Source organism: Physcomitrium patens, chromosome 3 (genome assembly GCF_059467195.1).
Source record: "Physcomitrium patens ecotype Gransden chromosome 3, ASM5946719v1, whole genome shotgun sequence".
In the NCBI taxonomy this organism is placed as follows: domain Eukaryota; kingdom Viridiplantae; phylum Streptophyta; class Bryopsida; order Funariales; family Funariaceae; genus Physcomitrium; species Physcomitrium patens.
Genome location: NC_143412.1, coordinates 18,292,465 through 18,364,553, shown reverse-complemented (window position 1 = coordinate 18,364,553; position 72,089 = coordinate 18,292,465). Strand labels below are relative to the sequence as shown.

Below are 72,089 nucleotides of genomic sequence, written 5' to 3'. Positions count from 1 at the left end.
GTACTCCAAGATTGAGTGTGTTTTTTTCAAGGAGAAATTAATATAGCATTTTTTTTGGACATTGGAGCAACCAAAAGAATGAATTCTTTGTATATATGTATGTATGCATATATATATATATATATATAAGTTTAATTTTATTTCCAATAAAAATAAATTGAATCAAATTTGTTTCGTCTCTCTGTTCTTTTTTTGTATTTTGTATTTTTTTTTTTTTTTGGAGTATCTTGCAGTTTGAAGTGATTTCAATTTATTTTTTAAATTACTCTTTTGTTGCATACAAGATAGAGTTGCCACAAATTGAATCATAAAAAATGTTTTTTTATCCTCTTATAGCATGTTTTTATATTTGAAAGACAAGGAAAGATTCCCTTAAATGGTTAAAATTGAATTCCTCATTAAGTATGATTTATAGTTTTGAAATATTAGTCGAAAGTCCTTTAAATGAAAAAAGTGATATAAAATGTGTTTTTTACTATATGACGTGAATTATCTTGTCTCTCAAAAATTCCCTTCAGGCTCATTTAAAGAGATGGTTTTTAGAAAACATAGAGAAACTGTGTCAAAAATCACTTAAAATAACCAGTAAATTAAAATTTAAAATATTTTTATTATGCTACTTGTGATTGTTAAATTAAGATATAAATTGAAACATTTGTACTTTTGATTTTAAAGATAACTCTTTTTTCCATCTTATGCTCTTTTCTTACTTTATTTTTATGCAAAATCCAAGGCATCTAAAAGAGGATACTAATTCTCCAAGAAAAGAACCAAAGTCTATTGAAGTGGATTTTTAGGTATTAAAACCCTCCAAGGTCTTTCTTATTACTAAAGTAGTCATATGAAGCTAATATATTTTGTTTATATAATTATTGTTGTATTGCTTATCCATTATTTATTGCAATTGATTCAATTTTTTTATCTACAGTCTAAAAATAGCAACAATATTCTGTATTTTAAGATGCTTCCAAATTATGGTCTTTGAGTTCTATCTTCTAAACCCTTACAAAGATTGAAAGCTAGCCAATAAATTTTGACTTTAAATACCAAAAGTAGGTAAAAAAATCTTTATTAGGGTAAAAAAATAAAAAATTTGATTTTTACCTCTTTAAAAGATTAAATATTTATTCTTTTAGTTCTTTTATTAATTATTATATTTTATAAGAATTATGTATGTATATATTATTTTGATTGTATTACTAAATTTATGATAAAATCAATAATCTTATTCTTTTCAAACAAACAAATAATTTAAATATTAATAATTACGTGATATTTTTTTATACTAAAATTTTTAAATATAATTTTTTTATCAACAATCTATTAATGTGTTATATATATATATATATATATATATATATATATATATATATATTATTTGATTGAATTGATCAATAAACTTCTTTATCATATTCCAAAAATTTGATATATAATTCACCAATACTATAACAATTTTGGTATATTTGCCATGGAATTTATTTGTTTGTTTGCAAAGAACATTGGCTTGTTTAAAAGAGACACTATAAGTATGAAAACAATATATGTAATAAAAAAAACTTTGGTGATGTCAAGAAATTTTATGGTGAATATAAATTAGATATCATAATAATTGCACTATTTATAATAAATTAAAATTTAAAGTGTAAATGTAAAATTCGTATATAAATTTTGGTTTAAAAATAAACATTGTAGTGGTATTTCTTTTACATTTGAATGCATTTTACACATTACAACATGCTAAATATTAAATTTACAATCTTTTACATGTACATTCGACGTTTTGCTTTGATAAAGACGACGATAGAAAAATCCCTTGATCGTTAGTACAGGAATTCAACCAACAATACAAAAGCTAGATTGTTTTAATTTAATTTGTAACAAAATCAGAAATTGAAAGAAAAATGCACAAGAACCAAACAGGATTCATAATCTTTGTTTGTTTATTTCTAGTTATATACACAAATAATAACGTTAAAAAATGAATTAAAAGGAAGCCATGGTGCTATACATATATATATATATATATACATATATGTTTTTGAGGATCGTGACAATTCTCAACTTGGTCGGTAGAGAGGCTCTCACGTTCCTCACGTCACTTCTAGTCCACATCGGATGAATGACGTGGAATCAATGACGTGGACTGCCAAGAGTCTCGTGAGGATACAAGCTGTTGGACTTCCCACAGCGTCACCAGAATCTCTTTCAGCCAACCAGAGCTTCCTATTCTGCCACGTCTGCACCGATTCCGTGGGACCCGTAAATTCCAGGTGGACTTTCATGGCACAGAATCTTCTCCCGGGACCCACCGGATCTCTAGTTCCCAGTGGTTCCCAGTGGTTCCCGGGAGATTTGTGATACCATCACGGGTAGAGGGGCATATAACCCGCGCGACGTGATCCCACCCATTGCATTTAATTTTATTAATTTATTTTTCTGAAGCTTTGCCAGGTCAGCATCCCCTGCTTATTCCTTTGCAGGCAATGTCCTACTAGATTGTCACAGTCCAATTTATATATATTTATTATTTATTTGTATATAATATATATACGAGAATGTAAAATAGACCCAGATTTTTATTTAATTAACCCACCCATCATGAAAAAAAAAAAAAAGAAGAAGAAGAAGAAGAAGAAAAAAAGACTTTAAGATTAAATTATCCACTACTGGATCCATTCCCAGTGAAAACCAACTATATTTATCATGATTACCATATTTTTCATCAAGGGTAGGTCAATTTACTAAAAAAAAATGGGTTTATTTAACATTCGCCTTTATACATGTATATTTTTTTATTTTTATTATATATTTTTTTTACATTGCTCTTGTGGTTAGGATTTGGAATTAGAAGTTAACAAGTTTATTATCCCCCAAAAACCTTGAAAATGTTTTCTTTCATTCTTGTGTTGTCAAAAATTGACCCTAATAACTTGTTTAAATTTAATTGTGCCAATTTTAAGACAATTTCTTTTTAATGCAAATTATAAATCATTTTATTAAAATGATTCTGAATCAATATGGTATTACAAATTAAATCCAATTAGTAGAATGTACTGTCTGATCTGTTGGTAAATAAAAACTTGTATACTTATGAAAAACTTCAAATTCTTGTAATCTATATTTTGTATGTTGAGCTCTTTTTGTACCAACTTTTAAAGCAATGTTGTGATTTTAGAACAATTATTGATAAAGTTTGTAGAAGTTTATAAATCTCTAAAAAATTGCATGTCTTTAATTGATGAACACCAATTCTACTCAATGATGATTTGAATTTTCTTACTACCAGCATTTGTTTTTGTTTTTGTTTTTGTTTTTTTTTTTTAATTTTTTTTTTGTTTTTTTTACATATTTTTAATATACTAGGAAGCAAGAGACTTGTATAATGTAATTTTGACCAAATTTTTGACTAAGATTACATTATCCAAGTACACCCACATTATAAAATCTTACTCATTTATAAGTTAATCTTATGCTTAATGATATATATAATTGTTTAATAATATCCAAATTAGTACATACTTGAACAACTTGTCTTCATTCTTAAATAATGTGCATTCAACACAATCCCAAATATATACCAAATACTAAACACCAAATCCTAAACAAAACCTTGAATTCTAACCAATCCTAATTCTAATCCACTTTTTAATTAAATCCAACCAATCTTAACTTTTAAAAATACTTAAAGTAACAAAGTAAATAGAAAGGTGATCAAGAATGGAAATAATTCCATACAAGTATTATGCAAATGAGAAAAGTAAAAAAAAAGTGAAAAATCCAAGAATTAGTAACATTAAACTTGTAGTAATAAAAAATCTTTATTTTAGAACTTTATTTAATGAGCTAATTTCCTCTCAACAGATAATCCAGCTTAGTTGAGAAACCGAATTAGTTATTTAGAACATGTCACCTAGCGATTGGAATTTGTTTTTTCTTTGCTAATTCTTGGAGTTCGCATTGTTTCCTTGGTGTGCTTAAGCTTCGCAGGCTTCTTCCCTGTCAGTGAAGTAACTGGAGCAGCTTCGGTTGGAGAAACAGCAGTTGCATGCTTCCCTGGGCCATTGCGATCATTGTGGCTCTTCTGACCATACTCTATCGCTCTTCGGTGTTTCCGCAGTCGGAGAAGGTTTAGTCGTTAATTGTGAAGACTCGGTGGATGACGTTTTGCAAGGGCAAACCACCAAGCTTCAGAGATGCAATCATGTAGAAGCATTTCGCGAGCATCTAGATGTTGACATGCGTAGATCATAGCATGTATCGTTTGGACCCGCTTGCCCAACTGCTCCATCTGCACAGGGAGTCTCTTCCAGACAGCCACCAAGTCAGAAGCTGCGAATTGATTAAGTTATTACGGAGAATGTCATAATATTAGTTTAAACTACTGTAACAATCTGATTATGACGTTTCTGGCTTGATGTGCCGCTTTCTTTGAGAATTTGGTGATTACCAATCACTGCCACAACGGCCACATTGCTCGTTCATCCCGGGGACTAGAGGTGTTATGAATGCATCGTGTTAACACTCTATCTTCGGTGGCATTCGATTATAAGCTATGGAGAACGTGCTGGATACCCTTTCGACTAACTGCAAGTACGCTTGCGCGCACAACTGCAAGGAAATGCTAGACCTCTTCAAACGAAAATACCCTGAGATACAGCACTGTTAGGACTAGTCCGTTCGATTTTCATACAAGGATGCAGCCACAAAGCTCTCCGCACAGCAGCACGAAATGAAGGGTCCAAGTGACTTTAAATCAAGCTAAACTCTTAATCGATTCGGTCGCCACAGCAGTTTCCTTGAACTAGGTTGACGAAGTTATAACTCAAGCATAATCTCTAATCAGAGTGGTCTTCTCTGCTTGGATTCGAAGATTGACTCTCAGTGAAAACATCATCCTCACTCTCGGGGTAAAATCCGTTGCGTTATCAGAACCTGCTGATGTTAAAATGATTCATGATAATTAGCTTCATTTTTGCGGCCTGCACCAGATTCACGTATTGGCAAGAGTTGGTGTTTCACTTTTCTTTCTGGAATGCTTTGTTGAGTTTTCGTATCAACTGGTGTGTCTTCATGATCAATTGCATTGGAATCAGTGGATGTTCTATCTTCGTCCACTGATTCAAATGTTGCTGCAGCAACACCAAAACTTCTACGTCCCCTATTCCATCTTTCCTCTTCCTTCTTCTTCTCTCTCTCTCTCTCTCTCTTTTTTTTTTTTTTTTTTTTTTTTTTTCTTCTTCTTCTCTCTCTCACTCTCTCTTGTATTACTATTTGGAAAGTCAAAATACTGTTGTTAAAGCAACTCATCACCCTCACACTTGATCACAACCTCATCCTTGTACTTCAAAAAGTACAACTTTAGTTAATAATCCTTCAACAATACCTAGAATGTGATATTATTTTTACCAAAGTACTCTGTGCGTGGAGAAATGTTCCATTTTTTTTGTCAAAATTGGCAATAGCACTATAGATGATGTTTTATTTAGTAGAATATCATGTATTAATCTTATTACTAAAAAAATAATTACTGTAATTAGAATTTCAAACATCCAAATTAAACGTTATATCTTGCAGAAGAAATACTGATTGAAATCATAATTTATAAAGATCTATTTTTTACTTTTTAAAAATAATATCTAATGTGGAATTATATACTATTTTTTTTATATAATTATTCATTGATGACTCAAGTAGCTACAAATTTCTAAGCATCTACTCTTTAGGTTGTTACAAAATTGCATTTATTACAAAATAAAAAGCATATGTATGGAATAACAAATGTCTTTTCAATTTATTAGAGTCATTACAAAGGTCTTTTAAGACTGTATACAGTCATTTATATAATTTTTTCTTAAATAATTTGTCTTTATACAATGGTTTAATAATATATATATATATATATATTTATATATATATAAATTCGAAATTAGTTTTAACTTAGAGAAATAGTTATTTTTCATATATTATCATATTATACTTTAATGTGTAATATCCAAATATTACAAAAGAAAATTAACAAAAAAATTAAGACAATTCAACAAATTGTCAAGTAAAAAAATCCACACAACATCCAAATATTTGATTGCTTTGCACACTTAAATGCATGTTTGATCCAAAATTATGTCAACATTGTATAATCATAAAACCATTGCATTTAGGCTTACCAATAATATATTCTATGGTTGTAATATAGACTTAAGTCTTTGCTACCTATTACAAGCTATTGAAGATGACAAAATCTTACGAATCATGTATTTTAAAATGAAAAATGAATATTCTTTTTAAAATAAAATAATTTTAAATTTTTTCAATACTAAATTTTAGTAGCCTATAGTATATAAGAGATGTGAAAATTCTATTAAGCACGTAATTGCTTCCAAAAAGTATGTAATATTATTCAAATGCAACTCACATTACTAGTTATAATCCATAAAAGTTATAAACCACTATATAAACAATCAATATACATAGGTAGATATAGAATCTACTACTAAACAAGTAAAAGAAAAGGTATTAAAAATAAATATAACTTTTATTATTCACTTCTTGTATGAAGAAATAAATACTAAATTTTTATATGATTTTTTTATTATAATAATATATCAAGATACTTATTTTAAAAATAAAGGTATTAGATATTGAATAGATAATTTATTGTTTCAAAATCATATATTAAATATGTATTAACCTTAAGATAATAGACATACTAAGTCAAGTAATGAGGTTATTAAAACCTTATCCACCAAAGTCATAAATGACTACCAAATATATATATATATATATATATATATATATATATATTTTTTTAAGAATACACAATGTACATAATGAAAAATGGATTTTACAATAATTTAGTTGATTCACAAGTTTTTTCTACTTATACCAATATTATATAAGGTACCTACTTTTTATGTCAAAAGATAATTCAATTTTAATCTTTAGCATTTTTTATAGGCTCTTCTTGCTATTATCAACATTTGAATAACAACAAAAAAAAATATTAAAACACATTAGGTTAATGTTGATAGGAACAAGAAATTTAGAATAAAAACTATCTATATTTAGAATAATATAACAAGAATAATTATGTTTTATGGTTTCTATAAGGTATTTAAAAATATCTAAGTAACTTTAAATCTATTGGCTTAATACTTTCTCTCTAATAACAGTATTATCTATAAAGTTCAATACTTTCTCTCTAATAACAGTATTATCTATAAAATTCAATACTTTCTCTCTAATAAAAGTATTATTATTAATTTTAGAACACCACTTCAAATTAAATCCTATTTTTGTCAATATCAACAAACTTAAGAAATAATGTATTTAAGATTAAATCTAATTTTATATTAACACTACAATCTACTCAATACAAAGATTGGTTGAACAATAGAATAAAGTTATTTAAATAGAATTTGATATAAAACTTGTAAAAATAACAAGCCAAATAAATTTTAAAAAAATATTAATAGGTAAAAATTGATAAAACAATAATAGGCAAATAGGCTACTAAATGAGATAAGATGCTACCAAACATATGTATAGAAGGAAGATGGTAATAGAAACATAATTTCTTGCAATGATGTACTACCAAGCAATAAAGATAAAACCAAGTTGATTGTTAAATTCTGAATTATTAACCACATGATTGTAGAAATCATAATAAATCTTATTTAATTGAACTAGAGGATAAAATAATTAAAAATAATAACTAATACTAAGATCAATTCATCCAACCATCATATTAAGAGACATAATACTAAAAGATATAATTGTATTTAGTTATTTAAAATATAATTCTTTTAAGTTTAGATTGTTCTAAAATATAATAAGTAGATAGAATGTATTGAGAAAGAAAGTAATGTCAAGCAACACATAAGATACATTGCTAAAAGAAACTCAAGTTGAACAATTAGAAGCAATACCACTATTGACAAATATAAGTAGATATAACTTCAATATCATTGCAAATTTAGTAATAAAGTTGTTAATATTTTTTTTAAGGATATCACTAAATAATATATCTAAAATTTAAAAAATACATATGCCGTGCTATTTTTACAATTGGATAAGACTAAAAAAGCCATTGATAAAAGGATTATAATAAATACTGATTTATTATTTAATATCATTTTTTTAAAGAGATATAAATCAAAAGACTTTAAAAAAACAAGAAGAGTGAAATTAAAGTAATTATTTTCAATAAAATGACCAAGAATTTAACTTGACTTAATAAAGATTTTTGGAAAAAGATGTTCATAAAAGAAGAAGAACAATAATAAGATGAACAGTAGTGTCATTGTGTATCATTATATCATATGGATTCAAATAACACTTTTTTATTATCAATAACTAAATAAATAAATAAATAAATAAATAAATATATATATATATATATATATATATTATTCTTGTTGGAAGGCACAGATATGCAAGTTTCAACAAGAAAGATTAAAGATATATTAAAAAACATAATTAAGATAGATAAGAACTATTAAAAATCTAAAAACATTACAATTAAGGATTATGAAAAATCATACAAGTTAATTTGAGGCTTCAACAAAGTTCATATGATTTAAGGTAAATATTTTTGAATGCTACTAAGAAACTTGTTTAATGTATTACAATAGCCTAATAAATAAGACAAAATCTTTATTGAAAACTTCTTGTTTTTTTTAACTCAAAGATGCAACTTACCATCTTTTTTATTATATTTTTATAAATAATAAAAGGTGTAGAAATTTTCAAAACTTAATTATGTCAATGGTTTTTGTATGACAATGAAATTCTTTAGAAGGTATAAACATAACCAAAGAGTAGCCAATTAAGAAGCTTCAAAGATTCTATAAAGATAAGAACAAAATAAGATGTAAATTTTAAAACTGGAAAAGATACACAAGCATTTTAAAGATAAATATCTTTTAAGTATAGACAATCAAAAGAGCTTAGAAAGAGTTTAATTTATGAGAAAGAAAGAATATTAATGTTAAGAAAAATATCTACTTGTACAATATAAAAACAATTCATCAAAAATATATATTATTATTAAAATCAACAACTCTGTAGGGAATCAAGAAGAAATCTATTTGAATGGAAGAAGACTTACTGGTAATATACCTTAAAGAAAAGTAAAATATAAACTCTATAATAGTATAGATAAACAATTATTTATACCTATGTCATAGACATAAAACATAAAAATTATAAATAATATTCTTAAGCATTATAGGAACAGTATTTACCAAGTTAAGATTATCTTAGAATCTAACATCAATATTATTAAATTAAAATATAAATAAATAAATAAATAAATAAATAAATAAATAAATAAATAAATAAATAAATCTAAGAGATAATAATTAATAAAAAATAATTGAAGAAAAATCTTTGAAGATCATTTACTTTTCTCATTGTATCAAATAGTAGCAATAAATTATTTTTACAAATAATTTTAATTATGCAAAGCGAGCTAAAGATGAAAATGGATTCTTTAAAAAATGCTACTTCAACCAATTTTTGTTGAAAAAATAAGTAACTAAAAATAATAAAGATGTAGAAAATATACAAGAATATTGCTTATAAGTGCAAAAAATTCAATTATAAAAAAGATGTTGTTTTGGACTACATGATACCTATAAAATCAAGTTAATAAAAAAAGAAGTTTGGTTGGATTACCACAATTAATTCAAAATTCTAAACAAGAATTAAGAATTAAAAGAGACCAAATAAAATAGGAAGCAAAAATAACTTTGCAAGAAAATTAATGTTCAAGAATAGAAATGTAGATACTTTACAAGCAACAAACAAAACTGAATTTAAAGACAAATGCATACATCTTTGAGGCTTGGTCGAGATTGTCTAACTTTGAACCAAAATAGATGCATTTTAAACGAATTTTTCCTACCAAATTGAACAACACATCAATATTATTTTGAATAAAAAAAGATAAGACCTTACAAAGTATGTTGTCATATTCAAAGAAGATTAGGCTACTATCAAATAATAAATAATCAAATAATTTAAGTAGTAATTTAAATACCTAATATTAATCAAGATCCAAATAAAAAACCATATAGTGAAAATTGATATTATCTAGTATAGCCATGGTAAAAGAATTAAGATTGTAATTCCAAAATATTTAATATTTTTTTTATCTATTATATAAGTTCCAAAGAAAAAAATTGGATAAGAAGAGAAATAGTATTAATGATTTTTTTTATATAATCAAGTAAATTCAACAACAATTTAGTACAATCACATGAGGAAAATTAATTGACTTGACACACTTGATTTGAGTAAATCTAAGTTGTTGAATTAGGATTTATATTTAGTAGAAAAAATTTAATAAATAAAAAAGACTTAGAACAAACGATTTTAAATTTTAAAATATATTAAGGAATATAAAAAAATGATAAAAATTAAAAAATTTGAATAGAAAGTGGTTATAGAAGCATTAAAGTTTAATATAGCAATAATTGAAAGAAATTAATCTTATTGTTGTTGTCTTGATAAAAAAAAATTTAGACAAAATTTTAAGTACATAGCATTAAGTAAAAGAATATTCTTTTATTTAACTTCCTATAATTCTATTATATCTAAAAAAATAAAATAAAGATAAATTTCCTATTGGTTTTTTTAATCAAATGGAACTATATATATTTATATATTATTAGGATAATATTTTATCTATATTTACAACATATATTCATATTTTTGTTTATCAAATTAAATCTTAATCTCTGAAATAAATTAAATTTATTTAAATTTATGGTATATCAATTCAAAAATATATATATATATATATATATATATATATATATACATTTAATCAAAGAGATATTAGATTATGTTAGTTAAAATAAGTAACGGTCTATTGCTATCAAAACGTATTTAATTCTTTCAAAGTAGATTAAGTAATAACTATGAATTGATGATTGGAACAAAGAGATTATTAAAAAGTATTATAAATTATAAAGAAATCTCTAAGGTCAGAGAATTATGGAAAAAGAATTTATATTGGCAATAGAAGACATTATAAACATTGGTACTAAGAAGACTTATTCTTTATAATATAATAAACAAGATGTTGACATATTTGGTCAATTTGAACAATTTTAAGACTAGTTAGTGGCCAACATTCTAGTATAAAAGACAAAAATGATTCAAAATAATTGGATAAGATAAAATATCCTTATAGATTTCATAATAGATCTTATAATATTGTCAATCATACAATGCAATAACTAAAATAATTATGAATTTTAATTTTTTTTAAAAATTAAATTTAGTTTTTTTAAATTATATTATTTAATATATAATGAAAATAAATAACTTCTCATTGTTTGTGTCTTTGTATAAATATGAAATCTTGCTAGCTCTTCTTTACCTCTTGCAACAAATCTTCTTAAGGTTTTAATTTGTTATACATGAATATTTATATTTTACTCTTAATATATTTATATAAAAAATCTTTATTTTTTTACTTTTATAATTCAATATATATATATATATATATATATATATATCTGATATTTAATTATTAAATTTATTATATACCAAGTTTTAGTGTCAATCTAGTTTTATTTTATTTTCTTAACTTTACTTATTAGACTTTTCTTACAATCTACTTTTAATCACTCTTTTAAGAATTAATTTTAAATTATTTGTCTTAAAATATATAAACTTTTTTGATTTTAGAAAAACTAGTTGTATTATTAAAAAAATTATTACCATGTCTCTTGTACATATTGATAGTTGATCAACTTAAATTTGTGTCTTTAGGTTATAAGTGTATTGGATGTTTTTGAGTTTAATCAATTTAAAGATAGCTTTTGTCTTTCTATTTACTTAGTATACTTTAAAATAAACTTAATACTGTCTTCTATTAATTAGTTTCTAGTTGTGAACCAAATTTGCTATAATTAAGATATTCTCACTTGATTGAGTTTTTTGAAGCTGAAACTTTATATTAGATTGTTATGGTCGACAAATTATTCTTTCTTAAATGTACTAGCTTATACAACAAACCTTCTTTCTACTATGAAAAATTAATCTTTTGTACATTAATTAAATTTCTTTCTATAGTCTCTTTTTGGTCCAAAAAAAATCATCTATATACAATCAAAGAATAGACCCTATTAAGTAATCTAATAAAAAATCACTCCATCAAAGATTGTTATATTTTTTGTATCTAAATTCTTATTCTTATTAATGTGATAATTGGTCAATAATCAATATAAATAATGTATAAATTGAAATATGTTATGCAAAAATATTAATCTAATTGAAACTTTTAAATAATACTAAATATACAAAAATTTAATATTATTTTATATGCCATAACCAATTTTTTTTATAATAAAACTTGAATTTAACAATAAAAATAAGATTTTACACTTGAAAACATAAATTTGTTGATTTTAAAAATAAAATGATAAAATAATAAAATAATAAATAAAACCAATAATAATAATAATAATAATAATAATAATAATTTTAATATAAAAATAACTAAAGGTGGAATTTTATAAAAATACTTTTTACATATATAATGTCAAAACCTAAATATAAATTATCACAAAAAATACTAAATTAGACTTAATAATAATCTAAAACTTGAATTAATATAAAAAATTTAAGATTTTTCCTATATTGATAAGTTTTGACTAAATTATAAGATTTTTTTTGATAACAACAGAATCCTTATATGTTAATCATAAAATTTACAATAAATTTTTTTGTCAATTTTATAATTTTTTTATTAAAATTTTAGTGTAATTATTTATACTCTTTATAATATTTATAAACTTATTTTTAAATCTGATGCATTTGTTGATACTGATGAAGATTTTATACAGTTCAAAAAATATTAAATAAGAAATAATATGGCATTGCTAGAAAAAATATGAAGTTTGCTTCTACATCTTTAATTGCTTATGATTTTTTTGGACATGTCAAAAACATAAGTAAAAACAATTTGGACAAATTACACTATAGATGTACTAATATGTTTCAATTTATTAAAATTAATTTGTTAAAACTTGTGATATATAATAAATATTTTTTATTTAATTTTTTCATATTCAAAATGGATAACAGTATATTTACAATATAACAACTAACTCCTTCAAAATTTCACAAAAGAATTTTATTTATTAAATATTGAAAGAAAATCAAACAACTTGTAAGTGAAAAAAGACATAATATTACATGTAAAATGTTTATATCTAACTCAAAACTAAATATTTTGACTTTTTTTTTTTTTAATGTATGTTAGATTATATGATATTTATAATTCTATTTAAGTACAGATCTTAGTCTAATTTAATTTATTAAAAAAATAAAAAAATATTAATAGATATTATTAGTTTGAGATAGTTAATTTATAGATAACATAATATTATATACATATTTTTAATAATCTTTCTTTAATCTTTATAAATATTATTGATATTCTTGCAAGAGTTCTAAATTGTTAAATATTATGATTTAATTTATTTTTATTAATTTAATATAGAAATATCCAAATTGTTATAGAATAAGATACAAACTGGCTATAGTGGTAGTTGAATTATTCCTTGATAGTTAATAAAAATATTACAAGAACAGTGTGTAGATGTGATTTTAACTTGTACTTCTTTAAAAACATCTTGATCAATTTTATAATTCTTTGGAATATCTTTTATATCAAATTAGAATTACATTAAAATTTCAAGTTTTTATTAAATCATTAAAAAATAAACTAATAGTTAGATTCTCTTTTTAAATATATGTTTTTAAATTCTAAATAATTCTGATTATATGTCTGTGTTAATTTGTAACATAAAATAACTTAAATTAATTCATATTTTTAAAAACCTCTACCATCTTTGTATCTTTATAACCAATAAATTTGAATTTTTTTTATAATAATAGATAAGTTTGATGTCTTGCATCGATTATTTTTGTTTATTTATTTTTATATTTTATGACAAAAAAATATTTTTTCCAATAATTTTATTTTTATAAAAATTTTGATATAAAAATAATTTTTACACAAGAACCGTAAGTATATACAAATAATTATGAACAACCTCGAAAAAGTATCTATTTAAAAGGTAACAATTTCTAATTGCTAATTTTTTAAAATTTAAAAATCTTTGCATTTTTAGTTCAATTAGATTTCATATTTTATGTTCAATCTTGTCAAACCTTTAGAGGTATAACTTTACCTAAATTTATTTAAAAAAAATTATCTTGTGTACAATTAATAAAAATAATAAAATCTATGGTTAAAAATAAAATAAAATATTAATAAGATTATAAATATTTTATCTATTATTTTGATATGTATCAATTACTAAGAAGTTTATATAGAATCTCTTTAAATTATAAACTTAATTAATAAGTATCTAAATTATAGACTACTTATTAAGTAATTTTTAGATTTAAAAAATTAAAAAAAAAGTTTCTATAGCCACATTATAGTCAAAGAAAATTTATAATTCTATGCTACATCTTAAAAAAAATCTACAATATTTAGTAGGAAATATTTTTTTATCTATTATTTTTAGTTTTATTTGATTTGATTTTATTTTTTTTATAACTAAGTTATTCTTAAAGCATTTTTTAAATTAAAATTTAATATTAAAATTTCAAATAATTAACTATCTAAGAGTATTTTTAATTATATTTATAATTATTAATATGTTAGGATATTTTTGTATTAAAGCCATTCTTAAAACATTATATATATGTATTAATGAATAAGTATGATCATAGTTCTTGAAGCCCTCAAATGAGATACTTCATAACACTTAAAATTCAAATTCATGCTACAAATAAATTGCATATAATTACAAGTTAGGTCTACTATTTTTATTTACTGCCTTTTATAAGACTGCTAGAACTTATACAAATTCAATTAATTTAGATATCTTAATTCAAAGAGTCAACTACTATTGATAAGAAATACATTATTTATATCAACTAAGCTTACAAATAGACATTATTTTTTAAAAAACTTTAATTAGACTTAAAAAAATTATATGTTGACTTAAAATATTGATAAAACATGTATAAATTATGTTATTTTATTTATTTATTTATTTATTTTTTAATCTAGGCTCCAATAATGGAAAAGTAAATCAAAAAATATTAAAATATACATATACACACATAGATACATATATAAATATATATATATATATATATATATATATAGAGAATATTAAATACATCCACTTTTAATGAAAAAAATGGTAATCATGATGAATGTGGTTGATTTTTATTGGTTGAAGATCCAAAAGTGGAGAAATGAATTAAAATATTTTTATATTATTATTTTTTTCATTATGATGGTTAAGATGGATGGATCAATTCAATGAAAAATTGGATCTTTTTTATATTTCTTTGAATGTATATATTTATAATCTATACCATGAATAAGCAACATAATCTATATATTCAGATCGCTCAATGAGACAAGTAGTGGTTCTTGATGGTTGCATAAATATTTCTTTTTTTTCATCAAATTTTTTTTACCTGCTTTAGAATTCACAAGTCATTTTATATAATTTAAAAGCTATTTATAAGTTATTTTATAGAACTTTGTAGATATATATATATATATATATATATATATATTAAGAAGTTGTATATTAAGCTTAAGAAGATAAGTGATGGCTTTCATTCATTACATGCTCCTCTCTTGGTTTTCATCAAAAAAACTTAACATTGTCTAGAATTCACATGCCCTTAATAAAACTATGATTCTATATGAACAATGTGATGTAATTAAAAATCTACCTACTACTATATGTGACAAAAGTTATACAAGTTGTTTGACCAAGTTGCAATAGAAATCTTCTCATAAGAAATCTTTCTTCTTCACACCTTTTTCATAATTGACACTAGATTCTTAATTTAATGGTTAATGGTAGTAAGACATTGTTGTTATACATTGATTTGTAGAGATTCGTGAGGATTATTGAAAAGAAGGAAAAACTTGACCAAGAGGAAACAAAGTTGAATATTGAAATAATTCTTGATTTTTGCATTGTTTACAAGTTTAGAAACAAGAAGTAATGAAGGAAGTGAATCCTTTTGCCTTCTTTGCTTCTTTTTTTTATTATATCTCAACTTGTCACGGACATACTCATGTAAACTAGTAATTACATATATAAATAGATAGAAGTAAGTACAAAAAGATAAAAGTAAGTTAATTCAATAGTATTTGGTATGGAAGCTTTCTAGAAGCTTTATGGACTCTGCTTTGATTTTATACGTATCTTTAATTGACTTTTTAGATTAGAAACGTGGTCAACAAGTTGGCCATGTGCCACACATGTTATTAGCTTCAAGACCAAGCTAACAATGTGGCCCACACATAGAAAAACGTGCCTTGTAAGTCAAGGCATGTGTCCTACAAAGTCAACACATATTAGAGGTCCTATAGAATATTGCCATGTAGCCCCTAATTAGATAATATATATAGAGACAAGAGTGAAGCCTTCTTCACTCTTGTCAACTCCTTTCTTGTTTCCAGTCTAGTTTCAAGAGTCTCTAGTTTTCTTGTCTTTTGAGAATAGCCATTCCAGTTTCTTTCTTAATATACATATCAAGTTATTTCTATTTTGTCATCTTTCTTTGAGATAAGTCTCACTTGTTTATTTGTCTTTATCAAGTTCTTGTCCTTGACAGATTGACAAGAATATACTTACAATATCAGAGCTTTTTCTAATCTTGATTAAGAGTGGATTACCTCTTTTTCTTGATAAGAGATAAACATATTAGAAGTTGCAGATTACCCTCTTCTAAACTAATATTGTTCTTAGTATTTTCTTTGTTCTCAAGTCTTCTCTTCTATTTGTCTTGAGCGATATTAGACATCTTTTCTTTTTTAAGTGTTATCATGGCAGAACTTACCAAAATGAAGATTGCAATGGCACAAATACAAGAGCAATTGAGGGAATTAATGCTTACGATGCATCAACTCAATTTACCACCACAAGGAGTAACAAGATTGGTAAGAAGTGAAGATATATAAATGATTGGAGCTGCTTCAATATCTGTACCAAATCATGTCCATTCTCCTATGGTGGAATGTCTTTCTAGTGTTAGAGAGCTAAGAATTATCCCACCTGAGAAGTTTGATGGCACTAGATCAAAGTTTACATGATTTATCGATCAAGTAAAACTTGTGATTGAACTTCAATTCCAAAGCTATGCAACTCCAAGATCGCAAGTTAGATTCATTGGTACGCTTCTTTCAAGTTTAGCATTATCATAGTTTTTATCTTTTCTTGAATGACAAGATCTAATATTGAATAATCTAGAGGCTTTTTTGGCAGAATTTTGATCCATGTATGGAGAACATGATGCAATTCGTATTGCAACCAATAAGATCCATATTTTATGACAAGGCAATCGATCAATAACGTTGCATGCTTCACAATTTCTATAACTTGTAACTGATATCAAGTGGGATGATGCTACACTTATTAGCCAATTTCTTTATAGATTACAATATGAGGTAAAAAAATTAATGCTCAACTTACCTGATCTTCAAATATTGAGTCAAGCAATTAACTTTGCTATGAAGTGTGACAATCGCCTTTTGGAATTCTGATCTGAGAACCGTACCGGTAGACCTCAACGTTACTATAATTCAATAATAATACCAACATCGATTCAACACATATATTCAGAAGTAGAGGATATGTAAATTGACGCAATACATTTCAAACCTCTTACTGAGCAAGAAAAGACTCGTTGTCGTTAAGAAGGATTGTGCTTATATTATAGAGAATCTAAGCACACTGTTCAACATTGCCGAAAGAAGCGACGCAACCATAAAATGAGGAGTATGGCAATCAAAAGAGATAGCATGTTGAAAGAAAAAAAATTTCAGCTACAATAGGGGTTGTGCGGCTGGAACCTTGTACAATACCTAGTAAAGGTCCTATTCTCTCCTCAAAACCCTCTCCATGTTTTACGATAAATGTTATTCAAGGACCCAATCATCTCAAAGCCTCTGCCTTGCTAGATTCAGGAGCCTCAGCTTGTTTCTTAGATGAAAATTTTACTAAAAGATATAGCATATTTTTAGTAAAAAAAACTAAACCTGTTCATGTGGAAGTCATAGATGGTCGTCCGTTGTCTTCAGGAGATGTTATTCATGAAACCCTTCCTATAGAAATAACAACTAATAGTTATAGTAGCTTTGTAATATTTAATATCATTAGATCTCTCTTTAATCTAGTTATTTTAGGTTTATCATGGCTAAAAAAATATAATCCTAAAATAGATTAGACTTCTCATAGTCTTGATTTTTTTCAAAGTATAACTAAAAGTGAGGTTAATCAAGTAGAAATTCATAAGCCTAGTATAATTAAACCTATATTTGTAGGTACAAGTGCTTTCTTGCATGCTGCAAAAGAAGGATCACCTTGTGTCATTTATGCCACACTTATTTCTACTGGAGGAAAGACTTCAACTGGCATTCCAAGCCAATATCAAGATTTTCAAGATGTATTTGAGAAGAAGAATGCGAATAGTCTTTCAGAACATCGTTCTTATGACTACTTAATTGTCCTTCAAGAAGGAGCACAATCGCCATTTGGACCAATTTATAATTTATCTCAAAATGAGTTGGCTGAACTCAAGGAATATATTGAAGAAAATTTGGCCAAGAACTTCATACGCCATTCCAAATCTCCAGCACGAGCTCGAATTTTATTTGTGAAGGAAAAAGATGGATGATTGCAGATGTAAGTTGATTATCGAGGACTAAACAAAATCACTATAAAAAAAAGCTATCCACTACCTTTGATATTTGGACTTCTTCATCACTTGAATCAAGCTAAGATCTATAGAAAAATAGATCTACGAGGAGCATACAATTTGGTACGCATCAAAGAAGGAGATGAATAGAAGACTGCGTTTCGAACAAGGTATAGACCTTTTGAATACAACGTCATGCCTTTTGGACTTACAAATACATCAACAGCATTCCAACATCTAATGAATGATGTCTTTCAGGAGTTTTTAGATGATTTTATTGTTTGTTACTTAGACAACATCTTAATCTATTCTAAGAACCTAAAAGAATATGAACTTCACATTCGCCAAGTATTACAAAAACTACGAGATGCAGGACTCTATGCCAAGATAAAAAAAGTATGTATTTCACACTACTCAAGTCGACTTCGTAGGATACATCATTTCAAATAATGGACTTATGATGGATCCTAAGAAAATTCAAACTATTGTGGATTAGAAGATCCCAAAAACGGTAAGAGATGTCCAATATTTTTTGAGATTTACCAACTACTATCGGATCTTCATCAAAGACTTCTTTCAAGTTGCAGCTCCACTTACACATTTGACTTGCAAAGACAAATTTCAATGGAATCAAGAAGCAGAAGTAGCATTTGAAGCTTTGAAGACAGCATTTGTTTTTGCACCAATCTTGTATCGCATCAATTTTTCTAAGCCATTTTTTTTAGAAACAAATGCATCAGATTTTGCTTTGAGTGTCGTATTATCACAAAAGGGAACAGATGATAAACTTCATCCAATAGCTTTTCATTCTAAAAAAATTTCAGCAGCCGAGATCAATTACGAGATCGACAACAAAGAACTTCTTATAATCGTGGATTCATTTCTAGAATGGCGCCATTATCTAAAAGGTGCTTCTAGTCCTGTCACAATATATATGAATCACAAGAACCTTGAATATTTTATGTCAATACGTATTTTGAATCGACACCAAGCCCATTAGAGCCCAATGTGGCCCACACGTAGAAAAACTTGCCTTGTAAGTCAAGGCATGTATCCTACAAAGTCAACACATATTGGAGGTCCTATAGAACATTGCCATGTAGCCTCTAGTTAGATAGTATATATAGAGACAAGAGTGAAGCCTTCTTCACTCTTGTCAACTTCTTTCTTATTTCTAGTCCAATTTTAAGGGTTTCTAATTTGCTTGTCTTTTGGCAATAGCCATTTCAGTTTCTTTCTTAATATACATGTTTGGAAAAGGCATCAAAAATATAAACTAGATTTCAATTGAGGGTATTGTTTGCTATTTTGCTATTGTACAAAAATTTATTAAATCTATTAAATTTATAGAAAAGATTTTAGAAAAACATCTTGGATGATCTCAATGCCCATTTGGAAAGAAAATATTGAATTAACAATTCAAAAGAGAAACATGTTAAGGATTTTTGACTTTCTTTACTAGATACGATTTTATAAGACTTCAACAAAATACTTTCATAGTTTCCTTTAATGCCATTACCTAGAAACACTTGGAATAAAATATTTAATAGAATTAAATTTATTATTGAAGAAAGAATATGAGATATTTAATAATTAAAAGAAAATTTGGAGCAATATGTTCCACAATTAAATCTTCAATAAAAAAAGGCATATAATAATATTATAGCCTCCATAATAGAAGAATATGGATGTATGTTTTTTTTAAACGGACCTACAAAACTAGCAAGATATTTGTCCACAATGCTTTGGCAACTAAAGTTTGATTGATGTAAAAGATTGTCATATTTGTTGTATCATCTAGAATGGCCACATTGCTACTTGAAAGAGGAAGAACCATCCATTCTACATTCAAGATTCCCCTAGATTGTCACAAAGACTCTTTTTGTTTAATTACTAAGAAATTTGACCATGTTGAGTTTATTTACCAAACTTTCTTACTATTTAGAGTGAACTTTTAATGCAACATTGTTATTGTCATGAGGCAATTGATTATTCTTTTAAAGACATTGAAGATATTGATCACCTATTTAAAAAAGCTGCAATAATTTTTGGTGGAGATTTTTGATAAATATTGCTAGTAATTATAAAAAGAACTCAAGAAAAAATTATAACAGCATTTTTTTGACATTCAATACTTTAGCCTCAAATAAAAATCTATATATTAAAAAAAATATGATGTTGAATTCAAAAGCACTTCAAAAAAATATTGAATTTGTTAATTATCTTCCTCAAGTATAGAATGCATATACACATTGTATATATTAATAGTCATGCATTTGAATTCTTTATGGTTACATTTTTATTGACTAATATTTCTATTTACCACTTGCTAGATTGAAAACAATACAAATTTATTATCCAATAATGCAGTTATGCTTCTTGATCACATGATTGTTGATCAACAATTAATGTCCTTAGTTGATGTTATTTATCCAAGGTTGGCAAAAGATCGTATAGCAAATGATGCCTTTTTAAGAAATATAATCATTTTATCGACACAGAATGATGATGTAGAGGATATTAATGAGAAGATTATAGCCATATTTTTCAAAGAAGACAAAGAATATATAAGCACCAATAAAATTGTTGTCCAAGATGGTATTGATAACAATAATATTTATTTAGTCAAATTCATCAAGTTGCTTAATCTATCTAGAATGGCTAGATCAAGGCTTTGTCTTAAAATTGAGACTTTGGTAATGCTATTTAGAAATATTGCTCATTGCCAAAGACTTTGCAATAGAAATTGATTGGTAATTACATGATGAATGGATTGAGTTCTTGAAGCAAGAGTTCTTGGAAGAAAATTTGTTGAAAACTTGGTATTCATTCTGCGGATAACATTAAATTCTACAACAAAAGAACTTCCATTCATTCTAAAGAGAAAGAAATTTCCAATCCATCTTGCATTTGCAATAATAATAAATAAATTCTAAGAATAATTAGTGAAGTATGATGGTTTGGATCTATGATAACCTATTTTTTTTCTATCATCAATTTTATGAAGCACTCTCTAGATGGGCTTCTTCTTATTCTATTAAGATACTTTTCTCTAAAAAAATAATTAAAATTCCATGCTAAATAGTATTTTTTAAAATTTTTTATCTAGATAAATATTAATAATTTATATTTAATAATTTATATTTTAATTTATTTATTTCTTGACTTTAATACATCTTTAAATGTCTTAACATAATTTAATGATTTTTTGATGTAATATAATTTTTATTTTTATTTTCATAAGTAGTTCCTAGAACAAAATTAACTAATTTTTTTGCATATTATCTATGACAACAACACAACTTTACCTATCCTACTTTGAAGCTGAAAGCTCAATTGTACATTTTATTTCTTTCTATTTGTATTGTATTATATTTGAAAAACATTCTTTGGATCAAAAAATTCTTCATTTGAGTCACACTTTCTATGACAATGACACGAATTCATCTAGTCCTTGTTTAAATTCTAATAAAGTTTCAATTCTAATAAAGATTCAGTAGGTGCTTCACAACCTTGGGAGTTCACCACAACGCCCACTGGGATCCGGCTATTTGATGCCGTTCCCAACCGTAGCTTTGAAGGGTTCCAGGCAGCACTTACCGGGTTGGACAGTGGCCCAGGCCCACCGATGACGCCAGTGTCCCGAAGCGGACCAATACAAGCCCTCCAGACGTTCAAACCCCACCAATGCGATGAGTGGCGGCCACGAGATTCGCATATTAGTAGAAACTGATCTGAGTGTCGATCAACTCCGGGTAATCCCGAGCGACAATTCTGGTCGGGATCGGAGGGACGTAAGTGAGAAAAACGTGTTCCGGAGCAGAAAGGTCATCTTGGAATCACCGCACAGGGCATCTCGTGCTAACCTAGCGAAGAAATGGACTCCGCTTCGGTCTTTCCGTTTGCTGCCCGTTGCTTCTCGGGCTGTGCTTCAGTCTGAGGGGTCTGCAGTCAACCTCTTGAGCAGCTCCAGATCCGGAGTCTTGGCCAGTGCCGCGATCAGGCCTAGTTGGAGGTTCCGAAGCTGTGGCACCTTAAAACGGGAGCTCCGCAACTCGATTTGGTTTTTGTTCCGGTGTAGAGTTTTTTCTCAACTCCGGTGATGGTTCGGTAAGTGCGCCTGGCGGTTTTTCTTAGTTTTCTCACGTGGTTGGTTTCTTTCGTTCTGAGGTGCTGTATCCTTTATGTTTTTTCTAGTGCTAAGGGCTTTCATTCGCGTGAGGTTTGCGGAAGAGTGTAGAAGTGGAGGATAATTTGAGATTTTCAAACTGTTTTGCGGTAGCATAGTTGACGTCAGTCATAGTACGTGGGTTTTGGAACTTCATATTATCCGCGTGGCGCAATCATTGGTGTCGATCCATGTTTGAAACGATGGGTTGATTGCCCATCGGTATCCTTAGTTTCATTCGCGATAGAGTTGTGCTGCAAAGGAAGTTTTTGAACGACCTTTACAAGAGGGATAGATACATAGTCTTTCAAGAGAAGGAACTTAATACATCAAAAATGTGGAATCACAAGATTTATAAATGTTCCACTAGACTGGTCAACCTAGATCGTGATCAACACGATCCTTCATTCCTCGTAAGATCCTTCGATGCAAAAACTGCCACGTCAGCCGTGATAGTTCCATACATATGCTTCTCCCTCCATCCAATCTCAACTCACTCCCAATCTGTAAAGCTTCCCTAGATCTCCTGGCAAGATTACGATGCAGAGATCCACTAGATGATAGACACGCTGCTCCGACAAACGTAATAGAGAAAGGCACTCTCTGCTCGGCAATCCAGCAATTCTTCCGTACAACCAATGGGTCGAATTCCGAAACAACTTCATCAACATATATATATAGAAATAAAAGAATCCAGATTTCTGCGAGCGAAACCAAATACCTGCTTGATTTTCAATATCACAACAGGTGATACAAGCTTCAAAATAATTCTGTTCAGCATGTACTTCGCCGACTATCATGCGCAGTGCCAGATGCTAACCAACGTTTAGTTTGAGTGTGTGCAGCAGCATGTGACGTGTAGCCTCGGTTGAGCAGCAACTGCGCCAGTCCCAAGTTGTGGGAACCGGTGCGAAGCATCTCCAAGCTACCGCAGCCTGTAGGGGTCGAGAAGATGCAGTCGGCCGTGGAGAAGGCCCAGGAAGTCATGGAGGAGCAGGGCAGAGAGGTGGACGCAGCGGGCGCCGGTAAGGGTTGTCGGATGTGCTTGGGGGTCGGCCTTCGTGGGGCATTTTGGGGGTGGATGTGACAATGTGGTGCGCGGGGATGCTGAGTGGTGTTTTGGCTGCGCAGGCGCTGAGGCGGAGAAGCAGTCGACGGCGGATGCGGATGCCATCCTCCCCGAGGAGGCGGTGACGAAGGGCAATGGCAAGATCGGTGGAGAGGCGGGCGAAGGTGGCGCTGTTGTGGAGGCGGAGAACGGAGTGGCGGGCTTGGAGAAGGCGGTAGCGGCGGCGTCGACGGATTGGGACAATGCGCCTGCGGTCGGGTGGGCGAGCGCGGAGGCTCCCGAGGGCGCGGAGGGTGGCGGTCCGGGGGCGGAGGCATTGGCAGGTGCGGAGTCTGGCGTTGTGGGTGGCGCTCCCGCGGAGAAGGCACCGCTGCAGGTGTACAACTTCTACATGGTGAGGGTCCCCAGACCCGCGGACAAGCAAGGGAGGGTTGAGATATCGTCGGCCGAGCAGCAGTTGCAGGACAAGACGGATGCACGCAACGCGCACAACAGCACGGTGCAGGCTGCGAGGGTGAAGCGGAACGAGGCGTTCGAGAGGCTGAAGGCGGCCCGGCAGGTGGAGCGGGACTGGTTGACGCAGGTGCGCGCGAAGCAGGAGGAGATGAAGCCGCTGAGGGACAGCCTGCGGAAGTTGAGGGAGGCGGGGCGGGAGGTGCGAGAGAAGAGCCGGGACATGCCAACGTCGGAGGAGGAGCTGGACCACAGGGTGGCGTCTCTGGAGTGGAGGATCCAGCACGAGAGCATCCCGTTGAAGGAGGAGAAGCAGCTGATGAGGGAGATCAAGGCGCTGCAGGCATCGCGTGAGGCGGTGCGCGCGAACGCGTCCCTGTTCGCGCAAGTGCAGGACGCTCTGGGGCAGCGGGACGAGCTGGAGGGCGCGCTGAAGCCATTGGACGCGGAGTACAAGAAGCTGGACGTGGAGTTGAACGCGGCGAAGAAGGTGCGGGAGCAGGCGGAGAAGGAGTACGAGCAGGCGAACAGCGCCCTGAGCGCCGTGCAGGACAAGCTGCAGTCGGCGAACGACAAGAGGCAGGAGGCATACGTGCACAAGAAGTCGCTGAAGGAGCAGGAGTATATGCGGATGAAGGACTTTTACGACAACAAGAGGGACATCCAGGAGGCGAAGATGCTGGCGAACAAGCCGAACAACAGGAAGGAGGTGGAGGAGTACTGCAATGCGCAGGTGGAGCGGATGCTGGGGATGTGGAACACGGACGAGGAGTGGCGGAGGAACTACGTGAAGGACAACGAGTGGAGCACGGTTCGGCGGTTCGGGACGCTGGATGGGCGGGGTCTGGCGCCGGACGAGGCACGGCCGATGGTGGGCGGGCACGGGGACGGATTGTCGGCAGCGGGGCCTGGATCGGCACAACAGAGCGGAGGGCGAGGAGGCGGGAGCGGGCAGCGAGAGGGGGTGGCGGCGAGGGCGGAGAGGGTGGCAGCGAAGGGCGAGAAGGAGGACGAGGACGAGGAGGAGACGGGTTTCAATGCCGGTGCGGCGGTGGAGCAGAAGGAGAAGGAGAAGGGTGGGGCGAAGCGGGAGCGAGAGGCGGCGGGGTCGAGTCCCACAGCGGTGGTGGAGGCAGTGAAGCCGAAGTCGAAGGAGGAGCTGGAGCGGGAGGCCGCGGAGCTGAAGGAGCAGAGGAGGGCGGTGGAGATGGCGAAGGCGAAGGAGGCCGAGGAGCGGAAGAGGCGTCTGGCGGAGAAGGCACAGGCGAAGGCCGTGGCCCGGGCGCAGAAGGAGGCGGAGAAGAAGGAGAAGGAGCGGGAGAGGAAGGCGTTGAAGAAGGCGGCGGCAGTGGCTCCCCTGGAGTCGGGGAGCGCGTCGGACACAGCCCCAGGCGCGGGGAGCGACGGCAATGGGAATGGGAATGCGGGAGAGAGCGAGGAGCCGGCGGCAGAGGTGAGGGTGAGCTCGAGCCAGCGCAGGCGCGGGGTGACGAACGCAAGCAAAGCGGCAGCGAGGGTGGCGAGGGCGAAGGTGGCGATGCCTCCGGCGCGGGCGAAGAAGCAGAAGGTGCTAGGGATGCCGGTGCAGTGGGCGGTGGGAGCAGCAGCAGGAGTAGGAGCAGTTTTGGTGGCGGTGTTAGTGTATTTGATTTTGTGGAGGAGTAGGACGTCAGGGGCGGGCGGTTTCGAGGAGGGAGCGAGGTTCAAGGCGAGGCCGGAGGCATCGTCTCATAGCTTTTAGGAGGGTGGGTCTCAGTGGGGGTGGGCGGAGAGTGGGCGTGCTCGAGGGTGTCGGTGAAGCTGACGAGGGTGGGTCGGAGAAGGCCCGCGCTTCTTCTCTCGTTTGAAAGTCCCGCTGTTCGCTCCGCGGAGAGTTGCAGTAAACGTACGTAGTTTGGTTTCGATGGAATGCAGCGTCGCACATTGGATGCAGTGGATGTTGGTTTGGTTGTGTGAGTGGGCGGAGGTTTGGGATGCGTTTGAATGTGAATGCGTGTGTTGTGGGGTGCTTGGAAATGGAGGCGGGGATGTGGTGGAGTGGGGGGAGTTGAATGGTGTGGTGTCCGGTGGTGGATGAAATGCACATTGGACGAGCGTTGGAGAATGTGTGCCATGCGTGATGAACCGGAGGGTAACTGCCGTTGTGGATGGTGCAGTTAGCTGGGCGGTGAGTGGGGATGGCGCACCGATTTGCATGGGGGTGTGGGGGGCGAGAGTCACTTGTGAGATGGTTTGTTTTGCAATGTCAAATTTAACATTTGGAACACCATTAGGAGTAGTTCCAACTTCCTATAATATCACCAAACATTAAGAGTTTTTGTGATAGTAGGCACATCTCATGTCACACAAGTGAGATGGTTTGTTTTGCAAGAAGTCGAGGATTGAGTGCATGATTCTTTTTGTATGGAGGACGTAGCAGGTTGCAAGTGATGTGGAAGTGGTGATTGGTGTGCATTTCACTGGGACTGTCGGTACTAGGATGGATTTGTTGTAGTGAGCGTTTGAGAAGACATGATACTTGTGCAAGGCCCTGGTTATGCAATGAACTTTTCTTTTTCGCCTGTGGTTGTGGTTGAATGAAGAGCATTTATGTTTGGTGGTGCAAACCTGATGTGTATGATCAACAATGGAGAGGATATTTCAGCAATTTTGAGATTTATTCATGATTGTTTTCTTTGTGTAAAAAGAAAGGAGAGAGATGATTAGAAAGAGGCATGTCTATTGTAATAGTAGTTTTGAATAATACTCATGAAGTGTGTAATACTAAGGTTTATGACAATCTTAGATATGGAAGGACATTAAGATTTGAAGAGACATTAAGTTTTGATCATATGTTGAGGAACTCTAAGATCTGTGATTTTATAGTTTTTACATATTTTGATTTTTAGTTTTATTGAAGATGATTTAAAGGTTGTCTTAGCCATCAATAATGTTTAATGCTTGGATGAGAAGTTTTGCATGTTGTTTGATCATTGTTGAGGATTTTATTTTTTTCAAATTTAACATTTGGAGCACCATTAGGAGTAGTTTCAACTTCCTGTAATATCACAAAATATTAAGAGTTTCTATGAAGGTTGTGATAGTAGGTGTATCTCACTTGTGTGAGATGGTTTGTTTGACAAGAAGTAGAGGATTGAGTGCATGATTCCTTTGTATGGAGGATGTTGTAGGTTGCAAGTGATGTACAAGAGGTGAGTAGTGTGCATTTCACTAGGATTGGTAGTACTGGGATGGGTTTTTTTGTAGTGAGCATTTGAGATGATATAATAATTGTGCAAGGCCATAATTATGCTCTCAATTTATTTTATTTATACGTAAGAATTATCTGACGTAGATTAATATATATTTTTAAAATAAATATTATTAGAATATGATGTTTTTAATTACAATTTAATGTTTCTTTTATATACAAATTATAATTATACTATGAAGTAAATTATACCATGACCTTTGTCTATTTCAACATATATAGGCTTCATTGCATCACTTACAGTTGATGGATAAACAATAAGTGTAACATTGTCATGTTGTTTAGTTACTTGAAGTGTCAAGGACAAGAACATGATAAAAACAAATAAACAAGTGAGACTTCTTTCAAAGAAAGGTGACAAAATAAAAATAACTTGATATGTATATTAAGAAAGAAACTAGAATGGCTATCTCCTAAAGCCAAGAAAACTAGAGACCCTTGAAACTAGACTGGAAACAAGAAAAGAGTTGACAAGAGTGAAGAAGACTTCACTCTCGTATCTATATTTACTATCTAACTAGGGGCTACGTGGCGATGTTGTATAGGACCTCCAATATGTGTTGACTTTGTAGGACACATGCCTTGACTTACAAGGCAAGTTTTTCTACGTGTGGGCCACATAGTTAGCTTGGTCTTCAAGTTAACAACATGTGTGGCACATGGCTACTTTATTGACAACATTTTTAATCCAAAAAATCAATTAAAGACACCTATAAAGTCAAAGCAATGTCTATGAAGCTTCTAGAAAGCTTCCATAGTAAATATTATAGAATTAAGTTACTTTTATATACTTTTACTTATTTCTATCTATTTATACATGTAATTACTGACTTACATGCATATGTCCGTGACATGAAGTAATGTGTGGTGTCTGCCATGATTACTTCAAGTGATCTTTTTTATGTCATAGAATATTTATTTGAAAAAGTATGTTATTCTTTCACCATTTACCAAGTGATCTTCTTTTTATCATAAAATATTATTTTAATTTGAAGAATATTTGTCCTCATGTAATCTATTATATCTTTTAAGTTTTTTTTTTTTTTTTTTTTTTTTTTTTTTTAAATATTTGTATATTTTTTTAAAAAATATTTTGACAAGTATTGACTTCTATTATCTATGTGCAATTCTTTGATCTTGTATTCACATTGCTTCTCTCCAAGAACCTTAAATTCCTTAGAATTTGAAAAGTACACATTTTTGGCTTTAAAAATGAATATCCACACTTTTATTAAAAAATTGTCAATAAAAGTAATAAAGTATCTTATTCCACATATTGATGGCATCTTCATAGCTCCACAAATATTTGAATGAAAAGTCTCTAACAACTTGTCTTCATGTATTATAACTCCACTTAAAAATAAAGCTATTTATTATTTGCTTTAAATATAATCTTTACAAGCAAGACACATGACATTATTGCATGGTTGCCAAGATCTAAGTTATATACTATAGATTCAAGTTCTTTTATGCTTTTGGCATTTAAATGACCTAGGCATCAATGCCAAATGCCAAATTTGTGTTGATGTTGTGAAATCTCTCTAAATTATGGCATTTTGATTCTATTCACTTTCTTACAACTAATGAAGTAGAGGTTGCCATCTTTAAAGCCCATAGAAATATCACCTCTACTTAATGTTTGTATAATATATCCATTCATATTAAATTATATCTTACAACCATATAAATCAAGTTTTCTCAGCAAAAAGAGGTTCTCCTATACCATACAATTGTCTCTCAACAAATTTTTTGATACTAGAATGTCTTGACAAATATCAAATAAATAATTATTTCAAGTCATATGCTTGGTAGGATCTGAATCAACAACCTACTTAAACGTAGCAACCATGAAAGTACCTTTTCATACCATTAGTACAAAATTATTTCTTTTATATTTATCACATGTATTATTGATATATTTTCTATTTCATTTCTTCGTCTTTTAGTAATTTTATGCAAAGTAACTTGATTTTTTATAAATGTAACAAATTCTCATATTGCTTCTTATATTCTTAGATTACCTATCTTTGCCTTATTTAAAAAATATAGCCAAATCTTCACTTTGATGATTTTTTTTTTAATCCTTTTGGTGACTTTATGGACTAGTCTTGCTATTAAATTTTCCAACATAAAGTCTTTTATTTAAATAGAATTTAATGTCACAATGAAGTAATTGTAGGACTTAAGAAAGCTAATAAATAAGTGTTATAAATATACATATATTTTTCAATAATTATCTAAATAATATGAATAAATAGAAGTATGTAAAAATAAATAAAATAATAATATCTTGTAGAGAAGCTTTATAGGTATGGATTTTTTTTTTATATGTATCTATAAGTGATTGATAGATTTAAATCTTAGATAGCAAATTGGCCACATGTTGCATATGTTGATTACTTGTAATACAAGTTCAGCATGTAGCACACATATAGGAAGCTTGTCATGTAAATTTGACATGTGTTCTACAAGTTGGATACATATTGGAGGTCTTATAGAACATTGCCACAAATTTCATAGTTACATAGTATATATAGAAGCAAGAATGAAGCCATCTTCACTCTTGTCAATTTCTTTCTTATTTCTAGTCTAATTTTAAGAATCATTAGTTTTATTATTTTTTAGCAATAGCCATTTTAGTATTTTTTATGAATATATATATATATATATATATATATATATATATATATGTTTATTTTACTTTTTGTCATTTCTTTTAGAAAAATAATTCATTTGTTTATTTACATTCTTTAAGTTCTTATTTTTTATAAATTGACAAGAATATTCTTATTACATTAGAATTTTGTTTTTTTTTATTATTATTCTTTTATAATAAAGAATGGATTTTTTTTTTATTTCTTTTATTTTATTTTCTTATGTTTGTTTGTTTATTTGTTTGTTTTTTTTTTTCTTGATAAGTCGCAAATATATTAGAAGTTGTAATTTATCCAATTCTAAACTAATATTATTCCTAGAATTTTCTTTCTCCTCAATTCTTCTTTTTTACTTATTTTGAATAATATTAGACATCTTTTTTTTATGTATCATTGTAACAAAGCTTATTGAAATAAAAAATATTATAGTAAAAATGCAATAGCAAACAAGAAAGTTATTACTTACAATCAATCAAATCAATTTATTACCGCAAAGAATAATAAGATTGAAAGGAAGGAAAGATATAGAGATGATTGGAGCTACTTCAATATCTATACTAAATCATATTTTTCCTATGGTGGAACATTGTTCAAATATTAAAGAATCAAGAATTGTCTTGCTTGTCAAGTTTGATGGTATAAAATCAAAATTTCAAGAATTTTTAATCAAATTCAACAAGTGATTGAACTTCAATCTCAAAGCTATCCAACTCCAAGATCATAAGTCAGATTTATTGAAACATTGATTTCAACTTTTGCATTATTATAGTTTTTATTTTTTTTTGAACAACATGATCTAATATTAGATAATTTAGAAGTTTAATATAGTAGAAATTTGATCCATGTATAGAGAACATGATGCAATTTGTATTGCAATCAATAAGATTTATATTTTATAATAAGAAAATCAATTAATCATATTATATGTTTTATAATTTTGACAACTTATAATTGATATCAATTGAGATGATAATAAACTCATTAGCCAATTTTTCTACAAATTAGATGGTTTTTTTGACAAAAAGTAGAAGATTGAGTATATGATTCCTTTATATGGAGGATATTATAGATTGCAAGTGATGTGGAAGGGGTTAGTAGTGTGCATTTCACTATGATTGGTAGTATTAGAATGGATTTTTTGTAGTGAGTATTTGGATGATATAATAATTGTGCAAAGCCATGATTATGTTGTTAATATTTATTGTTTGTATATAAGAATTGTTTAACATAGATTACTATATATTTTTTAAATAAATATTGTTAGAATATGATGTTTTGAATCATAGTTTAATATTTTTTTATATATTTATTATAATTATATTATAAAATTAATTTTTAAAATTTTAGGAATAATATAATTTTTATTATATTAGTATTAAAATTAAAAAATTTATATGATATCAAAAAATGGTCTTATGATGGATTAAAAAAAGATGTATATTATCATGGATTGAAAGATTTTAAAATAATTTGAAATGTGCAATGTTTCTTTGATTTTGCCAACTATTATTGGATTTTTGTGAAGAATTATTTTCAAGTTGGAGCTTCTCATATATGTTTGATATTTGAAGAAAAACTTAGGTAGAACAATGAAAATAAAGCATCTTTTGAAGTCTTTAAGATAATATTTATTTTTGCATCAATCTTGTATCATGTGATTCTTTTTAAGATATTGTATTTAGAAACAAATGTATATAACTTTGCTATGGATGTTGTTATAAATGGGAGCAAATGACTAGCTCTATATAGTAGATTTCTATTTTAAAAAGTTTTAGTAGCCAAAATTAATTATGTGATTCATAATAAAGAACTTCTTGCAATCATGGATTTATTTTAAGAATAGCATCATTACTTAGAAGGTGCTATTAATCCAATCACAATGTATATAAATCATGAAGATCTTAAGTACTTCATGTTGGTATGTATTTTGAATTATCACCAAGTACATTTGAGCATAACTTTATAAGATTTGAGTTCAAAATCACTTATCAACCTGAAATATAATAAGATTTGTTATATGCCCTTTTTAAATATTCTTATCTTATATCAAAGAAGAAGAAGAATATCTTTTGATTATTAAAGTATAATTCTCTTGAAGCTAAAGCATTTTAATCTTTGAGCAATAAAATCAACATTGATTGTTGATTCAACCTCCTTCAAGCAAATTCATTTGAATATGTCCTCTAATCCTCTTATTTATGATATTAAAAATAATTCTTTCAAGTTTCATAATATTTCTAAGTTTTCATTCAAGAACAACCTACTTTATTTTGAAGGTCACCTATATGTTCTAGAAGGAGAAGTACATTCATGTATGCTTTTAGCTCATTATGACTTTTCAACAGCCAGACATTTTGGATACAACAATACTTTAGAGCTAATATCTAGAAATTTTTGGTAGTTTCAAATGTAAAAGGGAGTCAAAGATTTTGTACAATCATGTGATATTTGATTAAGATCCGAATTCCTTGTCATCAACCTTATAAACTTATTTAGCCATTATCTATTTTGAAACAACCATAGTCTTCTATTTCTATGGATTTTATCATAAATCTTTTAATCGTATATTCATATGATTTTATATCTATGATAGTAGATCATTTTACTAAAATGGCACATTTTGTACCATATATAAAATCTACCATGAGAGAAGAAATGGCTAAGCTTTTTCTTGACAATATCTATTACTATTATAAATTATCCAAAGATATAATATAGAATAGGAAGACTTAATTTGTATCAAGGTTTTGGAAAATCATTTTTAAAATTTTAAAGGTGGATACAAAGCTCTCTTTAGCATTTCATTCACAAATTAATAGGCAAATAAGTCAAATGAATCAAGTTTTAGAATAGTATTAGAAGTGTACCATCAATTATCATCAAGATGATTGGACAACTCTTTTGTCATTTCAAAGTTTGCATATAATAATTTGGTCCATTCTTCTACTAAATCAACATCTTTTTTGCTAATTATGATTATCATCTAAGATTTGATACTTTTGACTTTTTAAAATTTGATAATCTTATAAAAAAATATTTGATAATTTTTTTGTTATAACTATATGCAATAATAAAGGCATAGTTAAGAAAAACTCAAAAACAACAAAAGATTAATATAAATGCCTATTGCAAAGAACAATCAAAATTCAATAGGGATGAAAAGATCTTGTTATTTAGAGGCAATATTAAGACTACTTATCCTTGTGATAAGTTGGATTATCGTAGGCTCAAAAATTTTATCCTATTTATAAATAAATCAACCTTATTACTTACTAATTATACCTTTTGGAATTTAAAAAGATCCATCTTGTATTCTAAGTATTTATTTTTGAGCTATAAAAGATAGTGAATATCTTCAAAATAAGAAAAATGTCACTTCTTCCTATAGAAGAAGATAATAATCAAGAATTTGAAGCAGAAGAAATTTTATAATTAAAGCAGCACCAAAATAGAATAAATATCTTGTACATTTGAAACAGGACTAAACTATCTCAAAAATCTAAGATCCTTCCAATTCACAAGAATATAAGGCTTCCTCACAAAATATGACAAAATAAATGAGAACAAAATTGAATAAGACAAAACTAAATAGAATAAGACATGAAAGACAAAATTGAGTAAACAAAAACATAACAAAAGAAATCTGAATAGAAAGATGCAAAACCAAACTTTACTAAGAGAAAAGGGTTTGAAACCATACTTGATAAAATTCTCCGAAAAGGCCTTATCAATTCTATTTATACCTTGTGCTATCACCCAAGTCTTTTGAGAATGTTCTTAGGTAGTAGGCTCTATCTAGATAACTACCTTAAATTCTTTTTTTAGAAGATTCTATGGTGGGCTCCTTTTAAATAACTACCCTAAGTTTTCTTCTAGAAGGTTATATGGTGGATCTCTCCTAAATAATTATCTTAAATCCTTTTTAGAATGTTCTAAGGTGGATCCTACTTGCTCCAATAATCTAATCTTAAATCTAGAAACTTCCATGGTTCTAATTATCTATATAATTATCTTATCAATACCTTGTTATAGTTAATCTTCTTCCATTAATAAAGAATGTCCTCGTTTTACTCTCGATAGTACCTTCAAATTATTTCTCAGCATTAGATGAGGTTTTATGTAAGTTTTCATGTTGTATCGTAAATGAAATAACCTTTCTAAAGAACTTTGTTTGAAGTTGTGGACGTCCACTACCACAGAAAGATAGTAATGTTTCAAAATCCTATCCATTTCATATTCTTGTTGGTCATCAACTACCACTAGTCATAGTAGTGGTTGGTGTTGATCCAAAAAGAGCTTTGACTTCATATAAAGTTCCTTCAATTCTGAAACATAGAAGACTAAATGGACCTAAATATACAGTAGAAGCTTGAGGTCGTATGTAACATTAGTTATCACTGTAAAAATGTATAAAGATCCAAGCCATTGAGGTGTTAGTTTATAGATTTCGATTGATGTACTAAGTGAAAAGTTGCCGCTGGACAATAATACCAGATCACCCTCTCAGAAAATCTTGAGTTGCCAATAGTTATCCACATATTACTTTTGAAAATTTTTTATAGTAAGAAGGCAAAGCTAAACCTCTTGTTATGCCATTGTAAGTTATTGTAAAAATTCTTCAAACACTCACTATACAAAATCCATTCCAATACTACTTATCCTAGTGAAATGTACACTACTAACCTCTTCCACATCACTTGTAATCTATAATATCCTCCATATAAAGGAATCATATACTCAATCTTCTACTTTTTGTCAAAAAAACCATCTAATTTGTAGAAAAATTGGCTAATGAGTTTATTATCATCTCAATTGATATCAATTATAAATTGTCAAAATTATAAAACATATAATATGATTAATTGATTTTCTTATTATAAAATATAAATCTTATTGATTGCAATACAAATTGCATCATGTTCTCTATACATGGATCAAATTTATACTATATTAAACTTCTAAATTATCTAATATTAGATCATGTTGTTCAAGAAAAAATAAAAACCATAATAATGCAAAAGTTGAAATCAATGTTTCAATAAATCTGACTTATGATCTTGGAGTTGGATAGCTTTGAGATTGAAGTTCAATCACTTGTTGAATTTGATTAAAAATTCTTGAAATTTTGATTTTATACCATCAAACTTGACAAGCAAGACAATTCTTGATTCTTTAATATTTGAACAATGTTCCACCATAGGAAAAATATGATTTAGTATAGATATTGAAGTAGCTCCAATCATCTCTATATCTTTCCTTCCTTTCAATCTTATTATTCTTTGCGGTAATAAATTGATTTGATTGATTGTAAGTAATAACTTTCTTGTTTGCTATTGCATTTTTACTATAATATTTTTTATTTCAATAAGCTTTGTTACAATGATACATAAAAAAAAGATGTCTAATATTATTCAAAATAAGTAAAAAAGAAGAATTGAGGAGAAAGAAAATTCTAGGAATAATATTAGTTTAGAATTGGATAAATTACAACTTCTAATATATTTGCGACTTATCAAGAAAAAAAAAAACAAACAAATAAACAAACAAACATAAGAAAATAAAATAAAAGAAATAAAAAAAAATCCATTCTTTATTATAAAAGAATAATAATAAAAAAAAACAAAATTCTAATGTAATAAGAATATTCTTGTCAATTTATAAAAAATAAGAACTTAAAGAATGTAAATAAACAAATGAATTATTTTTCTAAAAGAAATGACAAAAAGTAAAATAAACATATATATATATATATATATATATATATATATATTCATAAAAAATACTAAAATGGCTATTGCTAAAAAATAATAAAACTAATGATTCTTAAAATTAGACTAGAAATAAGAAAGAAATTGACAAGAGTGAAGATGGCTTCATTCTTGCTTCTATATATACTATGTAACTATGAAATTTGTGGCAATGTTCTATAAGACCTCCAATATGTATCCAACTTGTAGAACACATGTCAAATTTATATGACAAGCTTCCTATATGTGTGCTACATGCTGAACTTGTATTACAAGTAATCAACATATGCAACATGTGGCCAATTTGCTATCTAAGATTTAAATCTATCAATCACTTATAGATACATATAAAAAAAAAATCCATACCTATAAAGCTTCTCTACAAGATATTATTATTTTATTTATTTTTACATACTTCCATTTATTCATATTATTTAGATAATTATTGAAAAATATATGTATATTTATAACACTTATTTATTAGCTTTCTTAAGTCCTACAATTACTTCATTGTGACATTAAATTCTATTTAAATAAAAGACTTTATGTTGGAAAATTTAATAGCAAGACTAGTCCATAAAGTCACCAAAAGGATTAAAAAAAAAATCATCAAAGTGAAGATTTGGCTATATTTTTTAAATAAGGCAAAGATAGGTAATCTAAGAATATAAGAAGCAATATGAGAATTTGTTACATTTATAAAAAATCAAGTTACTTTGCATAAAATTACTAAAAGACGAAGAAATGAAATAGAAAATATATCAATAATACATGTGATAAATATAAAAGAAATAATTTTGTACTAATGGTATGAAAAGGTACTTTCATGGTTGCTACGTTTAAGTAGGTTGTTGATTCAGATCCTACCAAGCATATGACTTGAAATAAGTATTTATTTGATATTTGTTCAGACATTCTAGTATCAAAAAATTTGTTGAGAGATAATTGTATGGTATAGAAGAACCTCTTTTTGGTGAGAAAATGTCACGGACACAAAAATACTGGCTCAAGATCTAACAAGAAGTTTAAGAAGAAATGGCAAGAACTAGGTTAATCAGATGAATACAAGAACAACACTAGAGAGGTGAACTAGAGCTCTAAGAGATGTGTTGTTGAGACTGAAGAACTCTTCAGCCTCGATTCCAATATATACTCCTATTTAGGAAGCTTCTCAAGTAACTTCTACCAACTAGGAAGCTTCTAGAAGATTCCAGAAACTTGTTTCTAGATGGTTCTAAAAACTTGTCTGTAGAAGGTTCTAAGGACTATGTCCCTAACATCCTCTACCAACTAGGAAGTTTTTCAAGCAACATCCATCAACTAAGAAGCTTCTAAAAGGTTCCAGAGACTTGCTTCTAGAAGGTTCTAGAAACTTGTCTCTAGAAGGTTCTAAGGACTATGTCTCTAACATCACCCCCTCCTTTAGCTTCCAGGTTTTTGAGAAGCAATGTTGTTGTTAATCAGTGCCAATGCAAGAAAATGAAAATCAGTCGCATAACGTCTGCTATGAACTCCAACTGTTGTTCACGAGGTAAGTGGTTCATCGGCCCTTGAAGCCAATGGTAGTGGCCTATGCCTTCGACTTCTGACCAAGCATGAACTTCTGTGACCTCATTGTAAAATTATCCTGCAAACACGCCTTTTGGCTGACCATCGTAAGCAGGCTCAATCTCTAATATAATCACTAATGATCGGTTACCCGATATCCTCTGTTGTAATCGTGGTGTAGATGGTTCTTCATCTCGAGGTCGCTTTTGTGAGCTAGTCGGCTAAGATAATCTCATTGGCATAGTATCTATCTCTTGGCTATCCATATCAAAAGACCAAACTATGGCTACTGAAAAAATTCTACTTTATCTTAGAGAAAATAACTACATCAATTACGAATTTTGATAGTGATCTCCCCTTTTCTTATATTCTTGAGTGAGCAAGCTTCAGAATGAAGCTATCGTCGAACCGGCTTAGGTTTATGAAGATGTTGTTGATGAAATTCCTATACCTTTTGCGACACATTGGCAAGATTTTCAGGTGGCTTTCACATTCACTCATTAATGTCGTAGCTACACCAATGAACAAGATACTCTAACTTGCCCCACCTTCATCCTGAATCTAGTACCTTTTCGACCTCGTATTCTTTGTGGTTCTCGATCTCAATACTAGGTGGCGGACATTGCACTCTTCTAGAAAAAGATGACTCTCGATAAGGCTCCAACAGAGAAATATGAAAGACTGGATGTACCTTCATAGAAGCCGGTAATTCTTGATGACACGCCACTGGATTGTTTTGCTTTTGGATGATAAATGGTCCCAATCTTCAATAGTCCAACTTATCACATAGTCGCTTGGTCTTGATATTCCGTCGAAGAAGCCATGCTTTATCTCCAATTTTGATAGTAGGTGCTTGATTCCGAAATCTATCTGCAGACATCTTGTAGGATTCTTGAGCGGATTGTAATTGAAGCTTCAATGTAGTTTGAAGCTCTGATAGTTGCTTCACAAATCCTTCAGCTGCTGGATTGTTATTTGTTGACGGACTCAATGAATCAAGCTTTGGATGATATCCATAGTTAGAAAAGAATGGTGTGTATTGAGTCGACGCATAGAGGGTGTTGTTATATGCAAACTTGACTAGTGACAGATATGCAATCCAATCGTCTTGCTGATAGTTGATGCTGCATCGTATGTATTGTTCCAAGATTTGGTTCATCCGTTCCGTTTGGTCGTCAGTTTGAGGATGAATAGCCGAAGAAAGCTTGATATCCACCTTCAGTATTTCAAAGAGAGATCTCCAAAACTTTAATATGAATTGGATTCTCAATTTGATACGATATCATCTGATAGTCCATGATATCGATATACATTATTGAAAAAGAGCCTTGCTGTGACTTCACTGAACGATGTCTTCTTGTAAGAGACAAAGTGCGCCATCTTTGTAAGTCGATCTACCACGACAAAGATGCTGTCAAATGAGTTCGATGATGGCAGGTCCATGATGAAGTCCATAGAAATTGAAGACCATGGTCAATGTAGAATCGGCAATGGCTTTAGAAGTCCATAAGGGCGATGTCAAGGATTCTTGGATCTTGAAGAGATGTCGCAAGAGAGGACAAAATCTTTCACATCTTTTTACATTTGAGGCTACCAAAAATCTCGAGAAATATGTTCTAAGGTCTTGTTGAATCCAAAATGTCCCGCAGTTGGAAAATCGTGGCGAGATTGAAGAACTAGAAGTCGTGCTAGTCCTTTTGGAATATACAACTGCTCCTCAAAGTATAAAAGATCTTCCTCCACTTTGAACTTGTCATCATTGGCATGTTGCTTGATATCAATGGCTACTGAATCTTCAATGGTTATGACACGTATCTGGTTCAATAAGTAAACATCAATTGGTACAATAGTAACACAAAGCTGAAATTACTCTGGCTTCAACAACATCGTATATTATTGATCAAATGCTGCTTCTCCAGCCTTTGATATAAGATACAATCTCCTTGATAAGGCATCAGATAGTCATTGCTGCTTTCCAAGTCGATAAGTGATAACAAAATTGAACCTAGATAGCGACATATTCCACCGAGCTTGACGTTGATTTAGAACTCGAGCCAATATGAAATATTCCAAATTCTTGTGATTCGTATATATGGTCACTAGGTGTGTAGCTCCTTCAAGAAAGTGATGCCATTCTTGGAAAGAATCCACTATAGCAAAGAGTTCTTTATTGTAGATCTCATAATTGATTTCAGCAGCAGAGAACTTTTGAGAATAGAATGCAACCGGATGGAGCTTCTTATCTTCTCCCATTTGTGAAAGTACAGCTCCCAAAGTAAAATCCAAAGCATCAATTTCTAAATAGAAGGTCTTTGTAAAGTCTGGATGTACCAAGATTGGAGCCATAGTAAATGCCGTTTTCAGGTCTTCAAACGACTTCTCCACTGGAGGTCCTCATTCTAGCTTATCCTTGCATGTCAACTAAGTGAGAGGAGCAGTAACTTGAGAGTAATTCTTAATGAAGATCCGATAGAAGTTAGCAAAACCAAGAAAGCATTGTACATCTCTAACCATCTTTGGAACCTCCAAGACATGATTGCTTACACCTTCTTAGGGTCTATCTTCAAGCCTTCCGTAGTCGCAACGAACCCCAAAAACTCCATCTCCATTTGGTGAAATAAACACTTTTCCAACTTGGCATATAGTCCTCGCTTGCATAGTATTTCTAAGACCAAACGAACGTGCTTTTCATGCTTTTCCTCGTTTTTGGAGAATATCAAAATATCATCCAAGTAGATGACAACAAAATTGTCAAGGTGCTCCCGAAAAATGTCATTCATCATATGTTGGAAGACCACTAGAGCATTGGTAAGACCAAAGGACATGACATTATACTCAAAATGGCCATACCTTGTACGGAACACTGTCTTCCACTCATCTCCTTCCTTGATTCGTACGAGGTTGTAAGCTCCTCTTAGATCAATTTTTGTGAAGATCCTTGCACATCCAAGTTATTCTAAGAGACCAAAAATCAAGGGTAACAGGTAACAATTCTTCTTTGTTACCTTGTTGGGGCCTTGATAGTCCACGCATATCCGCAACAAGCCATCTTTCTTCTTCTCAAATAAGATGGGTGCCCCAATTGACGATTTTGAATGACAGATGAAATTCTTGGCTAGATTCTCATCGATGTACTTTCGCAACTCCGCCAACTCTATCTACGATAGATTGTAGATTGGACCAAAAGGCGGTTGTGCTCCTTCCTACAAGTCTGTGGTGTAATCATATCGTCGGTATTCTGATAGTATGTCGGCATTTTTCTTTTGAAACTTGTCTTTAAAATCCTTATATTATTCTGGTATACTTATTGTCAAGATCTTCTCTCTGGTAGTTGGAGCTGCATAAATGACAAATGGTGTGCCTTCCTTGGACAATCTTACAAACACTTTTACTCCAATGAATAAGGATTTCTCTATTCGAGATTTTTTACTAGGCTTGCTCTTGGGTGGTTTTGTGGGAAAGGTCATCTTCCACAACCTCCAATCTATAGATGGGTTATGCTTTTCCAACCAGGAAAGACCAAGAATAATACGATTTGATGGAGTTCTAATAATATTGAAAATAATATGACTACTATGGCCCTTAAACGTCACTTCTATAGGTTCTGATTCATAGGTGATACTACCAGACAATAAAGGTCGTCCATCTATGACCTCAACGTGAACAAGTTTGGATTTTTGTACTAAAGGGATCTTATGACACTTCGTAAATTCTTCGTCTAAGAAACAAGCAGATGCTCCTAAATCTAATAATGCTAAGGTTCTCAGTTTTTGAGGGCCAATAAGCAAAGAGATTGTAAAATAAAGGGTAGGTTGAGTGGAAAGAAAGGAACCTAGTTATTATTGCGATATTTCATTGTCGATCGCACGGTTCCTATTGTGGCTAGGCATCTTTGTTTTCCTGAACAAACATGCCCCTGGTCTTGATAGTGCATTGATTTTACTTCTTGGGGCAGTTTCCAACTTTGGGACCTTCTTCACCACAATACAAGCATAGACCTTCCTCCATACGCCGCTTTTTTTCTTCTAGAGTAAGGAATTTGACACATACCACATGAATTTGCATGTCTTCTACCTCTGAATGTGAATTCACTCTGCTTATCGACATAATTGAGGCATGGCGAACCGTATGTTGTCTTGAGCATTGGTCTTGGTGACATTGGAATAGGTGGTTATCGCGCTTCACAGCTTGGCTAATAGCTTTGTTGAGCGTTCGCGGATCAAGAAGAATTAACAGCAAATCCTTCACATCATCCCTTAAACCCCAATAGAATTGACTCATCAATGCTTCTTCATTCTAATTGATGTTGTATGCTAATTGCCTAAAATTCGATGCATAGACTGATGTAGAGTGCATCCTTTGTTGTAGTGACCAGATCTTTGTTGTAGTCCATCAAACATTATCGTGTTCACCAAATGCTTCCACAAACGCTTCCAAAAAGGTTTCAAAGTTGTTTAGTATAGACGATCGTTTTTCAAACAAAGGAGCAAACCATGATAGAGCTTGCCCTGTAAATAAGGTTTCAACAAACGCAACACGTGATTCCTCCGTTAGATAGCGTTCGAGCTATAAAACTGTTATCAACCTTATTAGATTGACGAATCCTCAAAACTTGGAACGCGTAGTATGGAACTTGTCCGGAAGGCTAACTCGGGGCTCTTTATGTTGTAGAACCAGCGATGCTTGTAGAACCTGAGGCAAAGTTGCTTCTCCAAGTGCAGAAGTTTGAGGCTGGTGCAACCTAGATTGTGCTATCTCAGATGCTCCATCATTATGAAGCCTTGCCACGAATCCTTTAATCTCTGCAATTCTTTGCGATAATGTAGCAAGGGCATTCATGATAGCATTCAACTTGGACTCCGAACTTTCCATCATATTAATGTCTTGGCCTTCGGCCATTCTAAGAGAAGGACAAAAATGACTCTACAAGAAGACAATATTGGTTTAGAGGAGGGTACTCCACAATCTCTAAAACGCCTTAAGATCTTCAAGAAAAGGGGTAATCTACTCTCTCCAAGAAGAATAAGACTCCAATATTGTAACAAAAGAAGAATGAGTTTAGAGGAGGGTAATCCGCAACCTCTAAAATGCTAGTAATTGTTCAAGCAAAGGGTAATCTACACTCTAAGAAGGAAGAAACTAGCTCTGATATTTGAGAAAAATGCAGTCTCGATAAACTATCACGGACACAGAAATATAGGCTCGAAATCTAACAAGAAGTTCAAGAAAAATAGGCAAGAACTAGATTAATTAGATGAATACAAGAACACCAGATAGGTGAATTAGAGCTCCAAGAGATGTGTTATCGAGACTGAAGAACTCTTTAGCCTGGATTCCAATATATACTCCTATTTAAGAAGCTTCTCAAGCAACTAGTACCAACTAAGAAGCTTCTCAAGCAACTTCTATCAACTAAGAAGCTTCTAGAAGGTTCTAGAGACTTGCTTCTAGACGGTTCTAGAAACTTGTCTCTAGAAGGTTCTAAGGACTATGTCCCTAACAAAAAACTTGATTTATATGGTTGTAAGATAAAATTTAATATGAATGGATATATTATACAAACATTAAGTAGAGGTGATATTTCTATGGGCTTTAAAGATGGCAACCTCTACTTCATTAATTGAAAGAAGGTGAATAGAATCAAAATACCATAATTTAGAGAGATTTCACAACATCAATACAAATTTGGCATTTGGCATTGATGCCTAGGTCATTTAAATGCCAAAAGCATAAAAGAACTTGAATCCATAGTATATAACTTAGATCTTGGCAACCATGCAACAATGTCATGTGTCTTGCTTGTAAAGATTGTATTTAAAGCAAATAATAAATAGCTTTATTTTTAAGTGGAGTTGTAATACATGAAGATAAGTTGTTAGAGACTTTTCATTCAAATATTTGTAGAGCTTTGAAGATGCCATCAATATGTGGAATAAGATACTTTATTACTTTTATTGACAATTTTTTAATAAAAGTGTGGATATTCATTTTTAAAGCCAAAAATGTGTACTTTTCAAATTCTAAGGAATTTAAGGTTCTTGGAGAGAAGCAATGTGAATACAAGATCAAAGCATTGCACATAGATAATAGAAGTAAATACTTGTCAAAATATTTTGATGGTTTCTTAAAGATTCAACATATTACAAGACAAATCTCAACTCTTTACCTTTTACAACAAAATAGAATTGCTAAAAAAGCAAATCAAACTATTTTGGAGATAGTAAGGAATATACCTCATGTTCAATATCTTAGCCATAAGTTTTAGATGGAAGCCATGATAAATGTAGTAATTACAAAGATTACATGCTCTATAAATGTATTCACATCAATGACTCTATAAGACTTGGAATCAAAAGCAACCTTATGATTTGCACATAACTTTTGGATGTATTGCTTAAGCAAAGGCAATAAATTATATAAGATCCAAATTTGATGCAAAAAATATAAATATGTGTATTTTTTGAATAATACTAAGGTAAAAAGGCATAGACACTAATGTATTTGGATATTAAGAAGATGATCAAAAATTATAATGTTGATCTTTTGAAGGATAAAAAAGCTTATGAGTACTTAGAGATGTATCTACATAGAAATAATGGTGTATTTGTAGATACATCTTCATATTCAACAAAGAAAGAAGCAAATGAAAAAAATATCTTTGACAAATTGTAAAACTAGCAATGAAGTGAATGAAGATGTTGAAGATGATGACAATGAAAAGTATTAAAACGAGGACATTCTTTATTAGTGGAGGAAGATTAACTATAACAAGGTATTGATAAGATAATTATATAGATAATTAGAACCATGGAAGTTTCTAGATTTAAGATTAGATTATTGGAGCAAGTAGGATCCACCTTAGAACATTCTAAAAAGGATTTAAGATAATTATTTAGGAGAGATCCACCATATAACCTTCTAGAAGAAAACTTAGGGTAGTTATTTAAAAGGAGCCCACCATAGAATCTTCTAAAAAAAGAATTTAAGGTAGTTATCTAGATAGAGCCTACTACCTAAGAACATTCTCAAAAGACTTGGGTGATAGCACAAGGTATAAATAGAATTGATAAGGCCTTTTCGGAGAATTTTATCAAGTATGGTTTCAAACCCTTTTCTCTTAGTAAAGTTTGGTTTTGCATCTTTCTATTCAGATTTCTTTTGTTATGTTTTTGTTTACTCAATTTTGTCTTTCATGTCTTATTCTATTTAGTTTTGTCTTATTCAATTTTGTTCTCATTTATTTTGTCATATTTTGTGAGGAAGCCTTATATTCTTGTGAATTGGAAGGATCTTAGATTTTTGAGATAGTTTAGTCCTGTTTCAAATGTACAAGATATTTATTCTATTTTGGTGCTGCTTTAATTATAAAATTTCTTCTGCTTCAAATTCTTGATTATTATCTTCTTCTATAGGAAGAAGTGACATTTTTCTTATTTTGAAGATATTCACTATCTTTTATAGCTCAAAAATAAATACTTAGAATACAAGATGGATCTTTTTAAATTCCAAAAGGTATAATTAGTAAGTAATAAGGTTGATTTATTTATAAATAGGATAAAATTTTTGAGCCTACGATAATCCAACTTATCACAAGGATAAGTAGTCTTAATATTGCCTCTAAATAACAAGATCTTTTCATCCCTATTGAATTTTGATTGTTCTTTGCAATAGGCATTTATATTAATCTTTTGTTGTTTTTGAGTTTTTCTTAACTATGCCTTTATTATTGCATATAGTTATAACAAAAAAATTATCAAATATTTTTTTATAAGATTATCAAATTTTAAAAAGTCAAAAGTATCAAATCTTAGATGATAATCATAATTAGCAAAAAAGATGTTGATTTAGTAGAAGAATGGACCAAATTATTATATGCAAACTTTGAAATGACAAAAGAGTTGTCCAATCATCTTGATGATAATTGATGGTACACTTCTAATACTATTCTAAAACTTGATTCATTTGACTTATTTGCCTATTAATTTGTGAATGAAATGCTAAAGAGAGCTTTGTATCCACCTTTAAAATTTTAAAAATGATTTTCCAAAACCTTGATACAAATTAAGTCTTCCTATTCTATATTATATCTTTGGATAATTTATAATAGTAATAGATATTGTCAAGAAAAAGCTTAGCCATTTCTTCTCTCATGGTAGATTTTATATATGGTACAAAATGTGCCATTTTAGTAAAATGATCTACTATCATAGATATAAAATCATATGAATATACGATTAAAAGATTTATGATAAAATCCATAGAAATAGAAGACTATGGTTGTTTCAAAATAGATAATGGCTAAATAAGTTTATAAGGTTGATGACAAGGAATTCGGATCTTAATCAAATATCACATGATTGTACAAAATCTTTGACTCCCTTTTACATTTGAAACTACCAAAAATTTCTAGATATTAGCTCTAAAGTATTGTTGTATCCAAAATGTCTGGCTGTTGAAAAGTCATAATGAGCTAAAAGCATACATGAATGTACTTCTCCTTCTAGAACATATAGGTGACCTTCAAAATAAAGTAGGTTGTTCTTGAATGAAAACTTAGAAATATTATGAAACTTGAAAGAATTATTTTTAATATCATAAATAAGAGGATTAGAGGACATATTCAAATGAATTTGCTTGAAGGAGGTTGAATCAACAATCAATGTTGATTTTATTGCTCAAAGATTAAAATGCTTTAGCTTCAAGAGAATTATACTTTAATAATCAAAAGATATTCTTCTTCTTCTTTGATATAAGATAAGAATATTTAAAAAGGGCATATAACAAATCTTATTATATTTCAGGTTGATAAGTGATTTTGAACTCAAATCTTATAAAGTTATGCTCAAATGTACTTGGTGATAATTCAAAATACATACCAACATGAAGTACTTAAGATCTTCATGATTTATATACATTGTGATTGGATTAATAGCACCTTCTAAGTAATGATGCTATTCTTAAAATAAATCCATGATTGCAAGAAGTTCTTTATTATGAATCACATAATTAATTTTGGCTACTAAAACTTTTTAAAATAGAAATCTACTATATAGAGCTAGTCATTTGCTCCCATTTATAACAACATCCATAGCAAAGTTATATACATTTGTTTCTAAATACAATATCTTAAAAAGAATCACATGATACAAGATTGATGCAAAAATAAATATTATCTTAAAGACTTCAAAAGATGCTTTATTTTCATTGTTCTACCTAAGTTTTTCTTCAAATATCAAACATATATGAGAAGCTCCAACTTGAAAATAATTCTTCACAAAAATCCAATAATAGTTGGCAAAATCAAAGAAACATTGCACATTTCAAATTATTTTAAAATCTTTCAATCCATGATAATATACATCTTTTTTTAATCCATCATAAGACCATTTTTTGATATCATATAAAGTTTTTAATTTTAATACTAATATAATAAAAATTATATTATTCCTAAAATTTTAAAAATTAATTTTATAATATAATTATAATAAATATATAAAAAAATATTAAACTATGATTCAAAACATCATATTCTAACAATATTTATTTAAAAAATATATAGTAATCTATGTTAAACAATTCTTATATACAAACAATAAATATTAACAACATAATCATGGCTTTGCACAATTATTATATCATCCAAATACTCACTACAAAAAATCCATTCTAATACTACCAATCATAGTGAAATGCACACTACTAACCCCTTCCACATCACTTGCAATCTATAATATCCTCCATATAAAGGAATCATATACTCAATCTTCTACTTTTTGTCAAAAAAACCATCTAATTTGTAGAAAAATTGGCTAATGAGTTTATTATCATCTCAATTGATATCAATTATAAGTTGTCAAAATTATAAAACATATAATATGATTGATTGATTTTCTTATTATAAAATATAAATCTTATTGATTGCAATACAAATTGCATCATGTTCTCTATACATGGATCAAATTTCTACTATATTAAACTTCTAAATTATCTAATATTAGATCATGTTGTTCAAAAAAAAATAAAAACTATAATAATGCAAAAGTTGAAATCAATGTTTCAATAAATCTGACTTATGATCTTGGAGTTGGATAGCTTTGAGATTGAAGTTCAATCACTTGTTGAATTTGATTAAAAATTCTTGAAATTTTGATTTTATACCATCAAACTTGACAAGCAAGACAATTCTTGATTCTTTAATATTTGAACAATGTTCCACCATAGGAAAAATATGATTTAGTATAGATATTGAAGTAGCTCCAATCATCTCTATATCTTTCCTTCCTTTCAATCTTATTATTCTTTGCGGTAATAAATTGATTTGATTGATTGTAAGTAATAACTTTCTTGTTTGCTATTGCATTTTTACTATAATATTTTTTATTTCAATAAGCTTTGTTACAATGATACATAAAAAAAAGATGTCTAATATTATTCAAAATAAGTAAAAAAGAAGAATTGAGGAGAAAGAAAATTCTAGGAATAATATTAGTTTAGAATTGGATAAATTACAACTTCTAATATATTTGCGACTTATCAAGAAAAAAAAAAACAAACAAATAAACAAACAAACATAAGAAAATAAAATAAAAGAAATAAAAAAAAATCCATTCTTTATTATAAAAGAATAATAATAAAAAAAAACAAAATTCTAATGTAATAAGAATATTCTTGTCAATTTATAAAAAATAAGAACTTAAAGAATGTAAATAAACAAATGAATTATTTTTCTAAAAGAAATGACAAAAAGTAAAATAAACATATATATATATATATATATATATATATATATATATATATATATATATATTCATAAAAAATACTAAAATGGCTATTGCTAAAAAATAATAAAACTAATGATTCTTAAAATTAGACTAGAAATAAGAAAGAAATTGACAAGAGTGAAGATGGCTTCATTCTTGCTTCTATATATACTATGTAACTATGAAATTTGTGGCAATGTTCTATAAGACCTCCAATATGTATCCAACTTGTAGAACACATGTCAAATTTACATGACAAGCTTCCTATATGTGTGCTACATGCTGAACTTGTATTACAAGTAATCAACATATGCAACATGTGGCCAATTTGCTATCTAAGATTTAAATCTATCAATCACTTATAGATACATATAAAAAAAAAATCCATACCTATAAAGCTTCTCTACAAGATATTATTATTTTATTTATTTTTACATACTTCTATTTATTCATATTATTTAGATAATTATTGAAAAATATATGTATATTTATAACACTTATTTATTAGCTTTCTTAAGTCCTACAATTACTTCATTGTGACATTAAATTCTATTTAAATAAAAGACTTTATGTTGGAAAATTTAATAGCAAGACTAGTCCATAAAGTCACCAAAAGGATTAAAAAAAAAATCATCAAAGTGAAGATTTGGCTATATTTTTTAAATAAGGCAAAGATAGGTAATCTAAGAATATAAGAAGCAATATGAGAATTTGTTACATTTATAAAAAATCAAGTTACTTTGCATAAAATTACTAAAAGACGAAGAAATGAAATAGAAAATATATCAATAATACATGTGATAAATATAAAAGAAATAATTTTGTACTAATGGTATGAAAAGGTACTTTCATGGTTGCTACGTTTAAGTAGGTTGTTGATTCAGATCCTACCAAGCATATGACTTGAAATAATTATTTATTTGATATTTGTCAAGACATTCTAGTATCAAAAAATTTGTTGAGAGACAATTGTATGGTATAGGAGAACCTCTTTTTGCTGAGAAAACTTGATTTATATGGTTGTAAGATATAATTTAATATGAATGGATATATTATACAAACATTAAGTAGAGGTGATATTTCTATGGGCTTTAAAGATGGCAACCTCTACTTCATTAGTTGTAAGAAAGTGAATAGAATCAAAATGCCATAATTTAGAGAGATTTCACAACATCAACACAAATTTGGCATTTGGCATTGATGCCTAGGTCATTTAAATGCCAAAAGCATAAAAGAACTTGAATCTATAGTATATAACTTAGATCTTGGCAACCATGCAATAATGTCATGTGTCTTGCTTGTAAAGATTATATTTAAAGCAAATAATAAATAGCTTTATTTTTAAGTGGAGTTATAATACATGAAGACAAGTTGTTAGAGACTTTTCATTCAAATATTTGTGGAGCTATGAAGATGCCATCAATATGTGGAATAAGATACTTTATTACTTTTATTGACAATTTTTTAATAAAAGTGTGGATATTCATTTTTAAAGCCAAAAATGTGTACTTTTCAAATTCTAAGGAATTTAAGGTTCTTGGAGAGAAGCAATGTGAATACAAGATCAAAGAATTGCACATAGATAATAGAAGTCAATACTTGTCAAAATATTTTTTAAAAAAATATACAAATATTTAAAAAAAAAAAAAAAAAAAAAAAAAAAAAAAAACTTAAAAGATATAATAGATTACATGAGGACAAATATTCTTCAAATTAAAATAATATTTTATGATAAAAAGAAGATCACTTGGTAAATGGTGAAAGAATAACATACTTTTTCAAATAAATATTCTATGACATAAAAAAGATCACTTGAAGTAATCATGGCAGACACCACACATTACTTCATGTCACGGACATATGCATGTAAGTCAGTAATTACATGTATAAATAGATAGAAATAAGTAAAAGTATATAAAAGTAACTTAATTCTATAATATTTACTATGGAAGCTTTCTAGAAGCTTCATAGACATTGCTTTGACTTTATAGGTGTCTTTAATTGATTTTTTGGATTAAAAATGTTGTCAATAAAGTAGCCATGTGCCACACATGTTGTTAACTTGAAGACCAAGCTAACTATGTGGCCCACACGTAGAAAAACTTGCCTTGTAAGTCAAGGCATGTGTCTTACAAAGTCAACACATATTGGAGGTCCTATACAACATCGCCACGTAGCCCCTAGTTAGATAGTAAATATAGATACGAGAGTGAAGTCTTCTTCACTCTTGTCAACTCTTTTCTTGTTTCCAGTCTAGTTTCAAGGGTCTCTAGTTTTCTTGGCTTTAGGAGATAGCCATTCTAGTTTCTTTCTTAATATACATATCAAGTTATTTTTATTTTGTCACCTTTCTTTGAAAGAAGTCTCACTTGTTTATTTGTTTTTATCATGTTCTTGTCCTTGACACTTCAAGTAACTAAACAACATGACAATGTTACACTTATTGTTTATCCATCAACTGTAAGTGATGCAATGAAGCCTATATATGTTGAAATAGACAAAGGTCATGGTATAATTTACTTCATAGTATAATTATAATTTGTATATAAAAGAAACATTAAATTGTAATTAAAAACATCATATTCTAATAATATTTATTTTAAAAATATATATTAATCTACGTCAGATAATTCTTACGTATAAATAAAATAAATTGAGAGCATAATTATGGCCTTGCACAATTATTATATCATCTCAAATGCTCACTACAAAAAAACCCATCCCAGTACTACCAATCCTAGTGAAATGCACACTACTCACCTCTTGTACATCACTTGCAACCTACAACATCCTCCATACAAAGGAATCATGCACTCAATCCTCTACTTCTTGTCAAACAAACCATCTCACACAAGTGAGATACACCTACTATCACAACCTTCATAGAAACTCTTAATATTTTGTGATATTACAGGAAGTTGAAACTACTCCTAATGGTGCTCCAAATGTTAAATTTGAAAAAAATAAAATCCTCAACAATGATCAAACAACATGCAAAACTTCTCATCCAAGCATTAAACATTATTGATGGCTAAGACAACCTTTAAATCATCTTCAATAAAACTAAAAATCAAAATATGTAAAAACTATAAAATCACAGATCTTAGAGTTCCTCAACATATGATCAAAACTTAATGTCTCTTCAAATCTTAATGTCCTTCCATATCTAAGATTGTCATAAACCTTAGTATTACACACTTCATGAGTATTATTCAAAACTACTATTACAATAGACATGCCTCTTTCTAATCATCTCTCTCCTTTCTTTTTACACAAAGAAAACAATCATGAATAAATCTCAAAATTGCTGAAATATCCTCTCCATTGTTGATCATACACATCAGGTTTGCACCACCAAACATAAATGCTCTTCATTCAACCACAACCACAGGCGAAAAAGAAAAGTTCATTGCATAACCAGGGCCTTGCACAAGTATCATGTCTTCTCAAACGCTCACTACAACAAATCCATCCTAGTACCGACAGTCCCAGTGAAATGCACACCAATCACCACTTCCACATCACTTGCAACCTGCTACGTCCTCCATACAAAAAGAATCATGCACTCAATCCTCGACTTCTTGCAAAACAAACCATCTCACTTGTGTGACATGAGATGTGCCTACTATCACAAAAACTCTTAATGTTTGGTGATATTATAGGAAGTTGGAACTACTCCTAATGGTGTTCCAAATGTTAAATTTGACATTGCAAAACAAACCATCTCACAAGTGACTCTCGCCCCCCACACCCCCATGCAAATCGGTGCGCCATCCCCACTCACCGCCCAGCTAACTGCACCATCCACAACGGCAGTTACCCTCCGGTTCATCACGCATGGCACACATTCTCCAACGCTCGTCCAATGTGCATTTCATCCACCACCGGACACCACACCATTCAACTCCCCCCACTCCACCACATCCCCGCCTCCATTTCCAAGCACCCCACAACACACGCATTCACATTCAAACGCATCCCAAACCTCCGCCCACTCACACAACCAAACCAACATCCACTGCATCCAATGTGCGACGCTGCATTCCATCGAAACCAAACTACGTACGTTTACTGCAACTCTCCGCGGAGCGAACAGCGGGACTTTCAAACGAGAGAAGAAGCGCGGGCCTTCTCCGACCCACCCTCGTCAGCTTCACCGACACCCTCGAGCACGCCCACTCTCCGCCCACCCCCACTGAGACCCACCCTCCTAAAAGCTATGAGACGATGCCTCCGGCCTCGCCTTGAACCTCGCTCCCTCCTCGAAACCGCCCGCCCCTGACGTCCTACTCCTCCACAAAATCAAATACACTAACACCGCCACCAAAACTGCTCCTACTCCTGCTGCTGCTCCCACCGCCCACTGCACCGGCATCCCTAGCACCTTCTGCTTCTTCGCCCGCGCCGGAGGCATCGCCACCTTCGCCCTCGCCACCCTCGCTGCCGCTTTGCTTGCGTTCGTCACCCCGCGCCTGCGCTGGCTCGAGCTCACCCTCACCTCTGCCGCCGGCTCCTCGCTCTCTCCCGCATTCCCATTCCCATTGCCGTCGCTCCCCGCGCCTGGGGCTGTGTCCGACGCGCTCCCCGACTCCAGGGGAGCCACTGCCGCCGCCTTCTTCAACGCCTTCCTCTCCCGCTCCTTCTCCTTCTTCTCCGCCTCCTTCTGCGCCCGGGCCACGGCCTTCGCCTGTGCCTTCTCCGCCAGACGCCTCTTCCGCTCCTCGGCCTCCTTCGCCTTCGCCATCTCCACCGCCCTCCTCTGCTCCTTCAGCTCCGCGGCCTCCCGCTCCAGCTCCTCCTTCGACTTCGGCTTCACTGCCTCCACCACCGCTGTGGGACTCGACCCCGCCGCCTCTCGCTCCCGCTTCGCCCCACCCTTCTCCTTCTCCTTCTGCTCCACCGCCGCACCGGCATTGAAACCCGTCTCCTCCTCGTCCTCGTCCTCCTTCTCGCCCTTCGCTGCCACCCTCTCCGCCCTCGCCGCCACCCCCTCTCGCTGCCCGCTCCCGCCTCCTCGCCCTCCGCTCTGTTGTGCCGATCCAGGCCCCGCTGCCGACAATCCGTCCCCGTGCCCGCCCACCATCGGCCGTGCCTCGTCCGGCGCCAGACCCCGCCCATCCAGCGTCCCGAACCGCCGAACCGTGCTCCACTCGTTGTCCTTCACGTAGTTCCTCCGCCACTCCTCGTCCGTGTTCCACATCCCCAGCATCCGCTCCACCTGCGCATTGCAGTACTCCTCCACCTCCTTCCTGTTGTTCGGCTTGTTCGCCAGCATCTTCGCCTCCTGGATGTCCCTCTTGTTGTCGTAAAAGTCCTTCATCCGCATATACTCCTGCTCCTTCAGCGACTTCTTGTGCACGTATGCCTCCTGCCTCTTGTCGTTCGCCGACTGCAGCTTGTCCTGCACGGCGCTCAGGGCGCTGTTCGCCTGCTCGTACTCCTTCTCCGCCTGCTCCCGCACCTTCTTCGCCGCGTTCAACTCCACGTCCAGCTTCTTGTACTCCGCGTCCAATGGCTTCAGCGCGCCCTCCAGCTCGTCCCGCTGCCCCAGAGCGTCCTGCACTTGCGCGAACAGGGACGCGTTCGCGCGCACCGCCTCACGCGATGCCTGCAGCGCCTTGATCTCCCTCATCAGCTGCTTCTCCTCCTTCAACGGGATGCTCTCGTGCTGGATCCTCCACTCCAGAGACGCCACCCTGTGGTCCAGCTCCTCCTCCGACGTTGGCATGTCCCGGCTCTTCTCTCGCACCTCCCGCCCCGCCTCCCTCAACTTCCGCAGGCTGTCCCTCAGCGGCTTCATCTCCTCCTGCTTCGCGCGCACCTGCGTCAACCAGTCCCGCTCCACCTGCCGGGCCGCCTTCAGCCTCTCGAACGCCTCGTTCCGCTTCACCCTCGCAGCCTGCACCGTGCTGTTGTGCGCGTTGCGTGCATCCGTCTTGTCCTGCAACTGCTGCTCGGCCGACGATATCTCAACCCTCCCTTGCTTGTCCGCGGGTCTGGGGACCCTCACCATGTAGAAGTTGTACACCTGCAGCGGTGCCTTCTCCGCGGGAGCGCCACCCACAACGCCAGACTCCGCACCTGCCAATGCCTCCGCCCCCGGACCGCCACCCTCCGCGCCCTCGGGAGCCTCCGCGCTCGCCCACCCGACCGCAGGCGCATTGTCCCAATCCGTCGACGCCGCCGCTACCGCCTTCTCCAAGCCCGCCACTCCGTTCTCCGCCTCCACAACAGCGCCACCTTCGCCCGCCTCTCCACCGATCTTGCCATTGCCCTTCGTCACCGCCTCCTCGGGGAGGATGGCATCCGCATCCGCCGTCGACTGCTTCTCCGCCTCAGCGCCTGCGCAGCCAAAACACCACTCAGCATCCCCGCGCACCACATTGTCACATCCACCCCCAAAATGCCCCACGAAGGCCGACCCCCAAGCACATCCGACAACCCTTACCGGCGCCCGCTGCGTCCACCTCTCTGCCCTGCTCCTCCATGACTTCCTGGGCCTTCTCCACGGCCGACTGCATCTTCTCGACCCCTACAGGCTGCGGTAGCTTGGAGATGCTTCGCACCGGTTCCCACAACTTGGGACTGGCGCAGTTGCTGCTCAACCGAGGCTACACGTCACATGCTGCTGCACACACCTGAAATTCCACAAACCCGGTTTGTCAGCAGCTGCCTCGCCGCGCATGTCAACCGTCAAAGTAGATGTCTAGCGTTTGCAAAGATCGCTCCACTGCGAGGACTGCGGGCGGTCCGGGCCCGGAAGCGAACCGCTGCCGGAACCCGCTCGTTTTGTTGCAGCTCGCCAGCGACCGGGATAAAACATTCATGGCCCGGAACGCTTCTGATCCGCGTATGCATGTGCACATGCACGATTCTACCGCTACGGCACCCTTCGTATCAATCCCACACATTGAATCGCTGGAGTCATTCTGCGATCGATTCGTCGCAACAAAACGCCCAAGTCGCTGACTCCAGCGAACACAATGCCACTGTGATCGGCGTCCGCCATAAACCCCTTCAACCCTAATACGGAACCTCCAGCCCACTACCACCACGACATCGCCTCGTTACGACCACCACCGGCGTACATCGACCCGGTGCTGGGCGGAGCCACTGCTTCGTCATGATGAGAAAATGCTGCTCGGCTGCCGTCTAGTCAGAACTGTCTGGCTCTGTGGATGGCTCTCGCCTTCCACAGAGACACGTGATACTTAGTCGATCCTACCACTGTGCACCTGAAACATACTAGCTATCCTTCACCGTGCCCCTGTTGGATCTCGCAAAACATCAAAGTGAACGACCCGCACACTCGGGCCGGAAACAAACCGCCGGTGCGACACAAGGTGGCCGGAATAAAGAAGCCCGTGAACCCTCAACCACCCGAGTTCCAGCGCAGGATCGACACACACTCCGCACACCTGCATTTCGCGCCTACGTCTCCTCTACGCGCCAACGCTACCGCCATCGACCAAGGAAGCACTACGGAACACACACCCAGCGCTAATAAGTCCTCGCCGGCTACAACGCACCGGCTCTCCAGATCCGCCTCCCAAATTCCCAACTTTTCTACCAACTGCGCCATGCGGGAGACGTGTGGATCCACCACCCCCACCGCAGCCGGGCTCCCGGCTTGCACAAAATACACCCATAAATCCTCGAATTCCCCTGCGCTCCCACTCTCCCGTCGCGAACCTCCCAAGACCCGCAGCAACCAAAAAGCACCACCAAGTGCAGCTACCGCCAGATCGAACCATCTCGAAACGAGAGAAACTGGCCAACAACCGCACGACGAGACAAGGGAAGGAACCATAAAAGCAAACAAGGATCACGCACGAACACATCCCACACCCAAAGCCGTAAAAAGGACATCGCACCAAAAACCATACCGAATCGAGCTGCACTACAACGCTCTCGAGCCCTCCGCCTCGAGCGAAACTCCACGCCTGCGAAGCCTCGGGATCAGGAAATACCTCACGCTGAAGCACCGCATCAAAAGCGAACCGGCAGCGGCATGCGAGACGGGAGGTGAGAGACGTGAAAGGGAGAGTCCACGCTCCGCTAGGTTTGCACGAGGGGACCCTCTAGTCCGTACGACGACCGTTCGCCCAGAACGCGCTCTCCTCACGCACGTCTTCGTGGAATTCCGTTCCGAACAGACGTCTACAAAGTCCGAGAGCTGGGAGATAACCGGATGTTGGAACGTTGAGAGCTGGGTGATATCCTCCACCTCATCCATCCCAGCGCTGGGATTCTGTTCCAGAACAGGGCTGTGCTCGCCGTGGCCCCACTTGTGGAAGTTGGTCGTTCGTGAAGAAGTCTTGGCACCAATGTCGGAAGTGTGGTGTTGCAGTACGCTCGCTCAAGCATCAGGTGATGGACCTGGAAAAGGGGAAGGAAAGCCACGACATGCCTCTGATTCCAGCACACCTACGAAGTGCTCTCTGCTCACTACACACAATCGTGGCAACTATTGAGGGCTCCAACTTACCAGGGTAAACTTATTGCATTCACCAGTAGTCTCTCCACATGTACTACTATTCTTAAATGGTGCACATCCATGAATTTCACATTATGTATAGTTCATATTAATGACATCAATACATTTTAAAGTTTTCAAATTTCAATTTTTTTATTTTTTTATTTTTTATTGCTTACAATAAATAAATAATAAATAGTTGCATGAATATGTGAATTGTGATGATGTTATGTTGTTTGATTCATTATATATGTGATTCTGTTGATTTTTTTGAGAGACTTTTCTTATCTTACAAGTGATCCAATTGGTTAGTTTGGTCATTTTATCCTGTCATTTGTATATGGTTACCAACTTTGTGAAGAGATTGACTAGTTAGTTTTAATATATATATATATATATATATATATATATTTAAGAAAGCACTGGGCTCCTAGCTATCACTAATTGCTCAATCAAGGTTCAAACCAAGAGAAGCCCTAAGTATATATATATTATTTCCCTTTTGGAGCAATTACACCAAATACATAAGCCTCAAGTAACCAATAACATCCAAAATATGATAAAATCCACTAAATCTTTATATTTCCGTATGTGAAAATTTTTCCAAACTTCAATACCTCATAACTCCTGATTTAACTGTTTAAACTTACTCAAATTTTACGTAAAGTATCGATTTATTCTTATTAACTTCTACAACAAATTTCAATTGCAAATTTGTTGCGGATCTTGAGATATCTTGAAAATCCTAACAATCACTTCAAACCCTTATCTTAATATACCTGTCTGCAGTTTTTTTCATATCTCTCAAACTAAGCATTCAAATTCCACAAAATTTATATGTATAGCTTCTTCATACAATAATCTATCTTTTCCAAAAAGTTTGAGCCCAAAATTCATCCAAAAACTCAAGTTATGGCTCCAACCATTATTTTAAACAAAACCACTTATCTACTCCCTTTGATTTGGATGTGTTGACTTCAACCCTCTATAACTTCTTCATCAGAATTCTAAATTTATCAAACAATATATGAAAAGTGTAGTCAAAAAAGTGCTCTCTTTTATCCTATGTCGATCTTTTGTTTTTTTTTGTAAATGTATGTTATGTTCCAAAGAGTGATAGTAGATATGAAATTGATACCTTAACTTTGAGCACCAATAACTCCTTCATAAAAATTCCAAATCACACAAAATTTACACCCCAATTTTTACCTAAAATCCTAAATCTATTGATCATAGGTTCCAAAGCTCGAATGACTTCAAAAGAGAAGCCTTAATCCCTAATAAGGCCTTAGGTAGCTTCTTTGAAGCCCATTGGACATAGCCATTGACCAATAGGAATGAAGATCTTCATTCCTTGCCTTCATCCAACCGTTGTCGTATTACGTGCTTTCCTGCTCGAGAACGCGCCGGGCGTCTGGCTGTAGAAGTTAGTATGGAGATTCGCCGATAGTCAAGCAGTCTATCAGTTTTTGACTGCTGGAATATAAACGACTGCAACAATGTACCGTAAATCTATACGGGTGCTCTTCGACTGCTTGTCGAAGTCCTTTTTGCCCCAGCCGGTAGGTCTCTAGACGTTACAGAGAACCCCGTACAACCCAAACTGTTAACCTTCAATACTGCTTTGTACTTACGATCTTGTATCCACTGACTGTCTTGTTAGATTAACCCAATAAATTTCATTCACTCCGCATATTCAATCCTATAGACACCCTTTTAATCCTTCAATCACAGACGTAACTCGATTTCACAAAACAGTCAAGAGTATTCAAACCCACTTCATTTAAAAATCTCGATTCACCATTACAACACTGACTTCAGCAGCGATTGCCTCAGTCTTCCCCAAAACTCTACGAAGAAGAAAAATCCAAATTCTATGTCTTTCCTTCCCCGACCCGAAGCATGAAGCTCCTCTCTCTAATTCCCCTGATCTTCAAAAAAACTCCAATGAAAACCGAACTGGTAACCTTGCAGAAGCTTGAAAACTAGCTCCCCCCTCGATTTCCTTCCAAAAAAAAAAAAAAAAAAAAAACCACCCCCCAAAACTATATCCTACCTAACCTTATCCTCTGAATTTCTTCAATCTTCCGTCTTAGATCCGGAATTGGCTCCCACCTCAAGCTTGGATCCGAAATTGGCTCTCGCCGTCAAGCTTTCTCCTCCGTTTTTGCCTTTAAGAAATCCATTTACCGAAAACAACGTTCCCTGAGACGGCACAGAGAACAGGACAGCCTGAAACAGAATCGAACCCCGTAATCGGGACCACATTGAGTCGCCCGACCAATTCAGGTCCTATATTGGGAAAGATGCCCGTAGTAAACTGGATGTTCCCGTAATTGGGTCAAATTGGTCCTCGCGTCAGATTGGCTAAGACCCGTAGTAAGACCTGGATTTCCCGTAACTGGGTCAAATTGGTCCTCGCGTCAGATTGGCTAAGACCCGTAGTAAGACCTGGATTTCCCGTAACTGGGTTAAATTGTTCCTCGCGTCAGATTAGCTAAGACCCGTAGTAAGACCTGGATTTCCCGTAACTAGACTGCATTGGGTTGCCCCACCAATACAGGTCTCATATTGGGTAAGAGGACCCGGATTGGATTATCGAAATTGGATCCAATTGGCTCCTCGAACCCGTCGTGTGAATTGGTCCTTCTCTTCCTGCTGACTCCCGTTATTGGAATCGAATGGGGCATTTCAGTATGCTCCGGCTGACTGTAACGGAGTCACTGAACCTGACCATTCAGTATTTGTACTGGAGTTGGTCGATGCTCCCAATATTCGAGGTAACTGAATATTAATAAAATTCCCCTTTCTTTTTATTTTCACTGTATACTCGTGTTACAACACGACATCCACCCCCTTTGAACCTGTGCATTCTCCGGTATGCACCAATTTATCCAATTGCTGTTTGATTCAGAATATATCCCCTACGTCTTTGTCCAGTTCGTCTTCGTCACCTTCATTATCCATATCACTTTCATCTTCTTGCTGCGGAATCTCTGTACCTTCATTAAGGTCTTCCATATTCATCTCTGCGTGTCTTCGTTTAAATATTTTTACTCTCTTCCCTGCAATTGGTATTTTCAATTTTGTACCATCTAACTCCCGTAATGAGTAAGTCGCATTATCATGAACAGTTGTTACAACATATGGTCCAAACCAACGTTTTGAAAATTTCCGCAAAGTACTATGTTGATTATCCAGACTATTGTCATAAACAAGTACCCAGTCACCTTCCTCGATTGCTTTTGGTCTCAATCGATGTTGCTTATCGAATCGCGCCTTGTTTTGTAACCTTGCTCTTTTTAACCTTTCCAATGCTATCTGGACATCTTCCGTTCTTTGCTCCAATTGTCGAATCCTAATAGCCAGAAGTTCTTCTCTTGTCAATCCATCTTCCCATGGTAGCATACTCCAAGTAAGTACCTTTTCTTCAATCGACATAATTGGGTTTTGACCTGTCATAAGTTCTACTGGCATATATCCTGTCACCGAACTATGTGTTGTTCGATCAGCCCATAATGCAAATGACAAAAGCCGTGGCCACTCTTTAACCTTCCCATTACAAGCTTTAACCAATGCTTTCACAATCGGCGGGTGATCGCGTTCGCTTTTCGCATTCCCTTCCGGATTATAAGCAGTAGTCAGTGATAGTTTAACTCCACACTTTTCAAAGAACTTACGAGCTTCTTGTGCATTTAATTCTCCACGATCTGCAGTGATTTTTCCTACGCACCCGTAACGGCAAATGACATCTTCAAGCAAAAACCTACAAATCCCCTCTGTAGATTTTGTCCTCAATGCTCTTCCTTCTACTTGATTTGATAAATCTTCACGAGCTAAAACCAAATATCTCATCTGCCATAACCCAACCGGCATAATAACCAAATCAACAACCCATTTAAAATGAATAGCCAGAGGATACGTAGGATGAAGACCATCTCGATGTCGGATATTAGAATACGATTGACAGATTTCACATGACTCTACAAATGAGAGCACATCTCGATACATATTTTTCCACCAATATCGTTCCTTGAGTTTAGCAAAAGTAGCCCAGATTCCTCTATGCCCTGCCCATAAACTATCATGAAACTCCTTTAATAATTTTAGTTTTTCTTCCCTTTTGCCTATCACTCGTTGTGGCATCCCAATTCCTTTCTTCGGTCTCTTCCATAAGAATCCATCTCGAAGTAAAAATCCATATGCTTTTTTTCTTATTTGTTTGAATTTTTCTGTAGACCAATTCCCCTGCTTAGACAAGTGTTCAAATAATGACCAATATCCAATAATTCTCCTTCATAAGATTCTTCAAGAAATAGCTTGTCTTCTCTGTTGAGATTTGATATTGAATAGAATTTCAATCCGACATCATCAATGTCTTCAACCATTTCGTCCTCCCTCTCGTATCTTACTCGAGATAGCATGTCTGCTACTAAATTGTCCTTTCCAGTGATATGCTTAAATTCTAGATTTAGTGACTTAATATAAGCAATCCATCTCAACATTGCAATATCTGGCGTTGAACAGTTAATAATCATTCCAAGCAATGGCAAGCAATCTGTTTCAATTACTACTACTGCCCCAATCAAATAGTCCTTTTCAGCTTTCATAGCCGAAACGACTCCCCAAAGTTCTCTTTTGACTTGCGAATATGCACGCTGACGAATACTTAAAACTTTAGCCCCAAATCGAACTGCAAATCTACTCCCATTCGAATCATCTTGACCCACCGCCCATCCAACGGCAATTGGACTAGCGTCTACAGTAAGAATCACTGGTCTATTGCACTTATAATCAACCTTCCTCAATATTGGAGGTGACATCAATAATTTCTTCAATCTTTGCATTGCATGAATATGCCTTTCTTTCTATTCAAATCGGTAACCCTTGCGTAACAGTTCATATAATGGATCCGCTATGTGAGCAAAATGAGGGATCCAGATTCGATAAAATACACATGCACCCAAAAACCTGCGAACCTCTGTTAAAGAACCACAATCCTCTTTCATCCTTCCAATTGCATCAACTTTAGTCGGATCTGGTTTTCTTCCATAAGATCCGCATAAATGTCCAACAATTACAACCTCTCGCACTCCAAATACTGACTTCATACCCGATAATGTAAGATGAACTTCTCCAAGCCGAGTTAAAATCTTTTCACAATCTTGTATATGATCAACAACATATCTGCGACATCCCCTCGTATCTAAAGTTTCATCCTTGTCTCCTTCTCTGCACCCTTTTATAGGAACATCATCCAGAAAAGGCATAGTCTTTTCCGAAATAAAATCTCTCAATACCTTATTCATCCCATTCATCATATGCGCAACTGAGTTGGTCGCGCCTTGAGGAAGAGTGCACATTCTAACCAATCCAAGCGGTGTTCTCATCGTTGTCATATCTCTACTTCCTTCGGCAAGTTGGAATTGATCATAACCTGAATACAAATCACCCATTGAATAGATCGCCCTTCCAGCAAACGCCTCAGCAAATTCATCCACAATAGGTCCAATTCCTGCATTCATGACAGTTACAGCATTCACCGGCTGCATATCTTGAATAAACCGCAGTGACCCATTTTTCTTAGGTACCGTAAACCATCGACTAGAATACGGCACAAATGAAGGTTCTAATATTTTCATCTTTATCTTTTCTTTCAATAGTTCCACCAATTTAGGTAAATGTGCCCTCGGTACTGGAATCGGTCTTAGATTCCAAGGTACATGCGGTACAGTGAAGATAACCATAGGTGTTATAATATTTGGATCCACACACCCAATTTCATGAGATTCGAAGGCAAACGATCTACCTTGTTTAGCCAACATCTTTTTGAAGCAAGTAATTTCCTTTGGCAATAAAGAACCATCAGAACCAATCTTCAATTCTTCAAAAGTCTCTTCAGTAAACTGATGTCCAATACTCATTGGATCTCTTAAACTTGCTTCTTTTGATGCTTCTCCCATTTATTCTTTAGAATCCTCTGGTAATGATCCGGCAACAGGCTTTACCTTCTTATCTGCCGTTTTATATCTCATCTCTACTGTGACTTCTGGTGCTTGAAAAGATTCAAGCATGGTATAAACCTCTCTTGAATGAATCTCAACAATCTTATCATTATCCCCTAACCCAATAGATGTAATCAATTCCAATGAATCTTCCAGCCCATTTTCTTCATAAACACCCAAAATCCTCTCATCATCTTGCAATGTACCTATCTTACGTAACTGTCCTTCAATATCATATAATCTTTTTCTTTCTTTTCTTTTAAAATCATCAACTTTCTTATACATAATATTTCCATTCTCCAATATACCAATAAAACTCGCATCAAAGGCACCTTCATCTCGCGAGAGTACCTCCTCTTTTGTACCTCCATAATCTCGCTTTACAGTGGTACCTCCCCAAAATCCTTAAATCCTTCAACAATCTTTGGCAATGGTTTCTCCCTCAACCTATCTCGATTCCGTTCATGGTTAGGAGGTACTGTTAGAAATTGTACAGCTTTCCTCCCATCTTCGCTCCGTACCCTTGCATAAGCAGAACCATCGTCAAGTACCTTTGTTTCCATCGGTGTTGCCGTGATATAAGGTTGTCCTAAAATCAACGGATAAGACGTTGTATCTTGAACGAAGAAATGTTGCTCCGTCGCAACATCCCCAATCCGAATTTTGACATCTGGACAAGCTCCATATAATTCGCCTCGTGTGTTATTAGCTGCTCGTATTGCCCATCCATGTTCCATATCAATTGGCCATTTTTGCTTCTTATAAAGATCTTTAGACATGAGATTTATTTCAGAACCATGGTCCACCAAAGCAACTATTGGTTCTTCTATATCTCCTACCTTCACCAATACCTCAGTAGTTGCCCTTGCCCAATGCTTTCGAGTATAATGGCTCAAAGTTTCCATTTCCTTGTCACTAGAATCTTCAAAATATACTCGCTGATTATACCCATTCTTTTCATTTGTTGGTTGCTTGTAACCAATATCAACCTCTTCTTCATCTTTATATATTCTTGCATCAATAGCATGACTCATTCCAATTTCACCCATTAATTGCCTCTTTCGATTAATGTTGTCAATGATAACATCATGAAACTCCTTCTTTGCAATTCCCAAGACTTCTTTCAATGTGAATTCCACCTTAGCGTTTAATATACGTTCTTCCAACACCCCTTTCAAATTTGTTGCCGCTTCAATGTCAGAAAGTAGCTTATAAGCAATTGATTTGCCCTTATCTTTTGTCTCCGTTGTTTTTTCTCCCAATGATACTGAGGTATCCTTTACAGGCAATTCTTGTGAAGCTGCCTCCCGAGCCTTGTCTCCTCGAGTTTGCCTCTTAAAAGAATTTCCTTCTCTAGTATCATCAAAATTTCCTCGTCTTTTTTCTTCCATCAAAGCTTCATGTTGGCTCTTAGCAATATATGCATGAACTGAAAGAGATTCAACAGGATCCTCCCAACCTGTTCTTCCTCGTATTGTAGCTGCAGTTCTCAATAACGCTTCTCGAGGTAATTTCCCTTCTTGCATTGTAGAAACGGCAGAAGCCCAAAACTCACTAGTTTCCGTACTTCCACCAATTTCATCATCTACTCTAGCACCATAACTTGCACTTTCTCGTACTACTGTTTCATGCTCTTTTAAGTAATCTTGAACCAATGCTCTCATTCTTCCCTTGCCAAAATTGGTTTGAAGAAGATCCTCCCTATCTTTCAATGCTATCTTCCCATCTTTCCAGCAAATAATTCCCTGCCGTATCATATTATTAAATTCATTGCAATCTTTTCTAGTGTGTGAAGCATCATCACACCAAATGCATCTTTGTACATATCCTTGTTTTGAAACATTCTTCGAATTGTTTATAGAAGTATTCTCTTTAAGTCTTGCAAATTTGATTTGAAGATCTCGCATTCCTCGTATAATTTCTTCCATACCCATATCTGCTTTCTTTGACAAGGATGTCGAAGGTTGAACTGTAGGCATTGTCGGTGGTGTTGTACGTACTGGAGCTTTGGGTGCTTGTACTGTTTTCGGAATATTACTCCTATCCTTCCTCCTTTCTTTTTTTTGTAAGCAACCCCACCGCATCTTCAACGTTCTTCCACTTCGTTGTCAATCCTTCATCTACTTCTTTGCTTTCAAGAAGGGGTTCTAATTTCTCTTGCAATTCTCCATTAGCAGCTTGAAGAAATAGATCAACTTTGTTCGGCTCCAATGTCAATTTTTCTACCTTCGATAATTGAGAGTACTGCCTCTCAAATTCCCTTAGTAGCTCTGTTGCTTGCAAATTCTTATTGGGCCGTTCAATCCATCCCAGAAACAGCTTCTTAGTAACGCGATCAGCATCTTCCAAGAAATATTCGTCTTTCAATGCATGTGAAAAATCCTCCCATGAATTCCCACAACGATCCGTAATCGATGTAATGTGGTCCCTTATCTCCGGTATCGTGGCAAGTCCAAATAGTGCAACCATTTTCTTCTCAGAAACCCCATTTAATTCCATTTCACGAACATAACATCTTAAATACCTTGAAATATTCCTCCCATCAAATTGATCAATTTTATTGACCACTGCTTGCAATGCTTTGGTTGCCAAAGCTTCCTTTCGATCATTGCTTTGCTGTTGCTGCATTGACAATGAGAAGGCTTGAAACAAACTAGCAATAGATGGATCCATGTGCATACCTTGTCCTTTAGAAGACTCCCCACCAGAAACTTCTCCCAAAAATCCTTCAAAATTTTTATTTTCGTTTTCCATAAAAATGAAGATAAAATCAACCGAAATCCAATACCTTCTACCTCAAGCTTTCACGTCGGGTTTACCACTTATGTCGTATTACATGCTTTCCTGCTCGAGAACGCGTCGGGCGTCTGGCTGTAGAAGGTAGTATGGAGATTCGCCGATAGTCAAGTAGTCTATCAGTTTTTGACTGCTGGAATATAAACGACTGCAACAATGTACCGTAAATCTATACGGGTGCTCTTCGACTGCTTGTCGAAGTCCTTTTTGCCCCAGCCGGTAGGTCTCTAGACGTTACAGAGAACCCCGTACAACCCAAACTGTTAACCTTCAATACTGCTTTGTACTTACGATCTTGTATCCACTGACTGTCTTGTTAGATTAACCCAATAAATTTCATTCACTCCGCATACTCAATCCTATAGACACCCTTTTAATCCTTCAATCACAGATGTAACTCGATTTCATAAAACAGTCAAGAGTATTCAAACCCACTTCATTTAAAAATCCTGATTCACCATTACAACACTGACTTCAGCAGCGATTGCCTCAGTCTTCCCCAAAACTCTACGAAGAAGAAAAATCCAAATTCTATGTCTTTCCTTCCCCGACCCGAAGCATGAAGCTCCTTTCTCTAATTCCCCTGATCTTCAAAAAAACTCCAATGAAAACCGAACTGGTAACCTTGCAGAAGCTTGAAAACTAGCTCCCCCCTCGATTTCCTTCCAAAAAAAAAAAAAAAAAAAAAACCACCCCCCAAAACTATATCCTACCTAACCTTATCCTCTGAATTTCTTCAATCTTCCGTCTTAGATCCGGAATTGGCTCCCACCTCAAGCTTGGATCCGAAATTGGCTCTCGCCGTCAAGCTTTCTCCTCCGTTTTTGCCTTTAAGAAATCCATTTACCGAAAACAACGTTCCCTGAGACGGCACAGAGAACAGGACAGCCTGAAACAGAATCGAACCCCGTAATCGGGACCACATTGAGTCGCCCGACCAATTCAGGTCCTATATTGGGAAAGATGCCCGTAGTAACCTGGATGTTCCCGTAATTGGGTCAAATTGGTCCTCGCGTCAGATTGGCTAAGACCCGTAGTAAGACCTAGATTTCCCGTAACTGGGTCAAATTGGTCCTCGCGTCAGATTGGCTAAGACCCGTAGTAAGACCTGGATTTCCCGTAACTAGACTGCATTGGGTTGCCCCACCAATACAGGTCTCATATTGGGTAAGAGGACCCGGATTGGATTATCGAAATTGGATCCAATTGGCTCCTCGAATCCGTCGTGTGAATTGGTCCTTCTCTTCCTGCTGACTCCCGTTATTGGAATCGAATGGGGCATTTCAGTATGCTCCGGCTGACTGTAACGGAGTCACTGAACCTGACCACTCAATATTTGTACTGGAGTTGGTCGATGCTCCCAATATTCGAGGTAACTGAATATTAATAAAATTCCCCTTTCTTTTTATTTTCACTGTATACTCGTGTTACAACACGACACCGTGCCTTGCTTTCATCCCTTCCAATAAGCCTCCTACTAGTTAAGATTTTTTCTTTAGGCTCTAATCTCCTCTCAAGGCTTCATACTAAATATTTAGTTCATATAAGTTTTTTAAATGCTATAATAAAAATAAATAAAACTCAAAATAAAGTTTTTTATGTCCTTTGTCTTTAAATTAATCTATTAATCATTCTTACATATACCAAGACTAATTAACATATTATATGTCTTAGCTAATTTTTACATACTATAAGTAATTATAGTACGACAATATATGAATCACACAAGCCCAAAAAGGCAAAGTCAAATTACTTTACACATGTTCGAGAGCAATTAGCAATTGTATATGCCACAAAGGTGTGGCAACACTATCTATTGGAAAAACCAATGGTTGTTTGGATTGACCATGGATCCTTGCTATTTGATTTACATCTCAAAAATATGAAATTGCGACATTATCGTAAAAAAGAAAATTTTTTTCTTTTTTATATGAAGCTTGAGTACAAGCAAGAACAACAACAAACTATGCTATATAGCTTATTGTAGATACTAGACTTAAAGGACGAAAGGAGAGACAAAGAAGAAGTCGCTATCATAAGTATTGTTATTTTAGATCTAATTAAAGAGATAGAATGGAAGGAAGCTACACATCAAGATACTCATTTTAAGGTGATTAGCGATTGGCTGAAGATAGGTAATATATAATATCAAAATTATATTCTTAATGATGGCTTGCTCTATTTCAAGAAGTGATTTTATGTATCTAACAATACTAAATTTTGGACATGCATACTTCAAGAAGGACATGACATTCTAATATCTGGATATGTAAGATGAGAAGAGACTCTAGAACAGATCTTATAAATATGATTTTAGGCAGGTTTGCATTGTGATGTTCAAGCCTTTGTATATTCCTATGAATCATATCAATCTAATAAAGCATGCAATGCAATGTCTTCTAGATTATTTCATCCAATTTTACTATCTACGACACGTTGGGAGTAAGTGACTATAGATTTCATTATGTATTTGCCACAGATGCGTCATAAACATACCATGATTGCCATTTTTATAGATCAACTCTCAAAGCAACTTTACTTGGCAGTAGTGTACTCATATATTGATACATCAATACTTGCATAAGTCTTCTTTGATACCATCTTTTATCACCATGGATTACCTTATGTCATCTTTTTAGATTGAGATCCATGCTTCATCGAAAGTTTTTGGCAAGCCTTATTCAAGCTACTAGGTATATGATTTACTATGTCTACAACCTTCTATCTCCAAACAAATAGGCAAACAATGCATGCAAATCAAAACTTGGAATATATGCTACATGCATTTGTAGTGGTTCATCATAATAATTGGGATGAATATTTGATGTCCTTGGAGTTTGCTTATAATAAAAGTATTCAAGCAAGTACCAATCATTCACCATTTCTCTTTAATATCAGTCAACATCCAATTACGCTAGCAATTTTTGATCATCCCATCAATACCAACAACCTTACAATAGAGAAATTTATACAATAGCTTATAATGGTCTTACAAGAGGTATGACATTACCTTCTTAATATACAAAATTGACAAAAATAATATGTGGATAACCATCAATAATATGAGATCTTCTAGTATGATGATCAGGTATTGCTCTCCAATACCAACTTGCCACTTGCTACATCAACCCAAATTTGTAAACTAACACCTCAGTAGCTTAGACCTTTCTACATTTCTGTAGTAATTTTTAATGTCACATATTGCCTCGAGCTTCCACCACATATTTGGATCTATCTAGTCTTTTATATTTTGTAATTAAAGGAATTTCATACTAAGCCAAAGTGCTTTTCGGATCGACATCAATTACCACTACCATTTTTTGTAATTAATGATGAACAAGAATATAAAGTGGACAATATTTTGGACCATCGCTACCTTTGTTATGGTAGTGGATATCCACAATTTTAGTACAAAGTTCTTTAGAAAGGTTAATCTATTCACAATGCAACAAAAAAACTTGTACAAAATTTCACCTATTGCTAAGAGACAATTTCAAGATACCATCGGAAGCAAAACAAAGATGTTCTGTATTAATAAAAAGAAATTAATTATAATATGGTATAGATAAGATAATTATATAGATAAATAGAACTATTGAAGTTTCTAGAATTGAGATTAGATTAGTGGATTAGATAGGACCTATCATAGAACATTTTAGAAAGAGTTTACGGAGGTTATCTAGATGGGATCCACTATAAAACTTCCTAAAAAAGGCTTAGGATAGTTATTTTGGTGAGGTCCACCACCTAAGAATATTCTAAAAAGTCTAGGATAGTAAGATAAGGTATAAATAGGATTGGTGAGGGCCTTTTGGGATATTTCATCAGGTATCGCTTTAGAACCTTTCTCTTAGTAAATTTTGGTTTTGCATCTTTTTCTTCAATTTTTTTCTATTGTCACGAGATATGCATGTAAGCCAATAATTACATGTATAAATAGGTAGAAATAAGTAAAAGTATATAAAAATAATTTAATTTTATAACATTTATCACAGAAGCTTCCTAGAAGCTTGATAGACGCTGCATTGATTTTATAGGTGTCTTTAATTGATTTTTTGGATTAGAAATGTGGTCAACAAGTTGGCCATGTACCACACATGTTTTTAGCTTAAAGACCAAGCTAACTATGTGGCCCACACATATAAAAACTTACCTTGTAAGTCAAGCCTTGTGTTGTATAAAGTCAATACATATTGAAGGTCCTACAGAACATCGCCACATAGCTTCTAGTTAGATAGTATATATAGAGACAAGAGTGAAGCTTTCTTCACTCTTCTCAACTCTTTTCTTCCTTCTAGATTAATTTTAAGGGTCTCTAGTTTTCTTAGCTTTTGGCAATAGCCATTCTAATTTCTTTCTTAATATACATATCAAGTTATTTCTATTTTGTCATCTTTCTTTGAGAGAAGTCTTATTTTTTTATTTTTTTTATCATGTTCTTCTCCTTGACAAATTTACAAGAATATACTTACAATATCAGAGCTTTGTCTAATCTTCATTAAGAGTGGATTATCCCTTTTTCTTGATATGACATAAGCATATTAGAAGTTGTGGATTATCTTCTTTTAAACTGATATTGTCTTTAGTATTTTCTTTGTTCTCAAGTCCTTTCTTTTATTTGCCTTGAGCAATATTAGACATCTTCTCTTTTCTAAGTGTTATCATGGCAGAACTTGCTGAAAGAAGAATGCAATGGTACAAATGCAAGAGCAATTGAGGAAATTAATGCTTGCGATGCATCAACTCAATTTACCTCCACGAAGAGCAACAAGATTGGCAAGAAGTGAAGATATAGAAATGATTGGAGCTGCTTCAACTCTGTACCAAATCATGTCCCTTCTTGAATGGTAGAATGCCCTTCCAGTGTTAGAGAACCAAGAATTATCCTATCCGAGAAGTTTGATGGCACGAGATTAAAGTTTAGAAGATTTATCGATCAAGTACAACTTATGATTGAACTTCAACTCCAAAGCTATCCAACTCTAGGATTACAAGTTAGATTCATTGGTATGCTTCTTTCAGGTTCAGCATTATCATAGTTTTCATCTTTTCTTGAATGACGAGATCCAATATTAGATAATCTAGAGGCTTTTTTGACAGAGTTTTGATCCATATATGGAGAACATGATGCAATTTGTGTTGCAACCAATAAGATCTATACTTTATGAGAAGGTAATCAATCAGTAACATTGTATGCTTCACAATTTTGACAACTTCCAACTGATATTAAGTGGGATGATGCTGCACTTATTAGCCAATTTCTCTACAGATTACAATATGAGGTAAAAAAATTAATGCTCAACTTACCTGATCTTCAAACATTGAGTTAAGCAATTGACTTTGCTGTGAAATGCAACAATCATCTTTTTGAATTTTGATCTGAGAACCGTACAAGTGGATCTCAACATTACTATAATTCAATGGCAATACCATCTTTTCAATACATACATTCAAAAGTAGAAGATATATAATTTAATGCAGTACGTTTTAAACCTCTTATTGAGCAAAAAAAGACTTGTTGTCATCATGAAGGGTTGTACTTATATTGTAGAGAATCTAAGCATACTACTAAATATTGTCCAAAGAAGCGACACAACCATAAAATGAGGAGTACCGCAATCAAAGAAGATAGCATGTCAGAAAATGAATTTGTTTAGCTACAATAGGAACCAAGCGGCTAGAACCTTGTACAACACCTAGTGAAGGTCCTATTTTCTCCTCAAAACCCTCTCCGTGTTTTATGATAAATGTTATTCTAAGACCTAAACATCACAAAGTCTCTACCTTACTAGATTTAGGAGCCTCAACATGTTTCTTAGATGAAGAATTTACTAAAAGACATAGCATACTTTTAATGAAGAAAACTAAACCTATTCATGTAGAAGTCATAGATGATTGTCCGTTGTCTTTAAGAGATGTTACTCATGAAATCCTTCCTATAGAAGTAGCAACTAATGGTCATAGTAGCTTTGTAATATTTAATATCAATAGATCTCCCTTTAATCTAGTCATTTTAGGTTTATCATGGCTAAAAAAATATAATCCTAAAATAGATTGGACTTCTCGTAGTCTTGACTTTTCTAAAAGTATAACTAAGAACGTATTTAATCAAGTAGAAAGTCATAAGTATAGTACAATTAAACCTGCATTTATAATGCAAAGGACATTCTAAACCTGGATACGTTTTCTTTGATTGTCCTCTTTTTAGATGAGTTTCAGCAACCACTCTTCCTCTGCCTTCCTCTGCTTAGCCAACTTCACTCTTTGCTCCTCTTCTACCTTCTGAAAGGCCTACTTATTGGTAGGTCCATTAGGCACCACTTTTTTTTACCTCAGCCTCCTTACTTACAACCCTATTTGCTACTAACGTCTTCACCTCAATCTCTCTGATCATTGCACCA

At 33.6% G+C, this 72,089-nt stretch overlaps 2 protein-coding genes across 7 annotated transcripts; one reads left to right on the top strand and one right to left on the bottom strand.

Annotated features, from left to right (window-relative positions):
* Positions 1 to 22,686: 22,686 nt before the first annotated feature.
* Positions 22,687 to 26,361, top strand: LOC112280563 (uncharacterized). 6 transcript variants are annotated; one of them, XM_024516187.3, is made up of 3 exons: positions 22,687 to 22,872; positions 23,779 to 23,955; positions 24,062 to 26,361. In XM_024516187.3, the coding sequence occupies exons 2-3, from the start codon at positions 23,883 to 23,885 to the stop codon at positions 26,191 to 26,193; spliced, it is 2,205 nt and encodes a 734-aa protein (XP_024371955.1). In that variant the 5' UTR covers positions 22,687 to 22,872; positions 23,779 to 23,882; the 3' UTR covers positions 26,194 to 26,361. The 6 variants fall into 6 exon arrangements, with proteins under 6 accessions (XP_024371955.1, XP_024371951.1, XP_024371950.1 ...); XM_024516183.3 differs by having other exon boundaries at positions 23,761 to 23,955; XM_024516182.3 differs by having other exon boundaries at positions 22,692 to 22,872; positions 23,776 to 23,955.
* Positions 26,362 to 52,453: 26,092 nt separating this feature from the next.
* On the bottom strand, positions 52,454 to 56,438 carry LOC112279858 (uncharacterized). Its single transcript, XM_073532657.2, has 3 exons — positions 56,298 to 56,438; positions 54,860 to 55,049; positions 52,454 to 54,753 (listed from the first exon to the last, which is right to left on the bottom strand). The coding sequence occupies exons 2-3, from the start codon at positions 54,930 to 54,932 to the stop codon at positions 52,622 to 52,624; spliced, it is 2,205 nt and encodes a 734-aa protein (XP_073388758.2). The 5' UTR covers positions 54,933 to 55,049; positions 56,298 to 56,438; the 3' UTR covers positions 52,454 to 52,621.
* Between the last annotated feature and the right edge of the window lie 15,651 nt (positions 56,439 to 72,089).

What these genes read in the sequence shown, in the direction of transcription:
- LOC112280563 (XM_024516187.3), top strand. Translation starts at nt 23,883, where the DNA reads ATGCAGTCGGCCGTGGAGAAGGCCCAGGAAGTCATGGAGGAGCAGGGC. An exon ending in GGTGGACGCAGCGGGCGCCG is followed by an intron (nt 23,956 to 24,061) that starts GTAAGGGTTGTC and finishes TTGGCTGCGCAG; the next exon opens with GCGCTGAGGCGGAGAAGCAG.
- LOC112279858 (XM_073532657.2), bottom strand. Translation starts at nt 54,932, where the DNA reads ATGCAGTCGGCCGTGGAGAAGGCCCAGGAAGTCATGGAGGAGCAGGGC. An exon ending in GGTGGACGCAGCGGGCGCCG is followed by an intron (nt 54,754 to 54,859) that starts GTAAGGGTTGTC and finishes TTGGCTGCGCAG; the next exon opens with GCGCTGAGGCGGAGAAGCAG.